Raw genomic sequence first — 72,089 nt, forward strand, 5'->3', positions numbered from 1 at the left:
GAGATCAGTTAAGATCAAAAATAGGGCAACTTTTGTGGGTTGCAAGACAGAGCAGACCTGATGCCATGTTTGATGCCAGTAATCTGGCTTCAAATCTCAAATGTGCTACCATACAGACAATTATCAAAGCAAACAAAGTCGTATCCAAACTCAAGACCAAGTCAGTTGAGTTGAAATTTCAACCCCTTGGGAAAGATGATAGCCTACAGTTTGTTGCATTCACTGATGCATCTTTCGCAAATCTATCTGATGGGGGTACTCAAGGTGGGCACTTTGTTGTTTTGATGGGTGAAAATGGACAGTTTTCTCCCATTTGCTGGCAGTCAAAGAAAATTAAGAGAATTGTCAGAAGTACACTAGCAGGTGAGACACTAGCTATGTCTGAGGGAATTGACAATGCCATTTTTCTGTCAACTTTATTTTCTGAACTGTATGCTGGTAGTCCTGATCAACATGTGCCAATAATCTGTGTTACCGATAATCACTCATTTATGGATGCTTTGAAATCTACTAAGCTTGTTGCTGAAAAAAGATTACGTTTGGAAATCAGTTCTATTAAGGAGCTGATCCAAGCCAAAATGCTTAAACAGGTGCTGTGGTTAGACACTAAAGATCAACTGGCAGACTGTCTAACTAAAAGGGGAGCGTCTCCAGCCTTGTTGCTCAAGGCTCTCCATGAAGGGCATTGGAGAATTAAATAACCTAGCCAACATACTGTTTACACCGTTAGTTTAAAAGAAAAATACACATTCACGTTATATTGTAATTTAATGTAATGTTTAATGTTTTGCTGTTAAATTGAGCAATTGTGTATTTGTTTATTTATTTATTTATTTATTTTATTTTTTTTTTAAGAGACTGAGATTGTTGTCTTATTTTTGTTTAATAACATTGACATGCCACACAGCTAGGGGGCAGTGTTACTTGGGGTTGGGTAAAGAGGAAGTGCGTATGTATGCGGTGGTGTTATGGGGAAAAGTGGCGAATAAAGTGCGGTTACAAGTTGTCAACACTTTGGGAGTTTTCATTCAGGCTAACAGGCACGAGCGGGGCGACATTTCGCTCCGTTCGGGACCGTACGAGAGCTCCGGAGGCGGCCGGCCGGCGTCCGTGGCAGTTACGCCGAAGAGGAGCACCTTTGCGCCAGGCACGAGCGGGGCGACATTACGCTCCGTTCGGGACCGTACGAGAGCTCCGGAGGAGGTCGGCCGGCGTGCGTGGCAATTACGCCGAAGAGGAGCACCTTCCGCCCGGGGTACGAGCGGGGCGAAATGAAACCGAGTTCAACCGAACGGAGACACGCTTCGGGGGAGCAGGTCCGGCGTGTGTGACAATTAAGCCGAAGAGGAGCACCTCTTCCGCCCGGGCACGAGCGGAGCGCGAGGCTGTCAGTTATGAATGAATAAATGAAGACTGCCACCTTTCATTTCACAGGGCACACGGGACGGCGTACCAGCAGGTAAAAGTCTAAGTACAAAAAGAAGTAATTGAATAAATCCAAAAATAATGGCTGGGGAATAAAAAAATAATAAGTTTTAATAATAATTTGTTTTTTTTTGTTCTAACATGAATTTCACTCTCTCTCTCTCTACCCGTATTCTATATGGTGTACTGTATACAGGGGGGTATACTGTGCTGTATAGGTTTTTTTAAGCATTTTTGAAGGGGCGCCGCTACTTCGCGGATTTTCAGTTTTCGCGGGTGGTCTCGGTCCCCATTAACCGCGATAACCGGGGTTTCGCTGTATATATATATATATATATATATATATATATATATATATATATATATATATATATAAGGGCTATCAAAATTAAAGCAGTAACTCAGGTGATTAATCCCAAAAGTTTTAACTCAGTTAAATATTTTAACTCAGTTTGATTTACTTAAAAAAATGTGCATACTTTGCAAATATTGTGCCATATTAGCTGTCTTTAGCACGTCTCAGAACACAACACTGTGTCTAATTTACCCCTGGGCCTTGCAAACCAACACTGCTGGAGTGTGGCGCTTGTGGGCCGTTTTGAGAAATGTTTCGAAAATAAATGTCTGCAAAGATGTCTCCATTTAGATCGTATTCAAGAACAATCTTTGAATTAAATATACTTCATATTTGGTGATTTAACAATTCCAAGATATTATTCAAGTAAATATCTGTTATAAGCTTCGCAAAAAAATTTTAGTTAAAAATGTGATTAATCATGATAATCATATAATTTTTTGTGATTAATTCGTTAAAACAAATTAATCACTTGACAGCACTAATATATATATATATATATATATATATATATATATATATATATATATATATCCACCACACAGATCCACCACATTTTCCATAATAAATGGAAATAAAAATGATCTGCTCCAGGATCAAACCATTGTCAGTGCAATTGGCAATGTTTAAGGTAACATCTTTAATTTCTTTACTGTCATTCAGGTGCAATGATGTTCACTTCAAATTCTTTTGTGTGATAAAATTCCCCATTCTGGTTGATGACGGCATAAAGCTATGGATAACATCACAGACCAATCAGAGCAGTATGCGTTCTCCTTTGGCCGTGGTTTGAACTTTAAAGTTTTGACCTAGCGAGCGGAAAAATGGTTTGACCTTTGAGATTCTTTTTCATTTAATATTTTACATTTGCTTTAATGCATCTATTTCTTTATTAATTCACATTTTTTATCATTTTGAAAGTTGAGGGAACTAAGTATGATGAAATTCTGTCTTTCCACTGTATGATACCTCAACTGAAGCATTCTAATGGTGTACTTTTCCTCACCCATTATAACATGGGTGTCACTCGATCCAGATAATCATCACACACTTAAAAATATTTTGGCAGTTAAACTGGGTATGATAAACGTCACAGGAAAGAAATTGTCGATTAAGTGAACAGCTTCGGTAACGCCATATACACTCAAAGGGCAAGAGCCCAACATTCTACCAAAATGATTATGATTAGGGAGGTAACGATTCACCCAAGCCCCGATTCGATTTTTGCTTTTCAGTTCCCGATTTCGATTCGATATTTTATTTTAATTGTTTTAAGTTGCTGCCACGTTTGTCTCTGTGCGCTCGTGTGATGCTGCAGCGATCCACAAACAAAATATGTCTATATGTTTTGTGCATTTTGAATGGAACCAAAAAACAATACACGATGCCAAATTGTACTATTATTATGAAACTGCCTATGAGTAGTAAAAGAAATACTTGTAAAAATATTTCACATTTCTAGAGCCCCAATACATTCTTTTAAATATAGAAGGGACTGAAATCATATGAAAATTGAGTCTTTTTCTCAGTTTCCGACTTGGGGTGAACACATTCGGCTTATCATAGTTGCAGTTGGCCATCTTGAACTCTGAAGTCTTTCAACTCGGCCTTCCGAATCAGGGTTTTAGAGGTGGGGCTATTTAGGGATACAGTAAGATGGTTTGATCTCTGTCGCTCCAGAATCAGGAATGTAATGGGACTGGGGTTCCTACTTGGAATTAGGGTACCTAATTTTATATTTCAAGAAATTAAATAATCATTTATAATTTTGAAGATAATACATTAAAATACCATCATTTTCATACCTGCATTAGATCCTGCAGTAGACTCACAGACTCAACACGTTGGACGTACTCAAGGACCTTCTGCAGCTCCTCTCTTGGTTAGGAAGCTTTTTCTCTGTGATAATCCATGGGGAGGTGTAGATGGTACTTCGTCATCACAGGCTTCAGACTCGTCACTTGAGAAAACATCCCTGCAATGGATGCATGGACACTTGGGCATGAATGTCATTTAACAACAAAAGCTAGAACAAAAAGCTTTGCATTTAAAAGAATACATCTGTGATGGGGAAGCCAGGTTAAAGTGTTAATTTTATAATTATGTAATTAGCTGCAGGTTAGTCTAGTGAAGGTGTAATCACTTCTATTTTGGAGCATAGCTTTTGCTCTGTCCAATCATTGCCTCACCTGCTGAAACCCACATTCGGGTATTTTACAAACCAAAAACTTAAATACCTGTACAGCTCTCATTTTTTATTTATTTTCTCTAACCTTTACCCACAAAATTTGAATATTCAAAATAAAAGTACACAAAGAAGTCACAATTTTTCCACATTAGTTACTTACGTAGTTCCTCTCAAATGCAGCTCAACACTGCATTGAATTAGAGCTTGATAAGCCTACACACAAAACATACAAAGCACATTGTGGCATGATTCTGAATGAGCCAATCTAGCATTTCAACATCTGTTCAACTGTTGGAATTTTAACTATTATCTGACTCTATTAACCAACATTCATCCAACAATTATGCGCGCTCGTTTTTGACACTGCATTGAATTAGAGCTTGATAAACCTACACACAAAACATACAAAGCACATTGCGGCATGATTCTGAATGAGCCAATCTAGCATTTCAACATCTGTTCAACTTTCATCTTGAATTTCTATTATTTAAATAATAGGCAACATTCAACAGTTAATGTGTTTTGCTTTACTTACCCAAATCAAACACATCACAAAAAAAGCCTTAAATGAGCTAGTGGAGTAGATTGTATTAATTTGAGTGAAAGCTGAAGTCTTTTGGAGAATTTTGGAGAGAGATCGAGGGACACTGTGTTTAGCGTCGTAGGCCCAATGCTAACAATATGTAGCTCGTTGTAAAGGTCCTCATAAAAATAAATAAAACACACAACGCTTATCAGTATTATTAAAAGGGTGATTATAATGTACTTAAGTTTTCCCCAAAAAAATTCGAGTATGTACGTTGTTAATATACCCTCTGTGTTCTCGTCACTTATCATTTTAGCATGCTGTGTTTTAGCTAACGCACCAAGCAGTTTTCCAACATAGGCAACCTTGAAAAATTACAAAACACATTGTAAAGTAAGTCTAAAAAATGAGAGCCAGACATTTACCCGAGATTAATTAATTAATTCAATTATCGTTCGGGACTCACCGTGTTTTCAGCTCTTCTGCCGCACCTCAAAGACCGCGTAGCTTGCATTTGCTCCTTTTCTCACAGTTTGAATATGCTGCCTTCAAAAGAATCTGTAATTTTGATAACTCCAACTTGAATCTACAAAAATCAAGCAATAAGGTAGAAATAACTTCAAATATACTTTGAATAAAGATCTTTCACAACATAAAGAATTAATAAAATAACATTAATTAATAATGTTGACTTTGTTTATTAAAAAAAAGTAACTGTGTTGACTTGAGACAGATATATAGAAGTGAACATTACACTCTATGTTCAAGCGTTCTAAACATTGTGTGAAAAAGGCTGTGTTTAATCCAAATCATTTTCCCATACATAAGTGAGAGCATGCATTTTACTCATTAGACTTCCTTTACACACACGTTATTCTCGTTTTGATTTTTGCATGTAGGTAACGGGACTGTGTTGTTTGTGGAACCAACGACTCTCATTCATCTGTTTTAGCTCTCTATGACTTTGACATGAATAACTAACTAATGATATACTTTTAAAGTACTTAGTTAATTTTTCAAATGTAATTCTAAATTTGAAGATTATGGTGCTCTTGTTATTGGGATAAATTACTAATACCATAAATTATGCTATTATACATAAATATGTAAATTTGACATCAAATACCACTCTGAGAGTAAAGAAAATGTTTCACAAACCTGTAAGCCATTTAAAATGTCTGAAATGTAATGAGTTTAGGTAGGGAAAAAGCATAAAGCCATTTATAGTATTCATCTTAAAATGTTGAATGCATTATTGGCTCACAAAATTGGGTTTTATATTTGAGGAAAAACGGTAAATTAGGGTGCTTTAGTTTCTTGAACTACTTCGGCCACTTTTGGCTCATATCCGCATCACCCGTTAGCTTGGCCATATTTTAAGACAAAACTGCCCCAAATATGTTTAGCAAAGTTGGGCCATGTGTAGTATGAGTTGGCCACTTTACGTTTACACCCGTATCACCAAGAATGACCATTTAGTTTCGGCTTCTTAATTAGATAGGTGATTTGAGCTAGGTGATGTGTCGCTGTGTGCTTTCCTGTTGGATGTGGCTGACAATGCTGGACCTGCCTTGTCAAATAGTTCATAGATGACAATCTTAGCTGTCTGGTATATTATAAAATGTTATCTTGTCCCTTAAGGGTTATTAAGTCACAGTTGGGGGTACATGTAAATTCACAAAATATAACATCCAGCCTTGTTAAATTTAGCATAGATAAATACTAAAGGATAATGTAAATGGCAGTCAATTTAAAACTGAACAAAGGTTATACTGCTCGGAGCCACTTTTGTGATCCTGGCATGGAAGTCCATTGTTTCAGAGGGGTCTCGTTCACACCTCCTGTGGTGCAGCTGTGATCTAATCTTCCTGCATTCCTCTGAGTGTCTGGTCATTAGCATGGTCTAAACTTCAGTTACACTTAAAGGATTTCATACTTTTGACTATTAAAGGAATATAAGAGTTTGAGCTTAACATAGTTCATTAGATGTTGGTGCATCCAATGTATGAAAATGTGATATTGTAAAATGCTGAGAGTGTGACTGGTGGCGCGAAACTGGTTGCGGGGGTTGTGCAAGAATGGAATGTTTTAGAAACAAGGTGCTGAGCGAGACGAGATGACTCCGGGAAGGAGCGGCCATCGGGGAATCGCACGCAGGAGGAGCCACGGGATTCGGCGGGAGGAGAAAGACCAATGAGAGCGAGCTAAAGTTAACTGCAATACACATAGCCAATAGAATCATGCCAGGATGCCTTTGTCTGTGCCATTTTGCATGTTGTATAGTATGAATCAGTACTGGGCAACTCGGGGGTAGAACACATTCGCTGGTGGCAAGAGAGGTGTAGACTTGTATTGAGAGGGATTCGAGATCCAGGTGCCATGTAGGAAATCTGTATTGGGAATAAATCCACTTCGTGTGTGAAAATGCCGGCTTCCTGATACCTTTCTATTGCAGAACGAGCGCGCATATTGTTGGATGAGTGAGTGTTGGGGAAGGTCGCAAATTGGAGTCAGATTACTAATTTGAGTTTACACTGGGTTAAAGTTAAATTCTAACATTGATATAAAGATAAATTCCAACAATACATAAATTTAATTTTAATTTTAATAAATCAATCAATCCTCTGTACTGCTTCTTGTCCTCACAAGGGTCCCCGGGCGTGCTGGAGCCTATCCCAGCTGTCTTCGGGCAGTCGACAGGGTACACCCTGAACTGGTTGCCAGCCAATCGCAGGGCACACAGAGACAAGCAACCATCCGCTCTCACACTCAGACCTTGGACCAGTGACCAATCAACCTATCATGGATGTTTTTGGAAAGTGGGAGGAAACCGGCGAAAACCCTAGCAGGCACAGGGAGAACCTTGCACTTCTGTACTGTGATGCGGACCTGCTAACCAGTCCGCCACCGTGCCGCTTGTTCTAAAGAGTCCCAGAAAATAAAAACACCCGTCCCTGAGTCAAAAGCTGAAAAAGTCCAACAACAACACGACCATAATTTGCATTGTTCCATAAGTTAAATCAATGTCAAACCTAATAAAAGCTGACTTCTGGTCCTCAAAATTCCGACACTTATTTTAGTCCTTTCACAATCTCGCAGCATAGGCTCCATGGCCATGTCTCTATCGTTTTGGCATCCATTGAATAGTTCTACTGAGAATAGTCTTCGGGTGGTTACTATTAGCATAGCATGCATTAAATATAAAAAAGGCTACAGAACAAATTTTCAAACCCATGCCCGCTTAGCTCATCTATAACCCATACAGGACCCAGACATGGTTGACCTGCTCTAACCTATGCCCACTTATCCCACACATAACCCAAACAGGACCGATAAATGGTGACCACTTCTAACCCATGTCCACTTAGCCCACACATAACCCAAATAGGACCCAGACATGGTTGACCAGCTCTAACCCATGCCCACTTGGCCCATATACAGCCCATATGAGACCCTCACATGGTTGACCAGTTCTAACCCATGCCCACTTAGCCCACACATAACCCAAATAGGACCTATAAATGATTTCAGTAGTAGATTCAGTAGTTTTTATCATTACAGCGTTTTCCCCTCTGTATAATGGACAGGCATTAGGAGTGTTTCCTTACACTTAGATACGTTTATACTGTGTATATTTGCATGCTTTTTATGAATGTCTGCTGCTAATGTTATACATTAACGGCTACATTACGCCGCCGACTCTGTGTGAGCTATATCTTTGCTGCTGTAACACCTCAAATTTCCCCATTGTGGGACTAATAAAGGGCATCTTTATCTTTATCTTTACCAGTTCTAACCCATGCCCACTTAGCCCATACACAACCCGTATTGCACCCACAACATTTGCCTGTCAGGTTCGCCGGTAGGCGAGGAGGAGGTGGACCCAGAGGTGCGAGGAAGCAGGGAAAAGGGTAAACTAAAGGGAATTTATTAAATTAATCAAATGAACAAACAACATGGCGTGGACAAACAAACGTGGCAGGGTGCAAAATGACTAAGACGAACTAAACGTGACTAAACAGAACAAAAGCCGATGAACAAGACAGTGACAAAAACCAGGGACATGAGATGGAGCGAGAGCAAGAACATGGCCGTGAAGGAGATCAGGGAGCGGTCGTGACAGTCCAAATGGAGTAGCAGGAGTAATGTTCCGACCATGAGTTGTTGGGATGAGGTGTTTATATAGTCCAGTCATTAGGAGTGCGGATGGGCATCAGGTGTGTGAGCTGACGGGGAACAGGTGCGTGGCTGGTGAGGGCGAGGTGCTGAGGGGAAACGCCCCTACTCAGCAGATCAAAACAATAACAAGTGCACATGGCCGGGAGGTGAAGAAAACAATAACAAAACCGCATGAACATGAAAACAATAACAAAACCCCGGTCATGTCCGACGCGGATCATGACAGTACCCCCCCCTCAAGGGACGGATTCCAGACGTCCCAAAAAAACAAACACGGAGAAAAAAAAAACACAAAAAAGGAACCCCAAAGGTCCCAGGTTCACGTTCAGTGCTCCGCCTGAACGTGAACCTGGGGCGGACGCACAACGTGCTCCGCCTGAACGTGAACCTGGGACGGACGCACAACGTGCTCCGCCTGAACGTGAACCTGGGACGGACGCACAACGTGCTCCGCCTGAACGTGAACCTGGGACGGACGCACAACGTGCTCCGCCGGGACATGGACTTGGGGCAGACGCGGAACGTGCTCCGCTGCAACATGGACTTGGGGCGAAAGCACGACGCGCACCGCCGGAACATAAACTTGGGGCGAACGCACGACGTGCACCGCCGGAACATAAACTTGGGGCGGACGCGGAACGTGCTCCGCCGCAACATGGACTTGGGGCGGGCGCAGGACGTGCACCGCCGGGACCTGGACTTGGGGCGGACGCACGACGTGCACCGCCGGAACATAGACTTGGGGCGGACGCACGACGTGCACCGCCGGAACATAGACTTGGGACAGACGCCGGACGGGCTCCGCCGGAACATAGACTTTGGACGGACGCCGGACGGGCTCCGCCGAAACGTGAGCTTGGGACGGACGCACAACGTGCTCCGCCTGAACGTGAGCTTGGGACGGACGCACAACGTGCTCCGCCTGAACGTGAACTAGCGGCGCTGGCAGGGCGCCGGAACGGGGCTCAGCAGCTGGCGAGGAGCCGGGACGGGGCTCAGCAGCTGGCGAGGAGCCGGGACGGGGCTCAGCAGCTGGCGAGGAGCCGGGACGGGGCTCAGCAGCTGGCGAGGAGCCGGGACGGGGCTCAGCAGCTGGCGAGGAGCCGGGACTGGGCTCAGCAGCTGGCGAGGAGCCGGGACTGGGCTCAGCAGCTGGCGAGGAGCCGGGACTGGGCTCAGCAGCTGGCGAGGAGCCGGGACTGGGCTCAGCAGCTGGCGAGGAGCCGGGACTGGGCTCAGCAGCTGGCGAGGAGCCGGGACTGGGCTCAGCAGCTGGCGAGGAGCCGGGACTGGGCTCAGCAGCTGGCGAGGAGCCGGGACTGGGCTCAGCAGCTGGCGAGGAGCCGGGACGGGACTGCAGCCGACGAGGAGCCGGCACTGGAGGCTGCAGCCGACGGGGAGCCGGCACTGGAGGCTGCAGCCGACGGGGAGCCGGCACAGGAGGCTGCCGCTGACGAGGAGCCGGCACTGGGGGCTGCCGCTGACGAGGGGCCGGCACTGGATGCTGCAGCTGGCGAGGGGGCGGCGCTGGAGGCTGCAGCTGACGTGGAGGCGGCGTGGGTTGCGCAGCTGACGTGGAGGCTGCAGCGGGCCGGGCGCAGCAGCCGGGCCGGGCGCAGCCGAAACGGGGGAACTGATCCCTATCAGCCTGCCGCCATAGGGAGTCAGGGGAACGGGAAACATGAGGGACCGTGACTACTGGTGCTGGTGAACGTGAGCTATGAAACGCGAGGGGAACGTGACTAGGAGCAGAAACAGACTGTGGACGTGGTGAACGACGTGGCCGTGATCTACGTGATTTGGCACGAGGTGAACGACGCGAGGTGACGTGGGAGGTGGTCTCAAAATGGTCAAAAGAAAAAGGTGACGGAAATTGTTCGGGGGGAGGAAAGTGACGGATCCTAACGGAATCTGTGTCATGCTGGGCATACAACTGGTCATAAATGTATTCAAAGTCATCCTCGTGATCTGAGTCTACTAAAATGTGAGGTGGTGTAATGGCATTGCGCTCAAAATCTTCTTGGTAATCTGAATCTATAATAAAATGGGGAGGTATGACAGGTGGGTAATCCTTAACATTATCATGAAACGCAGGGGAGAAAACCGGTGGGGAACGAAAAATAGAACCTACGTGAAGGACGCGGGATTGGTCGGCAGGCTGAGGGGGGTAGTCCGAGCAGCGACGACGATGTCGCCGAGAGCTTCCCGCTGGGTCCGTGGTTGGTCGGAACATTCTGTCAGGTTCGCCGGTAGGCGAGGAGGAGGTGGACCCAGAGGTGCGAGGAAGCAGGGAAAAGGGTAAACTAAAGGGAATTTATTAAATTAATCAAATGAACAAACAACATGGCGTGGACAAACAAACGTGGCAGGGTGCAAAATGACTAAGACGAACTAAACGTGACTAAACAGAACAAAAGCCGAAGAACAAGACAGTGACAAAAACCAGGGACATGAGATGGGGCGAGAGCAAGAACATGGCCGTGAAGGAGATCAGGGAGCGGTCGTGACAGTCCAAACGGAGTAGCAGGAGTAATGTTCCGACCATGAGTTGTTGGGATGAGGTGTTTATATAGTCCAGTCATTAGGAGTGCGGATGGGCATCAGGTGTGTGAGCTGACGGGGAACAGGTGCGTGGCTGGTGAGGGCGAGGTGCTGAGGGGAAACGCCCCTACTCAGCAGATCAAAACAATAACAAGTGCACATGGCCGGGAGGTGAAGAAAACAATAACAAAACCGCATGAACATGAAAACAATAACAAAACCCCGGTCATGTCCGACGCGGATCATGACATTGCCCAGTTTAAGCCCATGCCCACCAATCCCAGATGGCGCCCACATGGAACCCTGTACCATTGCCCACTTCTAGCCCATTCCCACTTGGTACCCAGGAATCCCGCATTTGCCCCATTTGGGGCCCAGTTGGACATGTTGGCTGGGTACAGTACTTTTATCATTGCAGTATTTTTATCATTGCAGTATTTTCAATCATTCAGTATTTTTTTTTATCATTGCAGCGTTTTTATTTATTTCCCCTCTGAACCATAGACAGGCATTAGGAGTGTTTCCTTACACTTGTATATGTTGTGGGCTGTAAGTGTGTATATACATGGGGATCTGTGTATATACGTATATACTGTGTATATTTGCATGCTTTTTATGAATGCCTGCTGCCAATGTTATACATTAACGGCTACATTACGTCGGTGCCACTGTGTGATCTATATCTTTGCTGCTGTAACACTGCAAATGTCCCCGTTATGGGACTATTAAAAGACATCTTTATCTTTATAAATTGAAGATTCACTTGCGAGGCCATTTTCAACACGGACCTTTCAAGAGAAGCTATATCGTCCAACACTCGCTCAGTGCTGTCTAAGTGCTTTTCTGTATATTGTTTGTCCACCCGTGGTGTCATAAATTATGGTATTATGAGGGGGATTTATTCAAGTTGGACGAAGTAGGACTTCATTGAAGGCCCAGGTGTGAAATGCATGGCCCTCCACTGGTTCAAATAATATCTAAAACTAAATTACCAGTTACATGTGCAATTTCAATATTCAACAATTATCTCAACAAAAAAGGACAATCGGAATTTTTTAAAAATGCACAATAAAACAGAAAAGCCATTTCCGGGTATTTTACAATTCAGTCTTCATTGGGGAAAAAACATTCAACAATTTGCTTTTCTTTTTTAATACATAGTTCAGCACAGCAGGTGGCGGACAAGCACCTTAAAACGTCATTCGCCTACACAAGGAAGAAGAACATGCCCGAGGCGCTCCCGTGTCCTCGTCTTTCGGTCAACCTGAGAATAATGTTCTTGAGGATTAAAGTTTATAAATGTAAGTATGATGTGATTTTTTATTTTATTTTATGTTGTTTAACAGTGTTTTTGTTTATTTTATAATTTCGTCATTAAAAGGCTGTGGCGGTTGGAGAGTCAGCCTCGTGTTAGGGCGTGTTAAAGATCCCGATACCCACACTACACCCTCATTGAAGTATATACGAGTAAAATTATTCGAGCGCGCAGCCAAAGTATATTGTCCACAATTATTTGCGGACTTAACCAAAATCCCATTGAACTGGCGATGTTCGGTGGAATTCTTGTGCCCATGCTGAAAAAAATTCTCTTCAAATGTACATATCGAATTATGACATTATGATAAACAGTTGCATGTGTGCAATTTCGGTCACTCTTTTAAAGTCACCTATGTGTTTTGTCCTAGTGCAGCTAGCGTACTTAGCGACCTTGTGTGCATGCGCCGCAGATTGTGAGAGCGCCTCAAATAGTACAAATGAAGCTATAGCTTGTTCCGGTGGGTCCCAAGCTAGGGTTTTTTCTTAACTACCACATTACTTAAGTTTTAATATCACTCTAAACGTCAAAATTGTTACAAATAAATAAATAATGATAACGTGCCGCCAAGCTCGATGACATAGGAGGCGGAAGTTGGTGTCGTCACACGCATTGTCCTAATTCTGCAATATCGGTACGCTTGGAACCTGTGCTCTGCAACACCCCATGTACACGTCAACGAGGAACGTATGGTGTAGAGTGTTTATTGCGATTGGGCCATTCTTTGTCACGGTCTTCTCTCTGACAAATTGGCATATTTAGCAGCCAAAATCTAATGAGCCGTTGCTGTGATAGTAGTTGCAGCCCAAGGTTATTTTAGTAAACGAAAATGAACTAAAAACTAGAATAGAAAAAAAAAAATTTCGATAATGAAAAAAATACAGTGAACCCTCGGTTATCGCGGTTAATGGGGACCGAGACCACCCGCGAAAACTGAAAATCCGCGAAGTAGCGGCGCACCTTCAAAAATGCTTAAAAAAAAAAAAGTGCGAAGTAGCGGCGCACCTTCAAAAATGCTTAAAAAATAAATAAATAAATATATATATATATATATATATATATATATATATATATATATATATATATACGGGTAGAGAGAGAGAGAGTGAAATTCATGCTATAACAAAAAAAAAAAAATTATTATTAAAACTTATTATTTTTTTATTCCCCAGCCATTATTTTTGTATTTATTCAATTACTTCTTTTTGTATTTATTTAATTACTTCGACCTTTACCTGCTGGTACGCCGTCCGGTGTGCCCTGTGAAATGAAAGGTGGCATTCTTCATTTATTTTTTTTATTCATTTATTCATTCATAACTGACAGCCTCGCGCTCCGCTCGTGCTCGGGCGGAAGAGGTGCTCCTCTTCGGCTTAATTGTCATGCACGCCGGACCTGCTCCCCCGAAGCGTGTCTCCGTTCGGTTGAACTCGGTTTCATTTCACCCCGCCCGTGCCCGGGGAAGGTGCTCCTATTCGGCTTAACTGTGACACACGCCCGCCCTCCTCCCCCGGAGCTTCCATTCGGTTAAACTTAAGGGCCGCTTGGCACCGCCCGTGCCCGGGGAAGGTGCTTCTCTTCGGCTTCACTGTGACGCGAGCATGCCCTCCTCCTCCGGAGCTTCCATTCTTGCCCAAGTTGGGCAAGTAATTTGGCCACTCGGGCAAGGCAAATTTTAGTGGCACTTGCCCTATGGGCAAGCAGTTTTTAAAGTTAACTTCGAACCCTGTGATGGTGTCTTGTGACCTGTCTTTATCAGCTGATGTTCCATGAAGGCGTGCCTTACCTGTCACAAGAATGAAGGCAAGTCACGCCCCCCGCTGTCCGTTCACTCCGCCAAGATGCTGCTCCAGGTGGTAGAGAGGATGAAGGCTCCCTTGTCTCTGTTCATGGTTTTTATGCCTCGCTTGCAGATCTCAATGGCCTCTCTGATCCAGCGCTGTTGTTTGTTCTCTTCGGTGCGGATGACCCTGCCCTTCTCCCAGTCCATGATGTGGTTTTCCCTTTTGCAGTGGTCAGTGATTGCTGATTTGTAATGTTCATGTTGTGCTTGTTCTTTTACTGCTCTGATTTTTTAATTTTTTTTTACAGGTAAGTCACACCCTCATGGAACATCAGCTGATAAAGACGGGTCTCAAGACACCATCATGCGACACTCTGAAGAAGGGGAAAGACTCGCCGAAACATGTCAGGTAAAAAATTAACCTAAAACATAATTGTCTGCTTTTAATGAATCAGTCAAATATCAATAATAAGAAGACAAAATGAACCTAATACAAATAAATGAATGCTTAATAACTCCCCTGCACATGCTCCTAAAAATCCAAACCTTCACCTGTAAATAAAACGTCCCGACCTGAAGACATCTTAATGTTATTATTTTGTTATACACACAGTGCCGCCAAGTGGAATCAAAAATTTGTTTTTATTTTAATTTTCACGTACTGCACGGTGCCCTTTTGACGAATCCGACTGAAAATTAGTCAGAAAAGACTCAAGACAATGATCTTACTCTCTGCCGAATTTTGTGACGTTTTGGCAAAAGGCGTGGCTATTACGGTGCTGAAAAGTCCGATTGTACTCTGTGGCAACAAAAGCTCCGGCAACATGACTCAGATGATCCTATCTTCTCGAAGTTGTACACATTTGAGGATACTTCAGCCCTGAAGACATCTACCAACTTATTTTTCATCGTAGTAGTAGCGCCACCAACTGGTAAAAGCTAATACAAGTTATTTTCTTGGATGTTTTTCTCCGTGCAACTCAACAAGGTCGCCCTCATATATGCTCGGATGACTGTTTCGGCCATGAGGGTGTCACAATACGAAATTCGTCCTTTTTCGTGAAAAGTTGTGGGAGTGGCATTGCACTGTTCGGCAATAAAACAACGCTGATTATGAGGTTCTAAATATGAACGACAACTCGTGAAACTTTACACACACATCAGGCCGAGCAAATTTATCAATATTTTATACGTTAGTTGTGCAGCTTTTTTTAAATGGCTCGCCATGGCCCTCGAGAAATGTTCAAAAAAGCAGCCCTGGTTGAGTGTTTCACCTCGCTTTTTGTAAATTTTATGGAGTACAGTGAACCCTCGGTTATCACGGTTAATGGGGACCGAGCCCACCCGTGAAAACTGAAAATCCGCGAAGTAGCGGCGCACCTTCAAAAATGCTTAAAAAAATATACAATATATATATATATATATATATATATATACATACACGGGGAGAGAGAGAGAGAGAGTGAAATTCATGTTATAACAAAAAAAACAAATTATTATTAAAATGTATTATTTTTTTATTCCCCAGCCATTCTTTTTGTATTTATTTAATTACTCCGACTTTTACCTGCTGGTACGCCGTCCGGTGTGCCCTGTGAAATGAAAGGTGGCATTCTTTATTTATTTATTCATTTATTCATTCATAACTGACAGCCTCGCGCTCCGCTCGTGCCCGGGCGGAGGAGGTGCTCCAATTCGGCTTAACTGTGACACACGCCCGCCCTCCTCCGGAGCTTCCATTCGGTTAAACTTAGGGGCCGCTTTGAACCGCCCGTGCCCGGGGGACGGTGCTCCTCTTCGGCTTACTGTGACGCGAGCATGCCCTCCTCCTCCGGAGCTTCCATTCGGTTAAACTTAGGGGCCGCTTGGAACCGCCCGTGCCCGGGGAAGGTGCTCCTCTTCGGCTTACTGTGACGCGAGCATGCCCTCCTCCTCCGGAGCTTCCATTCGGTTAAACTTAGGGGCCGCTCTGCACCGCCCGGTGCTCCTCTACGGCTTAACTGCCACGCACGCCGGCCGGAGCTCTGGTACGGTCCGAACCGCGCGAAACGTCGCCACCGATTGTGTCCGGGGGAACGTGCTCTTCTTCGTCCACTCTCCTCTTCGCCCACGCTCTTCTTCGGCGCACGCCGGCCGTCGAACCGCTCCAGCGCCCCGTCGTGCCGCTCGGCGAAACTACAATGCCCCCGAATATTTTTTAGACCCGCAAAGCACTGAAGCCGCGAAAGGTGAACCGCGAAGTAGCGAGGGTTCACTGTATGTATAAGACCAAGACCTACAAAAAAGTCTCTTGGAGCAATGAGCTAGGTTTTACAGGAAGTCGGCCATTTTGAATTTACTTAAAAGGGGGCAGGTCACCACAATGGACTTTGTGTTGAAATTATTATTGGGGCCCGAGCAGCGACCGCGGCGAGGTCCCTATTGTTTTTGTAGAAATTATTATTTGGGCCCGAGCAGCGACCGCAACGAGGTCCCCATTGTTTTTGTGGAAATCATTATTATTTTTATTATTATTATTAGGGCCCGACCAGTGACCGCTGCGAGGTCCCTATTGTTTTTCTAGAAATTATTATTATTATTATTTTTCAGATTGTTCGATCGCATTTTTGACCACCGAAACATGCACAAAAACTCACCAAACTTGGCAGTCTCATCGGGCATGGCGAAAAATTTGATATTTTAACGTCTAATATGAACAGGAAGTGAGTTATGAATTTTTGAAAGTCCGACTTTTGCCTTTTTTTGCATGTTTACAGGGGTCATTCTTTTGCACCCTGATCCTAAAGGCTTCATCTGATTGCCTTAAAATTCTGTCTTTAGCATCTTAAGACCTGGGACAAACACTGGGGCTAAAATTTTTTGTTTCCGAAATACTATATGACGGGGGCGGGGCTTCAAAGTTTTCACTTAAGATTTCCTTCGCCGCAATGGACAAAATGCTTAATAACTCTCCTGCACATGCTGCTAAAAATCCAAAACTTCACATGTACATAAAGAGTCGGTACCTGAAGACATCTATATGTTTATATTCAGTTATACACCTTGCACCACCCAGTGGTGACAAAAATTATAATTTTTTACATTTTGACGTACTGCACGGTGCCCTTTTAACGAATCTGATTGAAAATTGGCCAAAAAAGACTTTAGACATTGATCTTACTCTATCCCTATTTTTGTGACTTTGCTTCGAAGGGCGTGGCTATTACGGTGCCGCAAAGTCTGATTATTCACCGTGGAAACAAAAGTTCCGGCAAGATGACTCAGATGATCCTATCTTCTTGAAAATTTTCACATTTAAGGATATTGCAGCCCTGAAGTCATCTACCAACTTATTTTTGATTGTAGTAGTAGCGCCACCAACTGGTCAAAGCAAATACAAATTATTTTCGTTGATGTTTTTCTCTGAGCAGGTTAACAAGATCGCCCTCATATTTGCTCGGCTGAGTGTTTCGTCCTTCAGGATGTCACAATACGAAATTCTTCATTTTTTGTGAAAGCTGTGGGCGTGGCATCGCACATATCACCAATAAAACAACACGTATTTTGAGGTTCTAAATATGAACGAAAACTCATGGAACTTTGCACACACATCAGGCCTGACAAAATCATGAATATTTCATTAGTTTCTCGTGCAGTTTTTTTTAAAAATGGCTCTCTATCGCCCTCTAGAAATTTTCAAAAGAGCAGCCCCGGTTGTGTGTTTCACCTAGCTTTTTGAAAAATTTATTTTGATTGTATAAGGCCAAGACCTTCAAAAAAGTCTCTTGGAGCCATGAGCGAAATAGCACAGGAAGTCGGCCATTTTTAATTAACTTCAAAGGGGGCGTGTCACCACAATGGACAAAATGCTTAATAACTCCCCTGCACATGCTCCAAAAAATCCAAAACTTCACCTGTACGTCAAACGCGGACCTGAAGACATCTATATGTTCTTATTCTGTTATATACATAGCGCCACCTAGTGTAAACAATTTTATTTTATTTTTTTACACGGAGCCCTTTTGACGAATCTGACAAAATTTTTTGACACAAGCACCTCTAGACATTGAACTCTCTGCCGAATTTTGTAACTTTTTGGCGATGGGCATGGCCGTTATGGTGCGTACTGCACGGAGCCCGTTTAACACATCTGACTAAAAATCTGTCAGAACAGCCTCAAGACATTGATCTTAGTCAATGCCGAATTTTGCGACTTTTCAGCAAAGGGCGTGGCCACGACGGTGCCGCAAAGTCTGATTTTTCTCTTTGGCAACACAAGTTCCTGTAACATCACTCAGATCATGCTATCATCTCAAATTTTTTCACATTTGAGGAGAGCCCAACCCTGAAGACATCGACAAACTAATTCTTAATCGTAGTGGTAGCGCCACCAACTGTTTAAATCAAATGCAGGTTATTTTTGTTGATGTTTTTCTCCGAGCAGGTTAATAAGGTCTAACTCATATTTGCTTGGATGAATGTTTAGCCCTTCCGGATGTCGCAATACGAAATGTATCATTTTTCGTGAAAAGCTGTGGGTGTGGCTTTGCATAGTTCGCTAATAAACTTAGGCTTATTTTGAGGTTCTAAATATGCATGAAAACTCATGAAACTTTGCATACACATCAGGCCTGGCAAAACCATCAATATTTTATTAGTTTCTCATGCAGCTTTTAAAAAATGGCTCTCTATCGCCCTCTAGAAATTTTCAAAAAAGCAGTTGGTTGAGTGTGCTACCTAGGTTTTTGAAAATTTTGTGGAGTATTTATAAGGCCAAGACCTACAAAATATTCTCTTGGAGCCAGGAGCTAAATTGCACAGGAAGTTGGCCATTTTGAATTTACTTCAAACATCGATGACGCTTTGACAACAAAAGCTGCTCTAAATTTAACAACGCAAAAATTTCTCTTGAAGGTTCCTCACGTTATTTCTCATAAATATTTAACATTAACAACAAAACTCGCCAAACTTGGCAGTCTCATCAGGCATGGCGAAAAATTTGATATTTTTGCGTCGTCGTAAACGACGCAAACAAATTGGCTCTCTAGCTCCAACTAGAGTGGGAAACATCAAAGGAAAAACTGGCCCGTTTGACGTAGGCCTCCGAAAATTGCCAGGCACGTGTAGTACCCCGAGATTTACAAATACTTTCTTTGACGACAATAGTCTATAATGAACAGAAAGTGAGTTATGAATTTTTGAAAGTCCAACTTTCGCCCATTTTTGCACGTTTACAGAGGTCATTCTTTTGCACCCTGATGCTACAGGGTTCATCCGATTGCCTTACAATTCCGGCTGTACCATTTTAAGACCTGGGACAAACACTGGGACAAAAATCTTTAGTTTCCGAAATACTATATGACGGGGGCGGGGCTTCAAAGTTTTCGTTGAATATTTCCTTCGCCGCAATGGACAAAATGCTTGATAACTCCCCTGCACAAGCTGCTAAAAATCCAAAACATCACAGGTACATAAAGAGTCGGTAGTCGAAGACATCTACATGTTTGTATTCAGTTATACACCTTGCGCCACCTAGTGGTGACAAAAAATGTTGTTTTTTTTACAATTTAACGTACTGCACGGAGCCCTTTAAACAAATTCGGCTTAAAATTGGTCAGAACAGACTCAAGAAATTGATCTTACCCCATACCAAATTTTGTGACTTTTTGTCAAAGAGCGTGGCTTTAACGGTGTTGCAAAGTCTGATTATTCACCGTGGAAACAAAAGCTCCGGCAACATGACTCAGATGATCCCATCTTCTTGAAATTTTTCACATTTGAAGATATTCCAGCCATTGAGACCTCTAGCAACTTATTTTTGATCGTAGTGGTAGTGCCACTGTCAGGTTTAAATGTCCTGACTCCTTTTGGGCGAGCTTATTGAAATGGCCAAGGCCAGAGAGGAACCAAGCTACGCTCATGTGTCACTCTTGTTACTCCTTTAAACCAATGAATTAGGCAGCCAGGATTTGCCATCTACCAATTTGCGGAACCTGTCCTCAGCAATGTTTGCACCTTTGTTATCCCAATGTGTGCGTTCAAATAGTGGTGCATTTTTCCTGGTGTGAGATCAAATTGTCAAGTTTGCTGTTCAAACTTTGACTTTCTCACACCCGCCTACGCTCTTCCTGCTTATTCTAACAATTTCTCTCTAACAAGTTATCTGTTTTGTGACCTTGGTTCTCAAACGCTTCTACTTCTTATCAGTCTGGAATGTGCACCTGGTTTTGTGTCTTACAAGCCTGAATCAGTGCAAAACATTCTGCTGCTTGTCCTGAACATACAGATTTTAATATCCCTTGAAACTAAATTTCAATTTGCAATCCTAAAAAAAATGTCTCTCCAGTCGGGAGAAAAGTGTCCAAAAGGTCAGGTCGCGGCTTGGTGGCAATTTGGATGCGGCCTCCACAGTCGTGAGGCATGTTCTACTGGTGCGGGAAAAAATGACGCAGAGCGCACCCCACCTTATCAGTGTAATGTGTCCCTGTGACAATTAGGTCGCCGTGCAATGTGAATGTGGTGGACAAGGATGTCATTTTTGGATTCCTTAAAGCAGCGGTCAGGACTGCTTGATCACACTCTGACGTGGCTCTCGCCACGGGATCCAATTGTTGTGACTAATATACAAATGGATTCACTTTGCCCTGGTTCCTTCAGTAACCTAGGCTAGTGAAGTCATTTTTTGCAGTCACTGTTTGCTCAAATGGCTCATAGTAATTTGGTAGTGCGTTAAGATGCTTTGTCAATACAATCTTCTTTTTGGTCTCATCTTCCCTTGAACATTATGTTTACTACACACTAGACATGACCTACAATTTTTTTATTTTTATTTTTTATTTTATTTGTAGAACTAGTGGTACAGCAAATGTCCTGTACTATGGCTATCAATCATCATACTATGGATATCAATTATATCAATCATCATACTATGGATATCAATCATCATCCCCCCCCTGTTGAGACATGGGAGTTCCCATGACTCAATTTATCAATTAAATATCAAGTTGGTAATGCTAATACATTGTAATCAATGATTTCATGCGTGACAAGTTCAAAAGCTTTGTCAGCCGCAAGTGTTCAAACTATTTTTTGTCATTGGCTTGTCATAAATGATGTCCAGCAATGGTCGTGTAATTTCAGAAATCAGAAATCCCTTTGTCATTGTACTCAAGTGTGCAACGATATTAGAGAGTTCCCCTCTCCAGTGCAATACAACAATAATTCAGATAAATATATAAATTCGATAAATAAGAGAATAGTTAGTGCGGGAGGGAGAGCCGTTAGCCGCTGCGTCTATGCGCGCCGCCATCTTGTATTCTTGAGTATTCTGAGTAATTTGCAATCCATGCCCGACAATAATTGCACACTTCTTTCAAAGACATCATTTACTTCTCTTTTATTGGTTTTAAGGCTTTGGCACAGTTTTTTCTTTTTGCTTATCACTGACAATGCGCCCTTTTTGAATCGAAATGAGGCCTCAGTAAGTCACTTACTTTTGATACATGTTATCTGATAGTCCCTTGCAGACTAACCATGTGTTGCACGCCATCGCCCAAACAGACTCTATTGTGAGCTACTTCTAATAATTTATTGACGTCCTATTTTGTTCTTCCAAATGTAGCAACCGATAATAATGTGCCCTTTTAAAGTTTTGACGTTTGTTTGAATTCGCCCTTGCTTATTGACTCTGATATTAAGGTCCAATTGTGTCAGTGTATCACGGCCTAATAAGTAAAACGCACGTTGATGTAGAACTGCTTCTCCACTTGCTTTTTATGTTTGTTTTTTACGTCACGTGATCCTGCGTTGCTTTCACGACTGGTCCTGACAAATCACAAATTTCTTATCAAACTTGATTCTGTCTGTGTAAATTGTAATTTCCTGGGTGGTTGACGGCAGTTTCGAGCTAAATGGCCATGTTTCCTACAGTTGTAGCAGACGTCGTCTTTTGTTGGCAGGTGTCCTCTTCCTCTTCCACGTCCTTGGTAGAAGATCGGTGCTGACGGGGTGGTCGTGAGGCCCGCAGCCCATTTACGCATATTATCTTGGATTGGTGTGATTGTTTGGCAGGCCGCTTTGCATTCATCTCTTGTGGCAGGCTTCCCAGGGCGCTGTTGTCCACTTGTTGAGGCAATCCCGGCTCCTTTTCTCGCTGGCCCGCCTCCTCAGCTCTCTCACCCTGACTTCCTTTTTCACTGTCACTGTCTCTTTGATCCTCGGCTGGTGCATTTCCTCCTTTTTTTCTCGCTCCTGTTTCTTCGTCTTTCTTTATCTCCATATTAAGTACTTTCTGCTTCTTCTCTTAAACGTCTTTCACTCTCTTTCTAAATCAGCACACATCTTTCTTGGAGATGATAACCACCGGACTGCACCACTCCGACTTGGAAGGCTCAATGACTCCAAGCTTCAGCATTTCCTGGAGCTCCTTGGCTAGTCTCTCCACCAAGTGTTGCGGAACTCGGTAGGGGCGCTGACGAATTGGTAATCCTTCTTTGAGACGAATGACGTGTTCTACCACCGTCGTCTTCCCTGGGCTGGCGGAAAAAAGAGAAGGCACCGTCTTGAAAATTAAGCACATCTCTGTGACTTGCTTGGGTTTCAGATGTGCCAGTGCAGGCGCATCTGTCGTCGTCGAGGACTCCAGCTCTGCCTCGTCATCATCATCATCATCATTGTCGTCGTCGTCCTCGTCGTCGTCGTCCTCCTCCACCTTCCGCGCGAGTATGACCTCCTTTGGAGCCTGGTTTGAACGCTCCTTCCACTCTTTGAGGAGGTTCACATGATAAGTATGTTTATTTTTTTTCTTCTCCGGATGGAAAATCTCATAGGTCACTGGACCCATCTTCCGGGTGACCTCATATGGCCCCTGCCACTTTACTAAAAGCTTGTTGTTGCATGTGGGGAGAAGCCGCAATACTTTTTGGCCGGGTTTAAACTCCCGGTGGCGAGCTTGCTGGTCATACCAGGTCTTCTGGCTTTTCTGGGCCTCCCGCAGGTTGACCTCTGCCTCCTACTGGTACCTGGCCAGTCTATCCCTCATTTCCAGCACAAATTTCACCACCCCCCGATCACTTGACGTGGTGGAAGGTGCCTCCTAGGCCTTTCGGAGCAAGTCCAATGGCCCCTGAACCTCCCAAGCATGCAAGAGTTCAAAGGGAGAGAAACCTGTTGACGCCTGAGGAACTTCGCGATAGGCAAACAGCAAAAAGGGCAGCCACCGGTCCCAGTCTTTTCCAGTATCATCCAAAAATTTCTGGAGCATCTTCTTTAAGGTCTGATTGAACCTTTCCACTAGTCCATCAGTCTGTGGGTGGTATGGAGTGGTTTTGATGGCGGAGATGCCCAGTTGTTTGTTGAACAGTTGCATTAACCTTGAAGTGAAATTGGTTCCCTGGTCTGTTAGAATCTCATCTGGTATGCCAACTCTGGAAAGGAGTTGCACCAAGGCACAAAGTACTGCCGGAGCAGTGATTGTGCGCAATGGAAATGCCTCTGGGAAACGTGTGGCGTTGTCACACACTACACCACTGCTTTTTGTCAAAGGACCCACAATGACCATAGCAATCCTGCGGAATGGAATGTGCAGCTTTTTTAAAATGGCTTGCCATGGCCCTCTAGAAATATTCAAAAACATCAGCCGTGGTTGAGTGATTCACCTACTTTTTGTAAATTCGATGGAGTATGTATAAGGCCAAGACCTACCAAAAAGTCTCTTGGAGCCATGCGCTAGGTTTTACAGGAAGTCGGCCATTTTGAATTTACTTAAATGGGGGCGGTTCACCACAATGGACTAAATGCTTAAAAACTCCCCTGCTCATGCTCTAAAAAAATCCCAAACTTACCCTGTACATAAAACGTCCCGACCTGAAGACATCTATATATTATTATACTATTATACACACAGGTCCACCTCATGGTTTCAAAACAATAGATTTTTTTTACATTTTAATATGCTGCACGGATCCCTTTTCAGGAAGCTGACTGAACATTTGTCAGAACAGCCTCAAGACGTTGATCTTAGTCTATGCTGAATTTTGTGACTTTTCAGCAAAGGGCGTAGCCATTACGGTGCTGCAGAAATTTATTAATCTCTGTGGCAACAAAAGCTACCGTAACATGAATCAAATGATCCTAACTTCTATAATATTTTCAAATTTAAGGATAGTCCAATCCTGAAGACATCTACCAACTTATTTTTCATCGTAGTGGTAGTGCCACTTACTGGTTAAAGCAAATACAAGTTATTTTTGTTGATATTTTTCTCAGAGTAGGTTAACAAGTTTGCTTATTTTGAGGTTCGAAATTTAAATGAAAACTCATGAAAAATCAGGCCTGGCAAATTCATCAATATTTTATTAGTTTGTTGTTTAATTTTTTTTAAATGGCTCGCTATCGCCGCCTTGAACATTTGAAAAAAAACAGCCCTGGATCTGTGTTTCTTCAAACTTTTTGAAAATTTGATGATGCATGTATAAAGCCAAGACATAATAAGAAGTGTCTGGGAGCCACATTCTAAATTGACAGGAAGTCGGCCATTTTGAATTTACTTAAAACATGGACGAGGCTTTGACAACAAAAACTGCTTGAACTTTAACTCCACAAAAATTCCTTGTGAGGATTCCTCACGTTTTTTCTCGTAAATATTTCACATTTCCAACGTGCCGGTACCCCAACGTTGCCAGGGCTGCGAGGGCCCTTTATCGCTGCTTGCAGCGCTAGTTATTATTTTTTTTTCTATTTTCCGATCGTTCGATCGCATTTTTGACCCCCTAAACATACACGAAAACTCACCAAACTTGACAGTCTCATATGGAGATGGTGAACGACCGTGGAAGAACAGTCAGTTAGCGATGACGCAAGAGAGGCTGTGCACCGAGAACGTTTTCTCAATGTCACTATTGTGCCCTGACAGGTATGTGTTGGTAATGTATCAACCAAGCTGAGGCACGAACGAACTCTGAGGAGACGCAACCCGTGACGTCACTTTCGGCGCGACATCTGTTCGTCTGCTTTCATCCACCGGGCGAGTAAACGCAACTATGGTTTCGTGCACCACCACATGCAACACTTGCACCATTCTCATGGAAAGACTCTCGCTGCTAGAGGGACGTGTCCGCCAGCTAGAGCAGAGTAATGTGGTAAGCGTAAATGTGGCGGACAGCACCGGTTAGCATTGGCCGTAAATGGCTTGCTAATCGCGTTGAGCCTGTTAAGACACAGAGCAGTTCCATTCCACCTCGGTCTCCTGGCTCCCGCACTTTAGTGAAAGGTGACTCAATTACTCGATACATTAAGCTTGAAAATCCAACCACAGAATGTGTATTGCTGGGGCCAGAGCACCCGACATTGAAGCTAATCTTATGGAGCTAGCACGCAAGAGACCTAGACACCAGCGCAGTGCAAACAACGCTAGCTATTCAGATATAGTGATACACGTCGGCTCCAATGACACTAGTGTTACTGCCGTTTCAATGATACGCTGGCTAAAGAAAGTTTTAACGCGCACTCACTCACCATGAGTTGAAGTTGCGATGACGTTCGCTCGGCTTCACTGGTCTTGATGTTGATGTGTAGTTATGTATGTTACGTCAAACAGTCAAGGGTTAGTCTTAATCGTAGTCATTTCAGTCCAGATGTCATGCCGTGAAGTCAAGTAAATCAAATAAATATATCAATGGCTACGGTCTTCCAAACTTCAAATCAAAAACATACGCGCATATGCGGTAATCAATACAATATACTATCTTCTATCTTCCAGTTTGTACATAAATAATGCGTCTTTGTAAGTGCGGTTGAAAAACAGTATCCGACCAGCGTTCCCCCACCTGTCCTGCATTCGTTATTTATGGATGAACGCAACCAGTGCTGACGTCATCAATTGCCCTAGTGGTGGTGTTGCCATACTGCATTACTCAAAAGAAAACTGCTCCAACATACCGGCCCCTATTATTATGGGCAAAGCGAAATAATAATACTCAAAATTTGGAGCATCGTACAATATAAATAAATACCAATTTGGCCAATCGCACTTTCGATAAGGTGCGTCATTGACTAGCTGGAACCAGCAGACAGATCTTGGTTATCGGTCTCCCTATAATACTGGTCGGCGTCTGAAGTTTCACACTTCTTACAGTTCCTCTTTGATCAGGGTTTGTATCTACCACTCTGGCAATAACCCAAGATCCTCTTGGGGAGTTGGCATCAGCAATCAGCACAACATCTCCTTTAACAAAGTTTCTTCTGCTTCTGCTCCATTTATGGCGTTCTTGCATAAGTGGAAGGTATTCCTTTACCCATCTGGACCAGAACAAATCTGCTATATACTGTACTTGTCGCCAGCGTCGTCTGGCATATGAATCGGTTTGCTTGAAGAGTCCAGGTGGCAGCAAAGGCTTTGCCTTTAATAGCAGGAGGTGATTTGGGGTCAGAGGTTCCAAATCGTTAGGATCATCGGACAGGGTGGTCAATGGACGGCTATTAAGGATGGCTTCCACCTCACAGATGACAGTGACAAGGCTCTCATCGTCCAGAATTTGCTGCCTTGTAATGGAAAGCAAAGTCCTTTTCAATATCCTGATTAATCTTTCCCACACGCCTCCATGGTGGGCAGCGGCAGGGGGATTGAAGGTCCACCTTACGCCCTTCTGCTGCATGGCTTGGGTGATCTGATCCTGATTCCATTCCCCAATCGCTTCCTTCAATTCTCTTTCTGCAGAGACAAAATTAGTCCCGTTGTCGGATCGTAGTTCATTCACTTGACCTCGTCGACAAATAAAGCGTCTGAGAGCGTTTATGCAAGAATCTGTATCAAGCGAATGGGCCACTTCAAGGTGCATTGCACGGCTGGCCAAACATGTGAAGAGGACTCCATACCGTTTCATTATGCTCCTCCCACGCTTGATTTCAATGGGGCCGAAATACCGTATTTTCGCACCCAAAAGACGCGCCGTGTCAAAGGGCGCAACACCTGTTGAGGGCGCTATTTCTGTCTTTGTAACATATACTGGACGCACCGCCTGACAAGACGATAGCACAGCTGCTGTTAGCATAGCATGAACTTGGCAGAGCTGCCCACACTGACACAGCCGATAGCAGCCTACTATGCCCCAATAACATAAGCAATCACCCCAGCAGACGCCAAGTCTCTATTGACAATAGCTGACATTGACAATGGCTCAGGCCAATATTAGGTGCATTGGCAATAGCCTACAAAGCAACGTCAGGGGAGGGACTTGGCTGCTTACCACACTCCTTAGAGTCACGGTTTAAAAAAAAAATAAAAAACTCATCATACAAGCAAACAATGAAACATAGAAATAAGATTAACACAAACATGTATCTCTCATGCCATCAATATACCCAAAAAAATTAAAATAACACAAAAGCCACTCAGCCTTAGCTAATTCAAGCAATGCATTCTGGGAGCAGAGACCCACAATCCCATAGCTGTTTAGAGAGATTTGCATGGCTGTTTAAAGAGATGTGCTGTTATGCTTTGGACTTTTTGTCTGTTGTCTAAACCTGGGACGTTTCTTGCTTGCAATAACATAAATGATAAGACAGACTAAAACATTGTGGACAGCTGCCCTTTGTCCAGCTTTTTCCAACACCATCACCCAAACATTATAGTCAGATAGTGTATTTGTCACGGTCGATTGTAAACATGAACAATTCACTCTTTGCCCAGCAGGGTGTGCTAACATGCACTTCCAACAGCTCGTTGATGACAAGGGCTGATGGACGTGAGTGGTACTTTGTCCATTTAATGGACGCATCGACTGACAAGGCGCTTTGTTTGTTAAGGGGAATTTTTGTGACTTTAAAGTGCGCCTTATGACTGCGAAAATACGGTAATCAACTCCAACATTAGTAAATGGTGGCAGATCCGGAGTGATCCTGTCTGTTGGTAAGTCTGCCATCTTCTGCTCACCAGTACTGCCTCTTAGCCTCCTGCATACTGCACAGTCGTGGATGACCTTTCGGCAAAGAGTGTTGGCACAGGGGATCCAATATTTCTGTCTTAATACTGATAGCGTGTGATTCCTCCCACTATGCCCCACTTGCCTGTGAGTATGTTCCATCAGGAGTCTTGACACGTGGTGTCCCTTTGGGAGAAGGATTGGGTGCTTCAGGCCTTCTGGCATTCCTAGCCTATTTAGTCGTCCTCCGACTCTCAATATGCCTTTATCAAGCAAATAGCTTATTCAACTCGGGCATTATTCCATTCCCAATTACAGCAGCAAACAATTTATTATTCGCTTCCATGAATATCACCAATCAGGGTTTGCCTTAGGATGTTAACCGACTCCTCTGCTAGCTAGCTTGTGGCCATAGAGTTCTGCGAGATGTTACTCAGCCACTTCGCTTGCTGTGTTTGAGACATTTCTTTTCTCTCTGGGCCCTAATGCATAATTAGCTTTGGAATACATAAGACAACAATTGTTGAACAGTTGTTTTACTCCACTTTAACTTGCATGGAAAAAAATACATTGGGGGGGGGTACATTTGAACCTGTATGGAGTATTGTAACTATATTACTGATCATAACAAAACAAAACATTAGAAAATAAGTAAACTGAGCAAGTTCAGGTAGTCGTACAACATGAATAAAATGGTGGCCGTGTAGTAGCTACAATGTAACTGGGCAGCAGCTTTTTGTGCCTCAATCAGGCCTCTACATGTGTGTGAAACTCAGAGTGGTCCTCACAAGGACTATGCCCCTCCCCCACCTACACCAATGACTTGTCTTTTTCAAGTTAAAAACAAACATATTTTCATCATAATGGTGTGCCAACGGATCTATATCTCTATATACCCGGGGTCGGGTCGCGGGGGCAGCAGCTTCAGCAGGGAAGCCCAGACTTCCCGCTCCCCAGCCACATCTTCCAGCTCTGCCGGAGGGATGCCCAGGCGTTCCCAGGCCAGCCGGGAGACGTAGTCTCTCCAGCGTGTCTTGGGTCGTCCTCTGGGCCTCCTGCCAGTGGGACATGCCCGGAACACCTCACCAGGGAGGCGTCCAGGAGGCATCTTAAACAGATGCCCGAGCCACCTCATCTGGCTCCTCTCTACGTGGAGGAGCAGCGGCTCGACACTGAGTCCCTCCCGGATGGCCGAGCTTCTCACCCTATCTCTAAGGGAGAGCCCAGACACCCTGCGGAGGAAACTCTTTTCGGCCGCTTGTTCCCGAGATCTTGTTCTTTCGGTCGCGACCCACAGCTCGTGACCATAGGTGAGGGTAGGAACGTAGATCGACCGGTAAATTGAGAGCCACGCCTTTTGGCTCAGCTCCCTCTTCACCACGACAGACCGATACAGCGTCCGCATCACAGCGGAGGCTGCACCGATCCGCCTGTCAATCTCCCGCTCCATCCTCCCCCCACTCGTGAACAAGACCCCAAGATACTTAAACTCCTCCACTTGGGGCAGGATCTCCTCCCCGACCTGGAGAGGACACTCCACCCTTTTCCGGCTGAGAACCATGGTCTCAGATTTTGAGGTGCTGATCTTCATCCCAACTGCTTCACACTCGGCTGCGAACCGCTCCAGTGAGAGTTGGAGATCACGGCCTGAGGAAGCCAACAGTACCACATCATCTGCGAAAAGCAGCGATGAAATACTCAGGTCACCAAACCGGATCCCCTCATCGCCTCGACTGCGCCTAGAAATTCTGTCCATAAAAGTTATGAACAGAATCTGTGACAAAGGGCAGCCTTGGCAGAGTCCAACCCTCACTGGAAACGAATCCGACTGACTGCCGGCAATGCGGACCAAACTCTGACATCGGTGGTACAGGAAACCAACTGCCCGTATCAAGGGGCTCTGTACCCCGTACTCCCGAAGCACGCTCCACAGAACTCCCCGTGGGACACGGTCGAACGCCTTCTCCAAGTCCACAAAACACATGTAGACTGGTTGGGCGAACTCCCATGCACCCTGCAGAGAGTGTAGAGATGGTCCACTGTTCCAAGGCCAGGACGAAAACTGCACTGCTCCTCTTGGATCTGATATATATTTATATATATATTTTTATATATATATTTATATATATATATTTATATCTATCTTTCTATCTATCTATCTATCTATCTATCTATCTATCTCTATATATCTCTCTATATATATATATAAATCATATTGCAACGTTGATTCACCCATATTTTACTAACCGGGTTTACACATTTATTTATTTTATTCTACATTTAATTAATAAATTAAACATCGAATTTGTTATTGATAATTTTAATTAAACATTTCATGGTGTATTTGTTTAATTAATTTTGGCACTTTCACTCCTTCTTGAACTCCCTCAACTGTTTGAGAAATTCTTTTACTGTACTGTAACTTGCATTGAAAAATAAATGGGCGTGGGGGGTAATTGATTTGAAGTATGTGTTTACCATAATTACATTTCTGATGTCTAAAACAGACCAAATAGAAAGTAAGTAAAACAACTAAGCAAGCTCAGGTAGTAGTACAAAAAATAACTAATAACTAATTTGGTGGCCGTGTTGCGGCTGCGATTTAACTGGACAGCCGCTTGTGTGTCTCTTTTACTTGTATGCTTGTGTGGAACAGAGAGGTCCCCAAACGTACTATCTTTCTCCCGTTACTGGTGCGAAGTCGAACAATTGCCCCCTCCTCCCCATTCACCGATCACTTGTCGTTTCAAGAAAAAACATATCATGACGAGATATAAGTTATCATGAGTTCTTGGCCGCATAATGGATTGAAAAATCTTAACCAGTTTCTCTTTTTTGCTCTTGATAACTACGTTCGCTGTTACGGTGGTGTGTGCTGTGTTAAAAACAAGCACTCCCTTTTCGACCGCTCACCTGCTTATCGGCAAATTCGCTCGACTAACCACAAGCATCGAGAGTACAGGACATTGGGCTCAAGCTGCCGGGCATTCAAGAGAAATGGTAAGTGTTTTATTTTTGTATTCCCTTTTTACTTGCCTTCAATTTTCACACGGGAGTTCGAGCAATGTAAAATGAGCTAACTTTGTGTCAGTGTGGTGGAACTTCTCCAGGATGGTTGCCGCATATTTAATGCTAAGTTATTTGTTAATAAGCGGCCTGTACACGCGCCAGCGTCGAGTAAAACAGTTGAATCCATTAATTTGGTTTATTGTTTTTGTGAAATACACGTTATAATGAAGCTTCTAAAGTCTGTGTAAAGTAGAATGCACGATGAGTGCGAAAGAGAAAGAAGCAGAGGACAGGATGATGATGGATGATGATGATTAGTTCATCTTCCTTCCATTGTCATGCGGTTTACTTTTTTTTTTTTACATGCGTCATTGTACTTTTTTAGTATAGGCCTGTTTCGCGTAGGTGCTCTAGATATTGTTCATTGAGATACGGTATATTTTGGTAAAAGCCACCTTATGACACAATAAATTATTTGATTTTTAGTCTGTTAAAACTGAATGACCAAACTGATTAATATGATAGCCCAATGGTTGTGTAAGCCAGGGGTTAAAACTATACACTGCAAATATTGGGGAGTGATATTTACTTGAAAAACTTGACAAGTTTTTTTTCAAGTAAATATTACTACAAATTATGCTATATGTGAAGTGTAGTGAGTTTAACACTCCTGGTAAGCAACACTTAAAATGTCTGAGGCTGTAAAGTGAAAGTAGTTCTGTGATCTGATGATCTTTGATTGTGTCACTGTTTACAGGAGGAAGGCACAGATTTCTTTTCCAGTGGTGACACTTTTGACGGCGCAGGTGAGTTGGGGGACGAAGGGGTGGTGGGGGCTTAGTGGTGGGGTAAATCTAATTTGTGTCAGGATAGGCCAGTAATCAATATCACTACAAAATGCGTTTGATAAACTGTTCAATTAATCAAAATCAGGAATAAATCACAGATCCCTGCATTCTCCGTGCTGTAGGCAGAATCTACAGCAGGGGTATTCAATTAAAAGTCACAGAGGCCCACTACTAAAATTTCTTCCAATCAAAAGGTTCGAATCAAAGTCCTACTTCCCTTATTGTCTAGCCCAGTGCTTCTCAATTATATCCTGTCACGCCCCTCCTACCAAGAAGAAAACAATTCGCGCCCCCCCACCAATTTTTTTTTTACATTTTGTACTAATGTGCATGTTCTTTGTATGTTGATGTTAGATTGTCAATACAATATCCCTTAACAAAGCTAAATTGATAAGAAATATAAATTTTAGGACTATTATTGTGAGGAGTTCAAAATACAGTACTCTGTTGTGCAAATATTGATGAGATGATAAATATTTAGTTTTTTTTTTTTTTTTTTTTTTTACCAAACCAAACACAGTTATTAAAATGTACATAATATAGAAAAGACAAAAATTAGAGTCAAAGGGCTCAAACTCGTGTTGTTTGAGATCGCCTTTTTCGGTCCTAAAACAATGCATCATTCAGCCATACCACGGCGGAAAAAAAGCATCCTCAGGGTCCCACGTGCCCCCCTCAGCATGGGCGCGCCCCACAATTTGAGAATCACTGGTCTAGCCTATGTTCACATTTTTATATAGTTTTAATATTTAGAGTAATTTTAAATAGAGCACACTTATATACTAAATATTTAACAATGTTACCATTAAACACATTTCCCAGTCAAATAAATATAAGGGGTTTATTTCACATTCAAGAAAATGTAAGCGGCTCCAGGTTAAAGGATTTAAGGGCGACACTTGCAGATAAAAAAAAGGAAAATATCTCCTGCAGAAATAAATCAACTGCTGAGCATTGAGTTAATGTCTTTTCCCGTTTTTTTCCTGAAATCAAAGAGTTGTCCGCCTAAAAAAAGGGAAGGCTTAGAATTTGGTTGATTATTTCACATACCTGGTCTTTGTGTTTTCCTTTAAATAATTTTTGTTAGCCGCATTTTAGCACTCCTTCGCAACTGCCCTGACTGAACTTTTTTTTTTTTTTAATGTTTGCCCAAAATCCATGAATGATACTTTTAGTGAACATTCGTTTGCATGCCGCTGGCTGTAAACGAAAATGGAAAATGTAAAAATCCGCAAGACTGCACTCAAAGTTCGATGTTTTTGCGTGCTCTCTCCTCAGACTTCAGCAGACAACTTTGAGCAAAAGAGCAGTGCCTTGTTTCGTAGTGGCACTTCGTGTTGGTGCGACGGTTTCGGAGCAAATGACGCACACTGGTTTTAAACCGGCTGAAGCCAGAATGAACATCAATTTCTCCGTCCATTCATTTTTAAAACAACACGCATCGACCTTGCTAACTTTTGAGCAAGCACTCTCTTCATGTCTGCTGCACATTTGGCAGTGGATCAGAAACAAAAGATTTGATTGGCTCAAATCAGTGACGCATTTACCGTAATAGAAGCGACCACATTTGCGAATGTAGCCTGAAACAAAATTCTGTTCGTGTACATTTATCATAAATTGGTCATGGGTCCAGTCCGAACCATCAGTCAGTCCGCATCCGGACCGAGGTCCGCCATTTGGTTATGCCTGATCTACAGTATGGTGTTAGATTTGTGTCACAATTACCCGCACGTAAGAGGAACTTTATTTTGTCCTGCATTAGTCAGGACTTTCAACAACATCATCAGGACTGGACTCTCTTGCAGTCCACTTTCTTTGAGAACCACCAAGTTTGACATTGTGGAATTCCTTATTCCAGGCCTTTTTACAGCCTTTTTGCATCTTTCTGCTATAGCTGGAAAACGTTCACTTCAGAATCTTTCTTGTTTCTCTGTTTGACTTTTATTTCCGCTGTCTTTTCCCTGCGGTGCTTTTCCCTCGTTCATATTTCTTAGCTTCACTTTTGGAGCCAAGGAGGTAGTGGCGATCTGAAGAGCCCATTTTCATACAGTCTTTATTCTTGCACATGTACTGGTCTTTACACCCACCACCATGGACGTGCCTCTCAAGGCACATACATCATTCCGTTTCGCAATACCTTCTTTTTGGGCATGTCTTCAGACCTTAAACATTTTCAGTAGGATCTTGTCATGGTGTTTGTGATTCTCATCTCCACAAACAACACAATCATTTATGGATTTAGTCGCAGCATTTTTTGTGTGTGTTAGTTTGTTATCCATCTTGTCAGAGCTTTTATGTGCTTTTGAGATGCTCAAGTCTCTTGAGGTTATCCTATTGCTCATTCAGAAATGCAAGATAATAATCAAAATGATTGACTTACGTGACACTATTTTTTCGATTGACCATAAAGACAAGCTTTGCTTTCTTCACAAATTCAGGAAGCTTGTTATTGATGGCTTTTACCACAAGTGGGTTCTTCATCGCGCAAGGGCTTTCTCCAATGTTTGAATTACCTCAACCATATTCCTTGAGAATCTGACAGAAAACTACAACAAATAAAATAATGTAACAGATGGAATTGAGCCAAACTTATCCTTTTACTGAGTGACCTTTGTTCCAAGTAGTTGTGCATCTTCAGTGAAAGATGTTTCGTGTACTTAGCATGGCTGATCATGGCTTTATGTATTTTTATTGTCTCGGATGCGCTAACTCTAATAATTTTCATGGTGAGGTGAAAGTTTATAATAAAGGCACATGGCTGCTGTTAGCTCATTAGGAACCTGGTTAATGCTCTTCTCTCATGTGATTTCGTTGCAGTTGCTGATGTAATGGATAGCTGTCATGTTGAACAGAACGTAAAGGTAGGATATGTTATATTTGAGATCTTAAAATGGAAAGTGGAAATTAAAACATGAAAATTTTTTAATGAGGTCTCCCCGGCAACATTTTTTTCATGTTATTCTGTTTTGGTTTAATTTTTGTTTTAACAGAGAAAAAGACAGACTTACTTACATTGCCTTTGGCTCTCAATTGGCTTTCAACCTTATTTTTGTAATGTAATCTAATTTAATTTCAACACATGGGGAAAACCTTACATTTGTCCAGCTGAGCAACACACTCACATTCCTTAATATTCAGCGAGCCTTTTTCTTTGCTAACTTGCATAATAATCTCTTTATACTGATTGTTTATGGACAAGTGTAACATTAATTTACATCTCTCTCTCTCTCTCTCTCTCTCTGTCTGGGGCTGAATGATTTTAGGAAAAACTTGTCATTTTTCTGACAGATATTACGATTGCGATTTTCTGCATAATGTACAGTGACATTTACAGACATTACAGAGCATGCCATTATACCAGTAAAAACAATAAAAGCTATTACTGTAATAATGCAAAGACACTTCAGAGATTTCGTGAGCAGGGCCGTTTTTTCCAAGTTTTTAAAAAATAGTTTTATAAATTTGTATTTTTGTATTTATGTGTAATTGTGTATTTGAAATGTATTTTTTAAAGCCCAAATTGTTTTACATTTTGTACTAATGTACATTTTCTTTGTACATAAATGTCAGATTATGTCAATGAAATCATTGTCCCTTTAGCAAAGCAAAATTGCTTAAAATATATACATTTGAGACCTATTATTGTGTAGATCTCAAAACCCAATACTCTATGGTGCAAATATTATTGATGAGATTATAAATATTTACTATACGTTTGACATCGGACCTCTTCGTCATGATTAAGTCATCCGTTTACGTGTTCCGGTCGCAGAGCGTCTGCTATATTGCTATTATAGCCGTCATCTTATTGTGTCTATGCCTAGATACGTACTGATTGCAAGATAACATTTATGTTAATTGCTGCCGGCTTTCCACCCTAACGCGTTTCTAACCAGACTTCTGTGAAAAGTCGACTGTACAACTAACGCTATACTTTGCTTTTTGTTTGCCGCCTCTGAGAAAACGCTACGTGTTAGAGCGGTCGTTTATTTGTCATTATACAGCTTGATGCTGCTGCTGTGCACGGACTTTCTTATAGTACAAATAAAGTCCATAGTCCAGCGGCGCAAGATAGCTTGGCGCTGCGCACTCAAGCAGGGGGGAAAGAAATAACTTTCGGGGCTTCGGACAACAGCACAAGGCTTTTGTTTCTTTTTTTTTTTTTTTCTTTTTTTTTTTTTGTGATCTGCTTCGTGAATGTGTGACGCAAACCGCAGCTTTGACGATCTCGATATTGCGTTGTCTGAGATTTCGGTCCCAAAACGATAAATCGTTCAGCCCTTTATCTCCCCATCCATCCATTTTTTTTCCCCATTGATTGCGGTTTATCTTCTCTTCCACAAGTTAACGAGCCCCAAAAGGTTTTTACATATTTATATTTAATTATTATTAATTTTAAATAGTAATACTATAATGTTAAATTATACAATACAACTTTATATAGTTTCACAACAGCGCAAGCTGTAACATAGCCTGTTATGTATATATAATAACATCTGGTGTATTGTCTGTTATACTTTCAAAATGCTTGAACTAAAATTCTAATAATTCCCTTTACAATTTTGGCAGTTGCAGGATGAAATAGTGGTTCCGCCCTTAACACGAGAAGAGAGTGTATTTGTAAGTATAGCTCCTATGTTCTTCAGAACATGCTTGTATTTGTAATTGTCAGATTTAAATGGAAGTCACAGGAGTCAAATTTTGTTTTGTATTGTCCTTTTTGTATTGTCAGCTTAATAAATTATTCTATTTTAGGGAAGACTTGTGATGTGAAGTTGCATCTGTTTTGATTCTTATGTCTCTGTCCTGTTGTAGTTGACCAAAGGAATGCTGGAGGACAACTCTGAAGTGTCACTTTCCAATGACAGCAGTGGGGATGAGTATGTACCAGCATCATCAGAGGCCAATTCTGACGAATCATCAGAACAAAGCAGAGATGAAAAAATACATTCCAGGGAAGAAGACTCTTATGAACCCCAGCTAAAAACAGGGACGCACGACAATCTGACGTTGTTTTCTAGCAACAAAGAGGATTTAGGGGTATCAAGATTGAAAATTAAGAAAAGACACAAAAAGAGCGACAAGAGATGCTCAAGTTTGAGTGAAGATGAAGATTCTAATGATGGAAGACTGAAGACAAAAAAAAGGCGCAAGAGTGACAAGAGATATTCAAGTCTAAGAGTGAAGACCAAAATAAGACCCCAAAAGCGTGATAAGAGTTGCTTAAGTGTGAGTGAAGAAGACAATTCAGGTGAATCAAGACTGAAGACCAAAAAAAGACAGAAAAAGAGTGACAAGAGAATCAAAATTTCTCGAGTAGAAGACGACACAGATGACTCTATGTTTGAAAGAAGAAAGAAAAAGACTTACACTAGATTTAAAACATCCTATCATAAGGCACGGTCTGATAAAAAGTGTGATTCTCCTGTTGTAGCTAATGTTACAAAAGTAGATGGATCTAAAAAATACCACCAGAAGAAAAACTACTGCCTTTACTGCAGGGAACCACAATCAAAAATTGCACGACACTTGGAACGGAAACATAAGGATAAAAGTGAAGTTGCCAATGCAGTGATATATCCCAAAAAGTCGAAGGAAAGGAGAAATCTGCTGGATCTCCTTCGCAAGCAGGGAAATCGAGCACAAAACATTGATGCACTCACGAAAGGAGAAGGGACACTGGTAGCTTGTAGACAACAAAGTGAAGGCAAGAGCAATCCAAAGGACTATCAGCATTGTTTTGCATGCTTTGGGTACTTCAAGCGCAAGTCTATGTGGAAGCATGCGAAACGGTGCGTGCTTGCACAAAGTGTTCGCAGAACATTACCGGGGAAAACAAGAATACAATCACTGTGTGCTTCTGCTCAACCAGCACCTAAAGATGTGAGCACGAAAGTATGGGCCCTAGTGAATAAGATGACTCAAGATGAAATAACCCTTGCTATTAAAGGTGATAAATACATCATGAAAGTCGGAGAAAAAATGTACAACAAGCACCGTGAAACTGCTTCCCAGCACGACAACATCCGCCAAATTATGCGAGGACTGGGGAGACTTGTGATTTTCGGAAGGACAGTGACCCCTCTAAAAACACTGGAGGATTATATTAATCCACAACACTTTGAACATGTAATTCGAGCTGTGAAATTAGTAGCTGGCTTTGATGATCAGATCAATACATTTGAGAAACCCACACTAGCTACAAAGCTAGGGCAAAGCATCCAGAGGGTTGCAGACATTATGGAGGCTGTAGCCCTCTCAACACAAAACAACGAAAAGAGGCAGGTGGTCGAAGAGTTTAGGCGTATGTACAGTCTAACCTGGAACGAAATGATTTCTTCTGCTGCGTACCGCACACTGGAGGAGAAGAAGTGGAACAAACCGAAGCTCATACCATTAGCAGAGGATGTCAAAAAAATGCACATGCACATGGCGGACAAGCAAAAACAATATCACCAGCAATTATTGTACGAAAAAAACTCAAGGAATTGGAGCAATCTTGTTAAAGTTATATTAGCACAGATAATCTTTTTCAACAGAAGGCGCGAAGGTGAAGTCTCGAAGATGAGCTTAGAAGTATTTATCACACGGGATAAGTCAACATTTAATGAGGATGTTGGAGACGCCCTGACTGGACTGGAAAAAAAGCTTTGCCAACATTTTGAGCGTGTAGAAATTCGTGGGAAGCGCGGCAGGAAGGTGCCTATTATCTTAACTCCTGCTATGGTGCAGTCTCTCGAGCTACTTGTTGAGGAGCGAAGCTCATGTGGTGTTGGTGAAAATATGTATTTGTTTGCTAGACCAGGGTTTGGAACAAGACTTCGTGGGTCTGACTGTATCCGGGAGTTGGCTAAAAACTGTGGGGCCCAAAGTCCTGCAACTCTGTCTTCCACTAAACTGAGAAAACAAGTGGCCACTCTTTCAAGAGTACTCAATCTCAATGACACTGAACAAGATCTTTTGGCAGACTTTCTAGGACATGACATCAGGGTGCACAGAAAATTTTATCGCCTCCCCGAAGGAACTTTGCAATTGGCAAAGATAAGCAAGGTCTTGATGGCCTGTGAACAGGGCAGACTAGGAGAATTTAAGGGAAAAAGCCTGGATCAAATCGTGATTTGCCCCAATGGTAAGAAAATTATTCTAAGGATAAGATGCCTTTCCACCTCTATAATTTAAATTCACTGGTATTTGACTTAATCTGCCTTTGTTTGTCACCATAAAGACCAAACTGACATAATGCAAGAAAGCTCTTCATCTCAAGATGATGATCTTGGTGCTGCAGCAGATATGTCAGGTATTCTTCTGATTTGTGTGCCAGACAAGAAATTTCTTTTGTAAATTAAAGTTATGTTTCATTGACGGTCGGTTTGCATGTAAAAATAACATCAGTGCCAAATTGAATGTTTGCCAGGAGGGGAACAGGTTAATCAGAAGAAGAAATGTGCTTCAAAACAGAGGCGGCTTGCACAGAAGCAAGGCTCAGCAGGTAAGAATTTTGCATGTTGATTACGTGTCCTGATGGTCGCTAACTAATATGTCAGTCAAATATGTCCGTCAGCTCTATTAACAGTAATGTTGCTGTATAACTTTCACCAACAGATAGGTGGTGAATGTTCCTGATCTAGTGATGCCCAATGGGCTGATAAACGGAACCAATATATCTTGAGAATTTCTGCCATGTTTTCTCTGCCTATGAGGTGTCAGTAGGCTAGACAAGCTATCTACATCATTTTGCTCCTGATTACTATTTTCCAGGGGAGGATCCTGGAAAAGGTGCTTCAAAGCAACAGCTTGGACAGAATCAAGGCTCTGGTGGCTAGAATTTTGTTTTATGTGTCCTGTGTTTCGACATGAATTTTATTGCTTTGTTTTATGAATGTTTCTGTACAGTGACGCTGGATGGGCATACAATTACAAAAGTTGCAGAGGCTCATTCTTTCTCCGAGGTCATTTTCTATGAATGTTTTCCAGGCGGAGCTTCAGTTCTTCGACAAAAACAACAACCTGGAGAAGAACAGCATTCAGGTGTGTGAAACATGGCTTTGACTTTTACATTTATGTCACTGGCTCACCAAACAATGAATATATTGAGCTGAAAATTGAGAATTTTGACTTGAAAATTAAAAAAAAAAAAAAAGCGACTCGCAAAAAAGAGCCCTCTTGCAACGAGCTAGGGCAATGTTACTCAAGTAGTGTTGCCCAATGGGTGGATAAATTGTACCAGAATGAAAATATTAACTCATGCCTTGTTTTCACCACTTAATGATATGACAATAGGCTAGTGATGCATTGTAAATGATTTTATTTCCCATGAATATTTTCCAGGAGAGGAACCTCCACCTCAGGATAAGAAAGGTGGACAACTTGGACAGAAGCGAGGATCACGAGGTAAGAATGTCCTATCATTTTTAGGTCTCCTGTGCCTTGTACATGTAAATTAAATTATTGTTGTAGAAGTTTCTAGACACTGTAACTGAATAGCAAGAGGGAAACAAAATGCTCATTTACCCTTTTCATGCCAGACACAAGTTACTACGTCCAGTCTCTTCTGCTCGGCAGGGATAGTTACTCATTGCATTGCCTTTGCCTTACAAATAGTGTTAAGATGTGAAAATAACCTCCTGATGTTTCATGGAGACACCCCTAAAGATAATGTTACGTCATTGCCGTTTATGTGGTGACTACAGTTATGACAAATGTGCACTTTTTGCTTTGTTTCAAGTGGAATTAAATTAAAGATAAATATAAAGCCAATACCGTGACTCATTACAACTTTGCAGATTCACGGACAATCAAACAGTTGTCTATGCCTGCGTGAAGCGAATCAGTAAAATCAAGGATGTACATATGTGAGCCGGCTGTTCAGATTGTGGTTGCTTTGCAAAAAATCCAATAGGACCACATATAAAAGCAACCCAGGTTGGATTTGAAAAAAATCTTAATCAGACTATCACAAAAAACAAGATGCAGGTCATATATGGGCAAAAAAAAAACATCCAATCCGGATTGCATTTCTCTTCAATGTGAACCTAGTCAAACAGAACAGTCCAGTTGCAATTGATTCAATGCCTTCAGAATAAAATGACCTGCATGAATGAGAATATTCACAGGCAATGACCTGCAGATCACCCTGAGTTGACGTAAACTCCTCTTGTAGTTACCTAGTTAATCTGAGTAAAAGAACTTAAGAAGAAAAATAAGATGATAGCCTAAAGCTGGTGTGGTAGGAAAAGACAACAACAAAAAATGTAAATGAAATCGTACTGCACAAGTGAACAGTTCAACACCTAATTAACATGAAGTGAATTTTCCTTTCCTTTCCTCACCTTCCAAATGGAATGCCTTGTCTGTTTTTTTAATGATTAATTCAGAATCCTCTTTTGCTGGTAGCATCAACAACAAATGTGTCGGCTGTGATTTGTTTGAGAACAAAAAGAAGCTATCAATAAGGATAAATGTATTGTGATGTATTTATTTTATATATTATAAAATATATATTTTTTGTAATATCGTCGCAGCCCCGATTATATTCACTGACAACCTATTCAGGTCAACCCAAGTTCTTGGAAAACAATAGGCACAGAGACTACACCTATTGGGCAGGGAGGAAAGTCAAGAATGTCTTTAATTTCCAAAGTATCTGTGCTTTAAGTGTTTTTACTCTCTTTTCAAGGTACGAATCGACCCAAACGAAAGTGGTCAACTGAAGAGGTTAAGGCTGTTGAACACTCTTTGATGGACTTTATACGCACGGGTAAGACCCCGGGAAAAGCAGACTGCGAGAGATGCATCGCAGCTTCCCCGGGAGCCCTTGCTGAGAGGGACTGGAAGGCCGTTAAATTCTATGTCCACAACAGGATTGTTTCTGATCAGAGGCTATAGACACAGGTCACCACTACTTTCTCGCTGTATAATGTGCTGCACACACTGTATAATGTATATATTTATTACGTATAATAAATGACATCCTTTGATGACATAATAAGTCGGTAGGAGAAACTGCAGACTTGTCTCAAATTTGATCTATTTACTTCATTTATTATTTTTATTATTCATATTATATTATTCTTTTATTTAGTGGTTGCTCTTTTGTAACTTATTTTAAAAAAACAGGTGTAAGTGTCATCATACCGTCGACATCAATAGGATAGTTAATTTAGTTTAATTTAGATCCAACATATGGCTTACTTTAAAGAGAATTGAGCTTTAAGCCCCTCACTGCGCGGCTAACATTTGCAACTTGAGCAGCAAACGTTTGCTTTTGCTGTTGAAGGAAGCAAAATGCTTGTTCATGTCAGGGTTTATTTAACATTTGCCAAATGTGGTACTGTTAAAATACATTGTCCACACCCAAGTTGAGAGATGTATTTAATTCTGGTGATGCCAAGGAAGTGTTGTCCAAAAAAGGTAGGTATTTATTTGGGGGTTTTAAAGGTTATATTCTTAGGTAATATTGTGACACTGTTAATAAATATATATCTATTTATCTATCTATCTATATATATATTAATTCGGGGATGTCTCATTTGTTCCTATGATGTCTAAAAAAGGTGGTCTTAAAAAGGTAGGCATTTTTTGGGGGGGTGGTCTTAAAAAGGTAGGCATTTTTTTTGGGGTGGTCTTAAAAAGGTAGGCATTTTATGGGTAGTCTTAAAAAGGCAAAATCTAATGTTATATTGTGATACAATTAAAATAGATTTTTTTCCAAGTTCAAGGATGCCTTTCATTTGTTCCTGTGATGTCTAGAAAGGGTGGTCCTGGAAAGTAGGCATTTTATGGGTGGTCTTAAGAAGGTAACAAATGCAAGAAGGGGTGTGTGTGTGGGGGGGGGGGTGCGTGTGTGTGTGGGTGTTTGTCTTTGCACTATTGTGAGGACCAGTATCTGACAGCACAATCATAGCGTGGGGAGCCAAAACCTGGTCCCCACGAATTTAACCATTGATTTAGTCATAAAATGACCTAAGAAGTGTCCTGTCAAATTTTCAAAGGTAGCCCCAAGATGCACAAAAACCAACATTTTTGTGTATAACTGTGTTTGCTCTATGCTGCTCCTAGTGGCCGAAAATGGTACTGCACCCACACACAAAACACACGCTTACACACACAAAAAAATCAGTTCTTAATACAATGCGGGGACACCTTGCGCAAGATGGCTACAGCACACACAATAATTTAGGTTTTCATGCATTGTGGGTTCACCTTGAGCAAAATGGCTGCAACAGGAAGCGATCTACCTAACTCAAGATGGCAAAGTCATGGTTGAAGATGTGATTGAAATGTGAACCTTGAGCTCATCTAGATGATGGTCTAAGAGCTGTCAACATGGAGTACAATGCTACCAACAAAGTAAAAGGAGCCTTACGAAACATGTTCCTGCTGAAAGTGATAAACTGCACAATGTGATTAGTATGTCAAATCAAGTCAAATTCATTTGTATAGCCCTTAAGCTCACAAAGTCTCAAAGGGCTTCACATGCCCACAATCCACATCCCCTGATCTTAACCCCCTGGAGGGCAAGGAATAACTCAAAAGAAGTATGCAGGTACCAAAGGATGTTGGTTTTTTAAAAAAGATTACATTGACATTTACATACAATATTCACTACATGGTAATGAAAGCTGAAGAACAAGCTTATGCCTACCCCACCATACAAAATAGTACAGCAGGGGCATCCAAACCTTTTGCATCAAGAAACTCATGTTAACACAAAAAACAGAAATACTATGCAGTAGAAATAAATATGAAAATAAGAATCATCCCTACAGTACAGCTGTCTTCAATCTGAATTCATTCACTGTGGTGTTTGTAAATGCGTTTGTGATGTGTCTTTGCTTGTGTGAAGCACATTGTGCCTTGCGAATGAAATGTGCTTCATAAATTAAGCTGCCTTTCCTTACCGCTTGTTCTGGACTCCATAGAAAAATAAGTTTTTAATGTCAATGTTACATTACTGGGTAGATAAAAAAAATCCAATAAAATGGAAAATTTCAGTCAATAATGTTTGTGGTTTAAACTATTAATCCATCCATTCATCCATTTTCTACCACTTATCCTGGGATGGTTCATGGTGGCAACATCTTTAACGGGGAAGCCCAGACTTCCCTCTTCCCAGCTACTTCTTCAAACTCTTTCGGGGGATTCAAAGGTGTTAGCAGAGAAATTCCTCGGGCCCCCTGCCAGTGAGACAAGTACGGGATGCCTCACCAAGGAGGCGTCCCGGAGAAATCCTAAACAACTGCCCGAGGCTCCTCATCTGGCGCCTCTCAAGTTAGAGGAGGAGCAGATCGTCTCTGAGTCCCTCCTGGATGACCAAGCTTCTCACCCTATCTAAAAGGGATATGTGGAGGAAACTTATTTTGGCCGCTTATATCCAGGATCACATTCTTTCGATCACGACCCACATCTGGTGACCATAGCTGAGGGTAAGATTATAGATCGACCGGTCTATCGACAAGGACCAGAATTCCTGGAAGCATTTTGTTTGAGTTCGGCAAACTTCTCCCAAGCCTGAATTTTTGCTACGGCGACTGCCACAGGTGCATTTCGCTTGGCCAGCTGGTACCCGTCAGCTGTCTACAGACACCCACAGGATACACTCAGAAAGACACCTTCTCCAGCTTGTCGGCATCCCGCTCCACTGAGGTCCAACAGCGGGTTTGGGAATTGCTGAAATGACATCTACCACGACCACAGCTCAGATTGGATGCTTCAACAATTGACCCATGAATCATGGTCCACTCTGACTCAATGTCCCCCGATTCCTCCAGGACATGTTCAAAGTTCTGCTGTAGGTGGGAGTTGAAGCTCTTTCTGACAGGGGATTCTGTCAGAAGTTCCCAGCAAACCCTCACAATAGATTCGGGTTTGCCAGGTTGGACTGACGTCTCCCACAATCGTCAACGCACCACCAGGTGTTGATCAGTTGAAAGATCCGTCCCTCTCTTCACCCGAGTGTCCAAAACATGCAGTCGCAAATACGATAACCACAAAATTGATCATTGAACATGACATGACAGTCACAGAAGTCCAATGATTAAAAATTTTGTGGATCAGCACAAACAACATTCAGGACCCGCCCCCGAACTGAAGGCGGAGGGAGGCTTCACTCTCGTCCACTGGGATGAACGCCAATTTACAAGCACCAACCCAGGGGGAATAAACCCACACCTGCCCTGGAAATATCACATTGGGGAACTCCAGAGTGGAACAGAGTCCAAAACCCCTTGAGAGGACTGATACCAGAGCACACACTGTGTCTGGAGCCGAGTCCGACTCTGTCTGATTCTCAAATAGTGGGGGGGCGCGGTGCGATGCTGAGGGGGGGCGTGTGGGACCCTGGGGGACATGTTTTTTTGCATGGTTTTGGGACAGAAAAAGGCGATCTCAGACAACGCCAGTTTGAGCTCGTCAAAGCTGTTTGTGCCCCTAGTTCACGCAGTACTGGTTTTAAAAAAGTGTCGCCCTGTCACGCAGTACTGATTAAAAAAAAAAAGGGTCGCGCTGTCACGCAGCACTGATTAAAAAAAAAGTGAAGTGATTTCTTTCGCCGCTCCTTAAATGCCCCGCGCCAAGCTATCTTGCGCCGCAGCACAACGGACTTCATTGGAACTATATGTAAGTCCGCGCACAGCAGCAGCAACAAGCAACGTGATGGCAAATAAACAACACTGCAAACAAGTAGCGTTCTAAATGAGGAGGCAAGCAAGGAGGCGCTAAGCGCGCTAATCGCTAAAATGAATTGCTTCGATGGACGCTCGACTTTTAACAGAAGTCTGACTCGAACCGCGTTTGGGCGGAGAGCCAGCAGCTATGAACAGAAATGTTGCATTGCAACCATTAGTTATCGAAACAAAATAAGACAACGTCTACGTGAGCAATTTAGTAGATGCTCTCAGGCTGGACCACGGAAGTGGCTGACGTCATCACGACAAAGAGGTTCGACGTCAAACGTATTGTAAACAAAAAAAAACGTATATTATTAAAACTGTTGCTTTATGAAGAATTTTTGTTTAAAATCCCCCTTGCTCTTTTTGTCTTTTCTATATTATGTACGTATTAATAACTGTTTGATTTCTTAAAGTTAAAAAACAAAAACGTATAGTAAATATTTATCATCTCATCAATATTAGCACCACAGAGTACTGAGTTTCGAGATCCTCACAATAGTCGTTCTCAAAATGATATATTTTTTTTATCAATTTAGCTTTGTCAAGGTAAGATATTTTATTGACAATCTAACATTAAAATGCAAAGAACATCTACATTAGTACGAAATGTAAAAAAAATTGTGGTGGGGGGGGGGTGCGAATTGTTTTCTTCTTGGTAGGGGGGGCATGACAGGAAATAATTGAGAACCACTGGTCTAGTCACACACCAGCTCGGGTTCATTCCCTACCAGAGAAATGACATTCCATGTCCCCAGAGCTAGGCGCTTTATGTTGCAGGGGATTGGACTGCCTTTGACTGCCTCCTAGCTCAAAGGAAACCCAAATTCTTTGGTCCCGCCCACTGGTAGTGAGCCGAAGTCCTTGTATTAAATAATAAATAAATACATAAAATTAAAAAATTAATAAATTTAAAAAACTGACCGATCCACTGCTTGGGTTAGTTTGACCCACCTTGAGATCCGTTCCCACTCAGTGACAGTGTTTACAAGCCACTGCCACCAGGCCAGTGAACCCGACGTCCAGGCAGTGACAAAAAACATGATCAAATTACATTGCTCATCATAAGGTGTTTGTGAGATGCTCTTTGTATGTTTCCTCAATTAAGACCCGTTTTCCATTGGTGTATTTGAAAAAAGTGGTGAACCTGTTAAATTCACTACAAAACGTTAAGAAGATGAAAGTAATGTTTGAAGGAATATTATTTTTCTATCGACATGCCGGCGGGCGGGCACAGATAGAGAGTGATAAAGCAGCACCACCCGTGCGGGGCGTGCTGACGAAAAAGCAAGCGCTCCTCCTCTCGTCGCGTCCTTATTAAGTCAAGTCAAGTCAATTTTATTTGTATAGCCCTTAATCACAGACAGTCTCAAAGGGCTTTACATAGCCACAATCGACATCCCCAATCTTAACCCCCAGGAGGGAAAGGAAAAACTCACAAAACCTCATTAGGGGAAAAGTGAGAAACCTTGAGAAGGGACCACAGATGGGGGAATCCCCCTTCCAGGAGGACCAGGCTGCAATGGATGCCAACTGGGCAATATTTGACACATACAATGATGCTATGCAATAATAGATGAGATAATATAAGAGTCAATTGAATGAAGTGCTGCAGGAAGATGACTTCAGTGGAGTGGGTCCTCATCCAGGGCCGTAATATCCATGGCAGCATATCCGAAGATGAGCCTTCGATCTTGTACCAGTCAGTTGGTGTAAATTCAGTACAGCCACTTCCAAGTGAATCGCCATCACCTAATTCGGGGAATTGGGAACAGAAAAGAAAGAACAGAAATAGCAAACAGGCCAACAAGTAGTTCAATGAAGTGCTGAAATATAAGGAAATCAGAAAAGGCGCTGCATGAAGACGACTTCGGCAGAGCAGGTCCCTTCCCGGTTCGTCAGTGCCGTAATCTTCAAAGCATGTCCCCATCACCTAATTCCCAAGCAGGGGAAGGAGGGGGCAGAAAAGAGAAGAACCGGCAGTAAACAGGCCAACAAATAATTAAATTAGATGCTAAAGTATATAAATAAATTGATCAAATGTCGCGCTGCAGGAAGACGACATCACTGGAACAGGTGCATGCCCAGTTGGTCAATGCCTTAAACTTCCTAGTGGGTCACCGTCACCTAATCCCCCAGCCGGGGGAAAAGGGGGCACAAAAGAAAACAAAAGAAAAAAAAAGCGGCAGTAAACAGGCCAACAAATATTTCAGCTAAATGCACAAGAGCATAAATGAGTCTTTAATAGTGTTTTGAACATTTCTACTGAAGTGGCGCCTCTAATATCTGAGGGTAGTGCATTCCAAAGCATTGGTGCCCGAATAGAGAACGCTCTAGGACCTGCGGACTTCTTTTTGGCTCGCGGGATCACTAAAAGACCAGCATTTTGTGAGCGAAGGTTTCGGGACGGAACATATGGTACCACGAGGTCAACGAGATAAGGTGCTAAGCCGTGCAATATTTTAAAAGTAAGTAGCAGAACTTTAAAATCACATCTCAAGTGGACCGGAAGCCAATGCAAATTGGCTAATATGATCAAATTTTCTCGTCTTAGTTAAGAGTCTAGCTGCTGCATTTTGAACTAACTGCAGACTTTTAATACTCGACATGGGGAGACCCGAGAGCAAAGCGTTACAATAGTCGAGGCGAGACGTAACAAACGCATGGATTAAGATTTCCGCGTCACACGTTGATAGAATTGGGCGAATTTTAGCAATGTTACGCAGATGAAAAAAACGCAGTTCGAGTAATATTTTTAATGTGCATTTGAAATGACATAGTTGCGTCAAATATAACACCTGTTGTGCGCGCCTCCCAGCGAACACTGGGAGTCGCGGAGTGGACCCCAAAATTGCAGACACAGCAAGATGCGAGTTTACAAAGGTATTTATTGCTACAAATGGTATATATTTTCCAATCAATATAATCAATACAATCAGGGTGCCGACAACTAGAGAACTAAACGCGCTGGCGGAAAGGTCACGCCAGGAAAAAAGGAACTGACGGCAAAACAGAAATCGCTTGCAAAAGGCAAGGAACATAGAACTTAAATTGCTTACCGCTGAAGGGCAAGAGGGAGCCAAACGAACAAACGAGAAAACAAAGGAGAGTAGCCTTAGCTGGATATAAACGAGGGAACAAAAAGCGTCTACTGCAAATGCAGAGCGAGAACAAGGAGCGAGAACAAGGAGCGAGAACAAGGAGCGAGAACAAGGAGCGAGAACAAGGAGCGAGATCGAGAGGTACGAGATCGAGACGTGGGATCATGAGTCGTGAGCGATGAGCAATATTCCGACGCTGAGGAGTCCGTTCCCTTGGCTTAAGTAGCGTAGTAATCATGGTGTTGATCAGAGCCTGGTGCGCAACCGGTGGGCACGTCTGTTCCGCAAGGGCGGCACGGATCGAGGAGGTAAGGCTGGAGGGAAACGCCCATTCAGCTGGGAAAACAATAACAACAAGACAAGGCATGACAGGACGGATCATGACAACACCGAGTGTATATATAAGGGAAAAAACACATGAAAAAGGCTCAATAGTGAGCCACGCTGCTGTAAACAGGCAGCCACTCGCGCGGCGCCGGAACCGGAAAAGAAAAAAAATTAGAATACACATTACTGTGGCTGGATTTTCAAGCTTAATGTTGCGGGTAATGGAGTCACCTATCACTAAGGTGCGGGAGCCATGAGACCGAGGTGGAATGGAACTGCTATGTGTCTTAACAGGCTCACCGCGATTAGCAAGCCGTTTTCGGCCAATGCGAACCAGACTAGCAGGTTGGCTACAACCCGTGCTAACAGTCGTGTCCGCCACGTTTACGCTTACCACATTACTCTGCTCTAGCTGGCGGACACGTCCCTCTAGCAGGGAGAGTCTTTCCATGAGAATGGTGCAAGTGTTGCATGTGGTGGTGCACGAAACCATAGTTGCGTTTACTCGCCCGGTGGATAAAAGCGGAGGAAAAGATGTCGCGCCGAAAGTGACGTCCTGTCGCGCCGAGTGTTGCAATATTAGGACAGAAAAAAGACGCTGTTGAATTTGACCTATTCGCAGTTCGAGCAGGTGCTTAACGCTGGAGAATATCACCACTTCGAAGTTCAAACTGCTGTTGAAACGGATGGGTAAGTGTTTTTCGTTTGTTTTTATTCAAAACATGCCTCGAGTGCATTTGTTCATGGTTAGAGATAGTTGTGTGGAAAACACTATACAAAGTAGCACCATGGATGTGGGCCTACAACACTGGCCTAGCAAACATGTGCTCCTACATCGACATAATTGACGAGCTCCAGTTAAGCATTGAATAATTATAAAACGTCATGGTGCTTTTACTCATTTAAAGAACTAAACCGACGCGTATTGTCATCCGGTGGTCAGGTTTGCATTGAATGTGAGCACGAGGGACGCTAGCTTGTTGCGTTAGCTTTGCGGAGCTAACAGCTTGCACTTTTGTTATAGAACAACAGAATGCAAGTACCATGATAATTTCTGTCATTAATTTTTGTGTAAGACACGATGTTCACTGGTTAATTACATGATTCTTAAAGCAAAGGTTACTGTGAATGCAATTTTGGTAAGATTTTTGTAGTCACACTGCATAAATCTGTCTGTGTCTGTTGTTTAAACTTCAATATAAACTATTATGGTTGAAATCGTTAATTGGGATGGAGGGATTTATATTTTTTTTAATTTATAATTTATTTTTCTTACGCTGATATTGTTAAAACTCCATTTAGCCTATAGTATGAATAATTATCAACACAAAACTGTCTTTTTTCTTTATAGAATAAACAATGCCTTCCCTGAGATGCAGGAAGTCCCCAAAGCAGGATACTATTGAACATGCAGTCAAGGGTCTGGACAAGACTGCAGAGTTAGAAGCGAAGTATATAAACTCATTTAAAGGTATGATGTTAACGCTTTTGCTAAGATATATTATTGTTTTCTGATAACCAAGCTGACATCGTTTTTTAAGTGGTTATTTTACATTAAGAGTGTCTTGACCTTTTCTTTTGCCACAATTTGCCACTTTTGTCAGTTTCAAGTTATTTCAGTGAGCGTGAAACCTGATGGTAGGAGTTCTATCTAAATTAAGGCTGTACTTGATGACGCCCTCCGGCATTTTTATACCACAATAGACCGGTTAACAAGTCTGATTTTGATAGTCTAGTGTAAAGCACGTAATACGTCACAGACATCACGTGACGCGATCCAATATGACTGTGTACAGTGGATGTCATTGTTTTGAAACTAAATAAACTTAAAGTTTTTTTTTTTACGTAACCAGGTGCCATTGACATTTGTACTTTCAGTCCTAATACATACTGGCTAATGCAATGCTGGAAAATGAATTTTGGCTGGTCTGTTCCTTTAAAATCATAAAGAAGGGCTCTGCTCTATCCCTCACAAGAAGCAATGTTTCAAACCACCCTACATTAGTATAGTGGCCCAAATGAATACGATGACTCCTTATTTGTGTGCTTAAAAATATTACGAAGCTAACTTGATTTCCCTGTTAACTAGGTCGAGGAGTATTTACCAAGGCCCCTTTCAGGAAAGACGACTTTATTCTTTATTATGGAGTACAGAGGAAAATTGATAGATTCTGATGAATCTCAACGCAGGAAGATGGATGGAAGAGGCACTGTCTTTTTGTTTGACTTCCGCCGGCAAGAAAAAACTTGGAGGTGAGGCTAAGATTGAGATGTTATCTTATTTTTGTTTTTATTTAAAAAAATAAACACATACTCATCCCATAAGTGTTAGGGGAAAAATCATTCTCTAAGCAAAAATGTATAATTACTTTTATTCATGCGTTGAATCTTTACAAATGAAAATATAGACCTGAAGTCTCAAAGACAAGCTGTTAATAGGGTCTGATTCCAATAGTAATTTCTTGTATGATTTGATTTAGAAGATTTAAAAATTGTGGATTTCCTATTTTTATGTTTTGTGTACACAAGATTGTCTCAAAGATTAATTTCTGACATTGATTGAATAATTTTTTTTTTTTTTTTTTAAATCTATTTTAAGTGTTGATGCAGCTCAAGAAGATGGCAGTCTGGGAAGACTGGTTAATGATGACCACATGCACCCCAACTGTAAAATGAAGAAGATGACAACAGAGGACTGACCACACCTCTGTCTGTTTGCGCTCCGAGACATTGATGTTGGCGAAGAAATAACTTAAGACTATGGACCAGCTGACTGGCCTTGGAGAACACAGGTTTGTAAGATGCATCTTTAAGTACAATAACAGAGCCCACTTGTGGTGTTCTGGTGATGTAGTTTCCAATTAGTTTGGCAATCTAATAAATGTATGTGAGGTTTCTATGGAAGTTGAACATGCTGACTGACTGGGGGAGTTCTCCATTGTCCACTATCTGTAATTCAAATTTGTGGGTCTGAGTCAAAGTTTGGCTCTGCAGGAACAACGAACTGGTCAGGGAGTGACAGTATTACAAAGTTCTGCATTACTCCTTTCTGGGCGGTGGCCCTGTTAGGCCATCATATGCCATATTGCAAATATCCCCATTGTGGGACTAATAAAGGACATCTTTATGTTGTGGTTTCCCTACCAGAACCAGCACCAACCCTTTATATTCATGATATAAAACACTGTTTCAATTTGATATTTAGCCTTTCTATACTGTCAAAATAGAAGACCCCAGGCTTTCCTGCGCTCCCTTGCCCAATTGGTGGTGTTCAGGAGACAACCTGGGACTGAAATATCAGTCACAACCAGTGTTGTTTTCGTCACTGATGACTATGACGAAAATACTTCGTTAACGCCCCTTTTTTAATGACGATGACAAGCTAAACGAGGTTCTTTTATGACGAAAACATGACGTGATGTACATGAATTTTTTTCGTTGACGAGACAAAATTGTTAGCATGTGGTTCATAAATTATTTTATGTTGCTTTTAGTGAAATAAAGCCACAACAGTTGCCCAACAAAATGTTTTGCTTCTCGGCTTATTTTGGAGCAGTGAGCATTGATTCCACTGTTGCCACTTTTTTCTGTTTGTAATGAAGAATCCTTAGTAGTCCATCCAAAAGTCTTTGTTATTGGGTGGAAACCTTGAATGCCTTGTTTTAACTCAAATGGACTTAAACCCATCCATCCATCCATCCATCCGTTATCTGTACCGCTTCTCCTCACTAGGGTCGCGGGGGGTGTTGGAGCCTATCCCAGCTGTCTTCGGCAGTAGGCGAGGTACACCCTGAATTGGTGTCCAGCCAATCGCAGGGCATACATAGATGAACAACCATCCACGCTCACACTCATGCCTAGGGGCAATTAGAGTGTCCAAGCAACTTGCCATGCATGTTTTAAGAATATGGGAAGAAACCGTATTACCCAGAGGAAACCCACGCAGACACAGGGAGAACATGCAAACTCCACTCAGGAAGGCCGGAGCCAGAATCGTACCTACGACCTCAATATTGTGAGGCCATCATGCTAACCAGTTGGGCCACCGTGCCGCTTGGACTAAAACCTTTGTGAATAAATTGACGAAAACTAGGGTAAAACTTTTTTTGCGTTTCCGTCGACTAAAACTGGACTAAAACCCTTTTTTTAGTTTTCGTTGACTAAAACTGGACTAAAACTATAACGAATTGGGATGACTAAATGTGATGTAAACAAATCAGCACTTTGTCCAAATGACTTGGACAAAATCTAAAATGCCTGCCAAAAACAACACTGGTCACAACACGTGTCTACAGAAGATTAATTGGCATGGGCGAAATTAATTAGTTTTATTTCATTCATGAGCTTATGTTTTGTTTTGGGTGGCTAAGGCTTAAAATGTGTAAAAATCTAATCCAACCTCAAATATAATTAATTCAATAAATTTATGATGCTACTAAAACATCAAAGCAGCCTCCTCCAGGCTTTACAGACTCAGAAATGGAGGTATGCGTATCGTGTGCTCATCCTGTCGTGTCTTGAGATGTTAAAATTGCAGTTAGATAGACGTGTGCTGATTAGACAAGACTTCTAATATATCTGGTGTCACAGGATATTTGTCAGTGAATGTGTATGTCTGGTTTGAGGCTCACTCAGCTTTTTCTTGTGTTGTGGGGTCCAGTTGAGTTGAATTGCGAGTAGGTATGTTGGCCATCTGACACCCAACTGTCAGGTTTGTGTTTGTGGGGACCCCGTAGAGCCATTTTTATTGTTGACATAAATCATAGCTAATCATCTTTTCCTTCATTATCATATGAAATACAGTTAGGAGTTGTATGTGCCTTTACTATGTTATAATCTTAGAACCTACCAGCCACTACAGCTGTCCGACAAGAAGACTTTTGGCTGTCCTGTGCTCCATTGCGTCCCTGGTGGCATTCAAAAGACAACCTGTGACTGAAATATCAGTCACAACATATCTCTACTGAAGATTAATTGTCATGCGCTAAAGTAATTGGTTTTGTTTCATTCGTGAACTTGTTAGTTTTTGTTTTGGGTGGCCAAAGCCTAAAAATGTGTAAAATTCTGATCCATTTTCTTTTTTTAATTCATTAAATTAATATTCAACTTGTTCATTAGGATGGAGGACAATCGACAATGACTGAATCGGCTGAGGTTGATGCCACCAGAACATCGAAGCAGCCTTCTCAAGGTTTGACAGACTCTGAAAAGGAGGTATGCGTATCATGTGGTCATCCTGTCGTGTCTTGAGATGTTAAAATTACAGTTAGATAGACCTGTGCTGGTTGGACAAGTTTTCTAATATATCTGGACATAAATCGTAGCTAATAATATTTTCCCTCATCATCATATGATATACAGTTATGCGTAGTATATGTCTTTACTATGTTACAATCTAAGAACCTACCAGCCACCACAGTTCTCTCATTGGGAGATTTAAGCTTTCGTCAGGCTGTCGACTGCTGCATTGCCCTCTTATTGGCTTTAAGTACACAACCTGTAACTGAATTATCTGTCAGAACAGAACCTATGTGTCCACAGCAGGTGATTTGGCATGTGGATTCTAAGTGAATTCTTCAGATTTTTAGAAAATAGGTAAAATTGTGATCAAAAGTTTAAATTGTCTAAAATTCTGGTATAGTTTGCAATAGTATATCTATTAAATCATTTCAAAACTTCTTAACAAGGATGGAGAACATTGGCTGTGACCGAATTGGTTGAGGTTTAGATTACCAGGACCATTGAGCAGCCTCCTCGGGATCTACAAATTTAGGAATGAAGATATGCATCCCATGTTACAATCCTGTTATGGCCCGAGGTTTTGAAGTTGCAGTTTCATATTGGGCTGGGCGATATGGCTGATAAGTACATAGCGATATAAGTATTTCATATGGGTCCATCGATACACATTGAATTCTTTTTTTATATTATTTTATTTATTTATTATTTTTTTTATTTTCCAATATTTTCACTGCCCTGTAAAAAAACATTTAATGTAGTTTTCCTCCCGGGAGCTTTTTGTTACGGTCAATTAAGTGTTTTTGTTAAATATAGCTGCGTAGAATAATTATATGCATTATTATCGTACCACAATGTTTTGGTTTTGCAAATAATTTCCTAAAATCATTCTAATTTTGTTATTACATTATTTTGTCATATCATTCATCAATATTTTAGTTTGGTTTTTTTCCAAATAGAATTAAGACCTTTTTCTGTGCAGATTCCTCTGGGAATTAAGTATTTAATGGGTTCTCAATTTTCTCTAGGACTCTGATGTAACCCAGTCTCCTCCCTTGGACAAAAAATATGGGCTGAATCTTCCTTGGAATAACGACACAGATTCTGACGAATCATTGTCAAATCCTGCCCCTGAACTTTGCGCCTCAGACCCAGACCATATTACTATCCCAAGGCTCAGGACGACCAAAAGTATACAGGTAAACAACCCATATAGATTTCAGGGAATCTTACAAGCAAATTGCATATATTTTATTGGTCTCCTGCCTTCTATCCTTTATATTTCGCTGTTGTTGTTGTTTTTTAGATTAAAAAAACAGGCTGACTTTGGAATGGATAAGCATTATTACTCCAACTCAGATGACAGTGGAGATGAATATATTCCGGATACAAGTGAGGCCTCTGATTCAGACGGAAGTGAATCTTTGGAAATTGTGGACCCTCTCTTGAAGTCTAAGAATGCCTTCAAAGATTTTTCTCCCTCACCACGAATCTCAAAAGCCACCTCAACGCAGGTTGTTAATCGAGGGCGTTCACCCGTTCGGAGGAGTAGCAGCACTGGTGTGATTCTTGAATTCTATGGCTCTTCAAATATTTGTGCAGTTTAACACAAATCATCCAAAATAGAATTCAAGCACATCTGTGACAGAAATTCAAATTCAGAAGTCAAAGAGAGAGAACCAAAAAAATCTAATGCTGCGCTTCTTCCGAAGACATATACTGTAAGCATTAAATGTATGTTAGGACAATCTTGAAAAAAGTATTAGACCACCCTTTACTTTTATTTCTTGTTAATTTTATTAACCAAAATATAATGTCCATTTTTATTACAGATTAATGAATACAAAATTTAAAAAAAGGGGGGGGGGAAAACTGTTTGAGACAGTACATTGTCAAAGACAATACCCACCCAAACTCCCACCTGTTTGACCTGATGCCCTCTGGCAGGCGCTACAGATGCATCAAATCGAGGACCAATAGACTGAGAAACAGTTTCTTTCCGAGAGCCATCTCTATTCTGAACTCTCACACACACACGAGACCACCCTCACCTTGCAGAACAGCATCGTGATGTGTTTTTATATACCCTTCAGTATTATTTTCCATTGCACTCTCTTATTTATCTAATTTATATATTTGTCTGTATTATTGTTGTATTGCACTGGAGAGGGGAGCTCTCTAATCTCGTTGCACTCTTGAGTACAATGACAATAAAGGGATTTCTAATTCTAATTCTACAATGCCATCGCTATTGATGCAACTTAAGTGATTTTTGTTACTATAGTAAATAAAAAGGACAATGGCTAGATTCTCGTTATTTTCTCGAATTAAAACTCTAATCAGCTACTTTTTAATCGTTACATTTGTATAAACAAATGTTATGCAACTATATATGTGTTAACTTATACAAGAAATGACGGAAAAGCAAGGGTGGTTTAGTATTTTTTTATCGTATATAGTCTGTATAATATCTTGAACCTATGCTGATGCTGTTTAATACTGATTTAAATAATAATAATAATGTCATCTGTTGGTTTGACATGAACAAAACCTTTCAAGCACTTTTTAAAATTCTAAATACTACCTCTTGTCAGTAAGTTGGTTCACAGTACTGCCTTGGAGTGAAAGTGTGTAGTGCTGAGACAGTCGGTATGTGCTGAGTCGTCTGACGTTTGTGTGACTAGTACCCAGGAAGGTAGCGAAACCAGGCAGTGTGTATGTAGTACCCAGGAAGGCAGAGAAACCAAGCAATGTGTATGTGGTACCCACGAAGGCAGAGAAACCAAGCAGTGTGTATGTGGTACCCGGGAAGGTAGCAAAACCAGGGAGTGTGCATAGATGCAGACCCCAAAAGTGATTAAAACCAAATAAAGTCCCCAGAAGATCGTCTGTAGTCAGGTGAAGGACCCTGTACTTTGTTTAATTGGTAATTTGAAGTGGTTTTTGTGTTTAACTAAATTCCTGGACACTGCCTGATTTTATTTTTTCCAGAGCTGTACAACCACCAGAAAGGGTGGTTCCCACAATGTGAGTTTTGCTCAGGTGGCCCAACAATGTCACAAAAGCAAGTAGGGGTGTGTGTGTGTGTTCATTTTCCCTTATAGTATTGCAGTGCCAACTTTGTGGTCATGCCTTGGGCTGCCGACTTCGCTGCATTGTCAGCGAGGCAGTTTCCAATTATAATTGGGTCATTTTTATTAAGTAAGTTTTGCTTTTTCAAATAATTATTTAGACACGTTTTATGCACAACTTTAATTTTTCTGTTGTGGTTTTAAAGCCCTTGTTTGCCCAATGTCGACAGAACACATGAACATTTATTTTGACCGTCAGTTCACATTGTAACCATACAACCCATACAAGATGGGAAACCCCAAATTTTGACTAGCTCACACCCGCCTACGCTCTTCCTGCTTTTTCTCACAATTTCTCTCTTACAAATTATCTGTTTTGTGACCTTGGTTCTCAAACGCTTCTACTCCTCATCAGTCCGGAATGTGCACCTCATTTCTTTCTTATCAGTCTGGAATGTGCACCTGGTTTTTGTGTCTTACACGCCTGAATCTGTGCAAAACATCATGCTGCTTGTCCTGAACATACACAACCTAGTATCCCTTGAAACGAAATTTCTATTTGCAATCCCCAAAACAAAAAATGTTCCTCCAGTCGGGAGAAAAATGTCCTAAAAAAAAATGTCTCTCCAGTCGGGAAAAAAAAGGTGTCCATAAGGTCAAGTCGCGGTTTGGTGATAATTTGGAGCGGCTTCCACAGTCGTGTGGCGCCTTCTACTGGTGCGGGAAAAAGTGACGCTGGGCTGAAACGCACCGCACCTTATCAGTGTAATGTGTCCCTGTGACAATTAGGTCGCCGTGCAATGTGAATGTGGTGGACAAGAATGTCATTTTTTGATTCCTTAAGCAGCAGTGAAGACTGCTTGAACACACTCTGACGTGGCTCTCACCACGGGATCCAATTATTGTGACTAATATGCAAATGGATTCACTTTCCTGTGTTCCTGCAGCAACACAAGTCCATGAAGCCATTTTTTGCAGTCACTGTTTGCTCAATGCTCATAGTAATTTGGTAGTGCGTTAAGATGCTCCTTTTTGGTCTCATGTTCCCTTGAACATTATGTTTACTACACACTAGACATGACCTACAAAAATTTTAAAAAGGTTTGTTGTCCTAGCTGTACTTTGGATATCAATCCCCCCTGTTGAGACATGGGAATTTCCATGACTCAATTTAGCGGTTAAATATCAAGTTGGTAGTGCTAACACATCATAATCAATGAGTTAATGCTTGACAAGTTCAAAAAGCTTTGTCAGCCTCAAGTGTTCAAACAATTTTTCTCTTCCGCAAATGTCATTGGCTGGTCATAAATGATGTCCAGCAATGGCCGTGTGATTTCTGAGTAATTTGCAATTCATGCCGACAATAATTACACCTCTATAAAAACATCATTTACTTCTCTGTTATTGGTTTTAAGGCTCTGGTAATGTTTTTTCTTTTTGCTTATCACTGATAATGCGCGCTTTTAAAGTTTTGACGTTTGTTTGAATTCGCCCTTGCTTATTGACTCTGAAATTAAGGTCCAATTGTGTCAGTGCATCACGGCCTAATAAGTAAAACGCACGTTGATGTAGAACTGCTTCTACACTTACTTTTTTTATCTTTGTTTTTTACATCACGTGATCCTCAGTTGCTATCACGACTGGTCCTGAAAAAGTAATGTTTATAACAGGACTTTCTGGTTCTTTATTTTTCTCTCTCTTTCTGCTCAACACGTTCATACTTTTGTGCATAATTTAGGATTTTCTCCTCCATTTGACAAGTCAGCCAATTTAAATTGTGTTATTTTATTTGAAAAGCCTGTAATTTCTTTTCTCTTCACCTAATCACAAATTTCTTATCATAAAAGTAAACATGTTAATTCTATTTCATTTCCTATATTTCTAACTCTGTGACTCATTTTACTTCAACCAGTTCTACCTCAAAGTGAATAGGTACACATTAATGTTATTTGTAGTCTCTAATTTCTTTTCTATTTTAATGAAAATTCTAGCCCTTCTAGCCAAATTTTTCCCTGTGTCATTTCTATCTCTGCATTTGATTCCATTTCTGGTCTATCTTAATACAAACATAATCAACTGAAATATGAAATATAAAATATTTCTTCAATTCACCAAAAAGCAGAATCTAATTCCTATCCTCATTCATTTCTTCAAATGACACCTTCTTTAATCACTAAACTCTCTCTCTGACTTCCTTCTCCTCACTTGGGACCTGCTGTTTCTTCAACACACTCATGATTTTCGACCACACCTCCTCTTTGCCTCCTGTCAAAGTTTTCTCTTTTCCTGTTTTCCGAATTCACTGTAGCCTTGCCAAAACTACTCAAAACTATCAATGTGTTGAATCAAAAATGACAAAATCAGGAAACACCTATGCTCTTGCAAAGGTTTCTCATGCTCACTTTCAAAAGCTTCATTCAATTAAGTTTTCATAACACCTACTTCTCCCTTTCTGAAGGAGACAAAAGTATACAATTAAGTAAAAACCATCATCAAAATGATATACCTTGTCAGTTGGATCATGTAATAATAATAATAATGATAATATTCCCTTTATTAGTCCCACAATGGGGAAATTCGAGATTCGAACCCAGGCCTCCTGGGGAGACTGGGTCCTGAACGCGGCGCCTTAGACCACTCGGCCATCCTGGTAAGTAAGTATAAATTGTGTCATCACTAATCTTTTTCTGTAAATTAATCACATCCCCACAACTTGGGCTCATTGTTCTGTAAAAATAAAACTAAGTTCAATTTATGCAACCAACTCAGTGTCCTTCTGGGTACTTCAACCACACAGGTTCGAATTCTGTTACTTTCTACAGTTTTACACTTGAAAATCTGACTATGGCACCTTTCTCACTTGCCCTATCATTTGGAATTGATTTATTATAAGCAATCCTTCATGCACCAGTGTCACATAAAAAAGGGTAATCGGTGACCTATTACGAATACAGTTATTTCAGCTCAGTTATTTCATCAAAGGCCAATATCTCTTGTAAATTTAGGAGGACCTCTACATCTAGAAACTCTCATGGCAATCTCTTGCTATATGGCCTTCTTTACCACGACGCCAACAGCTTAATGTTTTTCGCCTGTGTGCTCCTCTTCTTCCTCCTCTCTGTCGTCTGTTCTCTCTCTTGAATCTGCATGTAAAGCATTCTTCAACTGCTGTTGAAATGGCCCATTTACATTACCATTTTCTTGTAGCCCGCTGTGATTTTTAAACACAGCTGCCATTCTGACTTTGTATTGCTCAAAAGTGTCATAATTTTGTTTCGCTCTTCCCATTTTTCTTTTATCTTTTTTGGGGTCTTTGTCTTTCCATATCTTCACTCATCTTTCTAAACCAGCCTAGGCGTCTGGGTTCAATCTTTTCATAAAACGCACATTAGGCTATTTTTCTATCTCTTTTCTTTGAGCCTATCCCATCGTAAAAGTTATTTTATTTTATTTTCAAATTGGAATATGTCTTTTCCCCTTTATTGATTTCTTTTTGTAAATTTTTTAATTATTTTCCTCAATAAAATCTCATCACTCATCAGTTGCCTTTTGTTGGTTACTAATTATTGATTCCATTTTATCTCTACTTCATCAATCCTTTTAGCACAATTCTAACCACTTTTATCACTCTTTCTGACATTTAGACAGACAGACAGACAAACGTACACACGGGCCCCCAAAACGACACACACAGTTCTCAACACTGAACAATTACAAACAAGAAGAACATTTTAGTAATAACAGCAACACAATCTATTCTTGTCTTTGGCCAATATTAAGTCCTTCAATTCAACTACTATCTCTCTATTGACCTTTTATTCATGCCAATGGATCCTATATCCACTATTTATTCAATTGAATATCTCCTAAATTTATATATGCGTAAATTTCTCTATCTCTTTAGAGTTCTTCTTTGTCTTGTCTATGGTTATTAATTTTGGCGGTACTATTAGTACTTTTGTGAGTGTTTAACTAACCTCCGAATTAATATAAAATTAATTTAATTTTCCATTTAACCTAAATCTTTAATTTATTTTATTAAGATCCTGTTTTTTTGGGGGTTTTTATTCTTCACATGCGTCCAATCCTTACACTGCAGCATATTTCTGGGTTTCATTTTACTACCTAATCTCCCCATTTTACAAATTTTGGTCGAGTTTGTCAACACCTAGGATGTTCTAAAAACTGGTTTCTCATCAGTAGGACAGCAACTCAAATTTCCTGTTGTGGTAATTCTCACTTCAACCTTTTCAGGTGGAGAATTCTTGCCTTTTGCTTCCACAGCAGTCTGCTGTTTATAACCCTACTGCATTACATGGGATAAAATACCAAATGGTATTTGTAATCCCCAATCACACCATTCACTCACTTTGCATACAGTTTTTCACAAACATTCACAAGCAAAATGTACATTGCACTTCCACTGATGTTGCGTTTTCTTTCCCTTTCTTATCTTCAGCTTTCTTTTTTCCATCAACGCACTTCTCACTGCTTCGAAATTCGCCGGATCTTTCAGGCGTGGCTAAAAGTCATATTTTTTCACCCACTTCTCCAAAAATTGGCAACAATCCGGGTCATACCCGTTCATAAACTTCACATCTGAATCTGCTTTCAACTCTTTGGCCACGTTTCGACCCATTTTCCATTGTTGTCTGAAGTCCGCTATCTTTACTCCCACACAACCAATCTTCCACACTCAACCTCAGCCTTTCTTTTCTTTTCCCTCACACACACGCATAGCTGCGCAGCGCCATTCACGCACACACGTACACACACAGATCTCAGTCAAACGAGTTACCAAATAAATTCAAAATAAAAATAATAAAAACCACAGAAAATAATGCCTTATGATTCCCTAAATTGAATGTGAAATTGTGAGTAGACCTTCTCGAGGCTGCCGACCACTTCCATTGTCGACATCGAGGAACACTTAATAGACACTACCGTGTTATCGGTTTGAACGAATTACGACCTAATTTCTTTTTTTTTTTATAACTCCCTAAATAACACGATCTGGTTTAGACGTACTGCAAGACGTTCTTTTACACTACCGCGTTATCCGTAATGATGAGTTGAGATGTTTAACCCTGTTTCTAAACGAGTTACGGCCTAATACTACTTGTAACTCCTTGAATAACGCGATTCGGTTTCGAGACGGACCGCAGAACCGTTAATTGACACTACTGTGCTATCCGTAGGGGAGATCCAGCCTCCTGAGAAGTCCAGCTTCCCTTCAGCTCAATGAGTTATGGCCTAATTCGCTATTTCTATAACTCCTTGGACTAGCACGATCCAGTTTCTTCAACCGAACTACTGCAAAACGGTGGAGACCCGATCTCCGCGCGCGCTGTCTCACTCACCTCTTTCACTCCCCTTCCAATTGTTTTAACATTTTAAAATGTTAAAATGGTGGTACAAAATAACTTGAAAAACAAAACCTGGTTTCCTCCGGATCAGCCTTGTACGATTGGGAACCGACATCCGGGCAGACGGTCGCAACAGGAGCTCGGAGGCCCGCTTTCTCAAATGGTGAAGCGCTGACGTCAGATTCGGTGGCCCCCAAAATATCCAGCGACGAGTGTCGGTCCGGGTGTGGCTCCCGGGATCGGCACCAAATAAATATCAGGTTTAAAAATGCCCTGACGCCTTTTTTAGACTGAAATAACTTATTAAATATGACTGAAAGCCAAAATAAACCAGGCAAAGTTTTCGTTTTGTGCCGTTCAGAATGGGCGAGGGAGCCAGGAGGCGAAACGGGCGTCTTGCCAGTTCAATCCCGCACACCCTCTGACTCTCACCCTCCGTTCTGCCTTTTTATTGAAACTAACTCATCAATAACTAATCACCAGAAGACAGAAAAGCATCAACAACTAATCACCAGGAGACAGAAAACGTCAATAACTCACGGTATAAAGGTCAGTTTAACTAAAGCATCAATGACTAATCACCAGGGACTCCAGCAGGCAGAAAATCATAACTCACGGTGTAAAGGTCAGCTTAACTAAACACATCTTCTGGATACGGTGTCTGTGTGTGTGTGCGTGTGTGTGTGTGTGTGTGTTAAAATAACAAGTAAGTGTCTATGTGTGTGTTAAACATTAATGAGTGTATACAAACATGATTATGAATACACGAACTGATTACCTATCCTCAGCCCATCTTACACTTTTATGCATTTTTTAATCCAAGAAGCTCAGCTACTTTTGCGAGAGTCATTGATCAACCAACTGAACATGAGTGGACGGAATGTAAGTATTGCATTACGAACAATGGGGAATGACTCAATTGTGAACACCCACCTTGTGACTGGTCTAGAAATCAGCAGCTTGGATGGCAAGGAGTTTGTCAAACTGAAGGAAGTGTATACACAAAAGGACATTCTGAGGAGGAAGAGACAGGGATGTCGTGCGGGGGCTAAACGGCAGGCAAGGAGGAGACGATACCACCCCGTCCTCCTGTTCGTTATTATGGGGAATGTTAGATCCCTCCCCAATAAAATGGACACGCTAGCTTGCTGGTGTTCACGGAGTCGTGGCTAACAGAGCTAACGCCGGACGCCGTCGTGGAATTGGACGGCTTCCAAATAATACGTGCGGACAGGACCCTGGAAAGCGGTAAGAGGAAAGGGGGATGGCTGGCTGTGTTTGTTAATGATAGATGGTGTAACCCTGGGATCATAACTGTTAAGGATCAACTTTGCAGTCGGGACATTGAGCGGATAGCTGTGAGCATGCGTCCGTTCTATTTCCGCGAGAGTTCAGTCATGTGATCGCGGTGGCGGCGTACGTGCCACCCTCTGCTAACAGTGAGACTGCCTGTGACGTACTGACTGCAGCTGTGAGCAGGCTACAAACACAGCACCCAAATGCCTTGCTCCTTATCTCTGGTGACTTCAATCATGTTTCTCCTTCCTCATTTCTGCCTTCATTCACACAATACGTAACCTGCCACACCAGAGACAATATTGGACCTTTTCTATACCAACACCAAGGAGGCGTACATATCGCTGTCCCTCCCCCCACTGGGCAAAGCTGATCACAACTTGGTTGCTCTCCTGCCTGTGTACAAACCTCTGGTCCGCAGGCAGCCAGCTGTGACACGCACAGTTCAGAGGTGGTCTGGAGAAGCCGAGGAGGCCTTAAAGGACTGTTTCAACACAGCTGTGTGGGAGGCATTCAGCCAACCCCACGGGGAGTACATTAATGGTCTAACAGATGCAATTACAGCCTATATTAATTTCTGCATGGAGCCCACCATTCCCACCAGGACAGTAAGATGTCTCTCCAACAACAAACCCTGGATCCCACCGGACATTAAATCTCTCCTGAAGGAGAAAAAGAGGGCTTTTGTGTCAGGCGACAAGGAGGAGCTGTAGAGAGTAAAACATCAGCTGAGAAGGAGGATCAGAGAGGGGAAAAAGTACAACCGGTAGCGGATGGAGGAACAACTGCAGAGTAATAACGCCAGGGATGTCTGGATGGGCCTGAAGACCATCTCAGGCCACGGACAACCAGGTAAAACCCAGAAGGGGGGGGGGGGCTTCAGTGGGCAAATGAACCTATTTTTCCAATATGTTTGATCAGATGCCTGCCCCCGCTCAGTGTCCGCTGCTGCAGCCCCCACCAACCCCTCCTGCCGCTGCGAACGAGACCCTTTCTCCTCTCTCTCTCTCCACAGGCTTCAGTTCCGAGCCACATCAGACAACCACCACTTCCTCCTGCTCAGCCTTGTACCTCACATCTCAGGTGAAGAAACGAGGAAGGCAGCGGATCCAGATGGGATTAGCTCCTAGCTCCTCAAATCCTGCGCAGACCAGATGTGTGGAATCGTCCAGCACATGTTCAACCTGAGCCTGAACCTGGGAAGAGCCCCCCAGCTGTTGAAAATATCCTGCCTGGTTGCGGTTCCAAAGACTCCCCATCCGAAGGAGCTCACAACTTCAGACCAGTGGCGTTGCCGTCTAATCTAATGATGACACTGGAGGGATTTGTCCTCTACCACTTCATTTCGCATACCAGCCTGGCATCAGTGTGGGTGATGCCATCATCTACCTGCTCCACACTTCACTCTCCCACTTGGAGATGGCGGGGAGCACTGTGAGGATCATGTTCTTTGATTTCTCCAGTGCTTTCAACACCATCCAGCCCACCCTATTGGGAGACAAGCTGGAGCAGGTGGGAGCGGCCCACCACCTCATCACATGGATCCACGACGACCTCATAAACTGGCCACAGTACATGAGAACACAGGACTGTGTGTCTGACGCGCTCCTCTGCAGCACAGGAGCACCGCAGGGAACTGTTCTGACTCCCTTTCTGTTCACCCTCTACACCTCGGACTACAAATACAATTCCTCTACCTGTCACCTGCAGAAGTTCTCTGATGACTCTGCGATTGTCGGCCTCATCACTGACAATGACGATCGGGAGTACAGAGGGTTTACGCAGGGTTTTGTGGACTGGTGTCAACAGAACCGCCTCCAAATCAACGCTGGGAAATCCACAGAGCTGGTGGTGGATTTCTGCAAGCGTCGGCACTCTCCACCTGCACCAGTGAATTTCCAGGGAACACATGTTGAGAGGGTCTCAACTTACAAGTACGTGGGTGTTCATCTGAACAATAAACTGGACTGGAGCAACAACACAGACGCTCTCTATAGGAAGGATCCATGTGATGAGGTGGTGGGCCGCTCCCGCCTGCTCCAGCTTGTCTCCCAATAGGGTGGGCTGGATGGTGTTGAAAGCACTGGAGAAATCAAAGAACATGATCCTCACCGTGCCCCCCGCCTTCTCCAGGTGGAAGAGTGAAGTGTGGAGCAGGTAGATGATGGCATCATCCACACTGATGCCAGGCTGGTATGCAAACTGGAGTGGGTCCATTGAGGAGCTGACCAGGGGGCGCAGATGGACGAGGACCAGTCTCTCCAGGGTCTTCATCAGATGAGACGTCAGCGCCACTGGTCTGAAGTTGTTGAGCTCCTTCGGATGGGGTGTCTTTGGAACCGGAACCAGGCAGGATGTTTTCCACAGCTGGGGCACTCTGCCTAGCTTCAAGCTCAGGTTGAACATGTGCTGGACGATTCCACACAGCTGGTCTGCGCAGGATTTGAGGAGCTGGGAGCTGATCCCATCTGGGCCTGCCGCCTTCCTCGCCTTCATCTTCCTCAGCTGGTTCTTCACCTGAGATGTTGTGAGGAACAAGGCTGAGCAGGAGGAAGTGGTGGTTGTCTGATGAAGGCTGGGAACTGGAGCCTGTGGAGAGAGAGAGGGGTGAGAGAGGGTCTTGTTCGCAGTGGCAGGAGGGGTCGGTGGGGGCTGCATCAGGGAAGCCTGAGCGGGGTCAGACATTTGATCAAACCTATTGAAAAATAGGTTCAACTCATTTGCCCACTGAAGCCCCCCCCTTCTGGGTCTTACCTGCTTGTCCGTGGCCTGAGATGGTCTTCAGGCCCCTCCAGACATCCCTGGCATTGTTCCGCTGCAGTTGTTCTTCCATCCGCATCCTGTAGGACTTTTTCCCCTCTCGGATCCTCCTTCTCAGCTGACGCTGCACTCTCTTCAGCTCGTCCTTGTCGCCTGAAACAAAAGCCCTCTTTTTCTCCTTCAGGAGAGCTTTAATGTCCGGTGTGATCCAGGGTTTGTTGTTGGAGAAACATCTTACAGTCCTGGTGGGAATGGTGTTCTCCATGCAGAAGTTAATGTAGTCTGTAACTGTGTCTGTTAGACCATTAATGTCCTCACCGTGAGCTTCGCTGAATACCTACCACACAGTTGTGTTGAAACAGTCCTTCAAGGCCTCCTCGGCTTCTCCGGACCATCGCTGAACTGTGCGTGTCACAGCTGGCTGCCTGCGGACGAGAGGTTTGTACACAGGCAGGAGAGCAACCAAGTTGTGGTCAGCTTTGCCCAGCGGGGGGAGGGGCAGTGACGTGTACGCCTCCTTGGTGTTGGCAGAGAAGAGGTCCAATATTTTATTGTCTCTGGTTTGGCATGTTACATATTGTGTGAATGAAGGCAGAGAGGAGGAAGGAGAAGCATGATTGAAGTCACCAGAGATAAGGAACAAGGCATTTGGGTGCTGTGTTTGTAGCCTGCTCACAGCTGCATTCAGTACATCACAGGCTGTCTCACCGTTAGCAGAGGGAGGCACGTACGCCGCCACCGCGATCACATGACTGAACTCTCGCGGTAAATAGACCGGACGCATGCTAACAGCTATCATCTCAATGTCCCGACTGCAAAGTTGATCCTTAACAGTTATATGCCCAGGGTTACACCATCTATCATTAACAAACACAGCCAGCCCTCCCCCTTTTCTCTTCCCGCTCTCCAGTGTCCTGTCCGCGCGTAGTATTTGGAAGCCGTCCAATTCCACGACGGCGTCCGGCGTTAGCTCTGTTAGCCACGACTCCGTGAACACTAGCAAACTAGCCTCCCGGACAATCCTCTCGTGCCGGGTTAGCGCTGTTAGCGCGTCCATTTTGTTGGGGAGGGATCGAACATTCCCCATAATAACGGACGGGAGGACGGGGTGATATCGTCTCCTCCTTGCCTGCCGTTTAGCCCCCGCACGACATCCCCGTCTCTTCCTCCTCAGCTCGCGGGGGATATCGGGTCTCGCTCCGGGAGCCCACGCGGGGTTAGCACGGAGTGCTAACAGCTGATCTCTTGTGTACACGATCGATCCGTAGCTCCGAGTTTCGTCTCCGGACACGATCGCGCAAAAAACTGCCCCCAACAGCAGTAAAACCACCGCAAGTTGGATGTCCATTGCTGAGGTGAGGTAAAAATAAAATAAAAAAGGGTAAAGGGAAAAAACACACGAAAAAGGCTCAATAGTGAGCCACGCTGCTGTAAACAGGCAGCCACTCGCGCGGCGCCGGAACCGGAAGAGTTAATCACATTAGGTGAAGAAGGCAAGATGAATTTATTCAAGAGAACTGTCAAAGGAAAGTATTTGACCTGCGACGACTTGGTTAAAGCAGAAAGAGAACTTGTGAAATACTGTCAAAGGCGAAGTTTCAAAAAAGATTTAGCCAAATTTGAAAAACAAAAAAGGGTGAAGAAAAGTAGCCCACTTTACATGTTCAATATAGTACTTCAAGATGGTGTCATGAGGGTTGGTGGACAGTTGAGCCACGCAGCCATGCCTGAAACAGCAAAACAGCAAGCCATCTTGCCAAGGATTCACATAACACAAGAGATGCATTCATGAGATTACAGCTCACGCTGGAAGGAACCACATGATGGCTAATCTGCATCAACAGTTTTGGATACTTGGAGCTGCTAGAGTCATCAGAAGAGTGCTACCTGACGATCCGCCTTTCAAGAGAATTGGCGTTGATTATTTTGGTCCATTCTAAGTAAGTAGGGTTAGAGGACAGGTAAAGAGATACGGCGTGATTTTTACATGTCTCGCTGTACGAGCCGTACATCTGGAAATTGCATCTTCACGTGACACAGATGCTTGTCTCAACGCAATCCGAAGATTTCTTGCCGGAAGAGGACAAGTGAGAGAGATGTATTCTGATAACGGAACCAACTTTAGATCGGCTGACAGTGAAATGAAGAAATCAATAAAAGAATGGAACACTAAGTAAATCGAGAAACACTTGCTGCAAAAAGGTATTCAGTGGCATAGCAATCCCCCAGCAGGTTCCCACCACGGAGGAAGCTGTGAGCGACTTATTTGGTCTGTGAGAAAAATCCTGAATGTCACTGTAAAAGAACAAATTTCGGGTGAAGAAAGTCAATATACCTTGCTTGGTGAGGCTGAAGCAGTTATAAACAGCAGGCCTATCACAAAGACATCTTCCGACCTCAACGACTTGGAAGCACTCACACCCAACACTCTGTTGTGGCTGAAGGTCAAACCTGAGTTACCTCCTGGAGTCTTCTGTAAAGACGACCAATATGCCCCAATACGTACCTCTGGGAATGAGCTGGTCAGCTCTTTAAAGAGTATTATGTAAGTTGAAATACATTAATCCATTTTTCTTTTTTGGACCATCTTTAACTGTGTAGTGTGTCTAAAATACAAAATGATCTGATTTTAGGGTGCAGTTGACGACTGTGGCACAGGACCTCGCTCTACAAGTGCTAAAAGTCTTCGGCAAAGAGAAAAATCTGCCATAAGGTACAGAAAACATTGGCATCAGAGTAAATGGATGCATGTTTTTGCAATGTGCGAGGAAACTGGAGAACTCATCGAAAACTTCGCAGGCTTGGGAGAACATGCAAACTCTACACAGGAAGGCCGGAGCCGGAATCGATCCCACAACCTCTGCATTGTGAGACCATCGTGCTCACAAGTCGCCCACCGTGGCGGCCGTCCATTATAAATGCCATCCCACCATTCATTATCTGTACGGCTTCTCCCCACAAGGGTTGCGGGGGGTGCTGGAACCTATCCCAGCTATCTTGGGGCAGTAGGTGGGGTACACCCTGAACTGGTTGCCAGCCAATCGCAGGTCACACAAAGACAAACAACCATCCGCGCTCACACTCACACCAATTTAGGGTGTCCAAACAACCTGCCATGCATGTGTTTGGAATGTGGGAGGAAACCGGAGAACCCACGCAGGCGTGTGGGAAACATGCAAACTCCAAACAGGAAAGCTGGAATCAATCCCGCGACCTCTGCATTGTGAGACCATCGTGCTAACAAGTCGCCCACCATGCATCCCTGCTAAATAAATGATTAATTTTTACATTTTAGTATTTGTAAGCGATCTTGTGTTCATGACAGCATTTTCAACAGTGTGGGTGTTTGTATGAAAGCATTTCACTTGTGTATGGGCATGAGCATGTTTCAGTTGTATTTATGAATAACAATAATTTCACAATTGTGCCTGAGCGCCTTTCACTGGTGTGTATGAGAATGTTTCACCTATGTGTATGAGCGCATTTGACGAGTGTATGAGCAACAACTATTTCACTAGTGTGTATGAGAGCGTTTCACTCGTATGTATGATAGCGTTTCATAAGTATGCATGAGCAACAACAATTTCACTGGTGTGTAAGAGTGCATTTCAGAAGTGTGAAGCGATTCCTGACTTTTGTCCCCAACGGCACCTCATACTCCCCATCTCCCGCTCACTTCTCCTGACCCCATGAACCATCCCCGTTGCTACTACATTAGAATTAGAATTAGAAATCCCTTTATTGTCATTGTACTCAAGTGTGCAACGAGATTAGAGGGCTCCCCTCTCCAGTGCAATACAACAATAATACAGACAAATATATAAATTAGATAAATAAATAAGAGAGTGCAATGGAATTTAGTACTGAATAGGGTATATAAAAACACATCACGATGCTGTTCTGCAAGGTAAGGGTGTTCTCGTGTGTATGTGAGAGTTCAGAATGGAGATGGCTCTCGGAAAGAAACTGTTTCTCAGTCTATTGGTCCTCGATTTGATGCATCTGTAGCGCCTGCCAGAGGGCAACTGGTCGAATAGGTGTGAGTTTGGGTGGGTATTGTCTTTGAAGATGTAGAGAGCCTTTCTGAGGCACCGGGCGGTGTAGATGTCCGACAGTGAGGGGAGAGGGCAGCCAATAATCCTTTGCGCTGTTTTGACTGTCCTTTGGAGCCTCACTCTGTCCACCTCAGTGCAGCCGCTGTACCAGGTGGAGACACAGTACGTCAGCAGGCTCTCGATGGACGAGTGGTCGAAGGCTAGCAGCAGCTTCCTGCCCAGGTTGAATTTCCCGAGGACTCTCAGGAAGTGCAGACGCTGGTGGACCTTCTTTACCACTGCTGTGGTGTTGTGAGTCCAAGAAAGGTCGTTGGAGATCTGTACTCCCAGGAACTTGAACGTGTGGACCCTCTCCACACACATGCCTTCGATGCAGAGGGGGGGCGGCACCGTCTTGTTCCTCCTGAAGTCGACAACAATCTCCTTTGTTTTTGCAGTGTTAAGGTGCAGTCTGTTGTCCTTGCACCAAGCTGTCAGTCTCTTTACCTCCTCTCTGTAGGCTGTCTCGTCACCTTCCGAGATCAGACCGACCACTGTCGTGTCGTCAGCAAACTTGACGATGGTGTTGTTGCCGTGGGCTGGGCTGCAGTCGTAGGTGTAGAGGGCGTACAGGAGAGGGCTCAGCACGCATCCTTGAGGGGAACCGGTGCTCAGCATGCGGGTGGAGGACGTGTAGGGGCCGAGCAACACAGTCTGGGGTCTGTTGGTCAGAAAGTCCTTAATCCAGATGCGTGTGAGACATGGAGATACATGGAGATTTGATGTTTTTTTTTGTTATTAGCTTCTTCAACATCGCTTCTGATTCTCATCTCTTCTCTGGCGCTCGTCTCCGCCTGTCTGATTTGAAGTCGACCTCAGAATTTGCACTATTTTGACATGACTTCTGTGGTAGTCACTACTGACATATTGTGTCATTTGCTCAATAATACATTAAAATTATAATAAATAATAAAAATGGGTCAGGTGCCGAGCTCTGGCTTCATATCTTTAAAAGTGGTCTTCTCAAATCTGTTACTAATGGCCTCTAAATCAGCTGTGGTAGAGAAGGGGCAAATTAGACCTTATGGCATCTTAATTTGGTCAAGTCTTGTACCCATTTTCAAGGCCAGCGACTATTGCTTTAGCTATATACAAGAAAAGG

The 72,089-nt window shown here is 42.5% G+C and overlaps 1 protein-coding gene across 5 annotated transcripts; it reads left to right on the plus strand.

The window, feature by feature from the left end:
• Positions 1 to 31,009: 31,009 nt before the first annotated feature.
• Positions 31,010 to 41,988, plus strand: LOC148315099 (uncharacterized). 5 transcript variants are annotated; one of them, XM_088287543.1, is made up of 8 exons: positions 31,010 to 31,210; positions 31,977 to 32,025; positions 39,293 to 39,364; positions 39,482 to 39,556; positions 39,826 to 39,882; positions 39,961 to 40,095; positions 40,396 to 40,458; positions 41,744 to 41,988. In XM_088287543.1, the coding sequence occupies exons 1-8, from the start codon at positions 31,208 to 31,210 to the stop codon at positions 41,950 to 41,952; spliced, it is 663 nt and encodes a 220-aa protein (XP_088143669.1). In that variant the 5' UTR covers positions 31,010 to 31,207; the 3' UTR covers positions 41,953 to 41,988. The 5 variants fall into 5 exon arrangements, with proteins under 5 accessions (XP_088143669.1, XP_088143671.1, XP_088143668.1 ...); XM_088287545.1 differs by having other exon boundaries at positions 31,174 to 31,210; positions 39,826 to 39,843; positions 40,042 to 40,095; positions 41,744 to 41,914; XM_088287542.1 differs by lacking the exons at positions 31,010 to 31,210; positions 31,977 to 32,025 and adding an exon at positions 37,198 to 39,196.
• The last annotated feature ends 30,101 nt before the right edge of the window (positions 41,989 to 72,089 follow it).

Source organism: Idiotropiscis lumnitzeri, unplaced genomic scaffold (assembly GCF_059441095.1).
Source record: "Idiotropiscis lumnitzeri isolate Australia: NSW breed Sydney's pygmy pipehorse unplaced genomic scaffold, RoL_Ilum_1.0 HiC_scaffold_127, whole genome shotgun sequence".
NCBI lineage: Eukaryota > Metazoa > Chordata > Actinopteri > Syngnathiformes > Syngnathidae > Idiotropiscis > Idiotropiscis lumnitzeri.

What these genes read in the sequence shown, in the direction of transcription:
- LOC148315099 (XM_088287542.1), top strand. Translation starts at nt 37,408, where the DNA reads ATGTTTGAAAGAAGAAAGAAAAAGACTTACACTAGATTTAAAACATCC. An exon ending in AATCGTGATTTGCCCCAATG is followed by an intron (nt 39,197 to 39,292) that starts GTAAGAAAATTA and finishes GTCACCATAAAG; the next exon opens with ACCAAACTGACATAATGCAA. An exon ending in TGCTGCAGCAGATATGTCAG is followed by an intron (nt 39,365 to 39,481) that starts GTATTCTTCTGA and finishes AATGTTTGCCAG; the next exon opens with GAGGGGAACAGGTTAATCAG.